Source organism: Schistocerca piceifrons, chromosome 4 (assembly GCF_021461385.2).
Source record: "Schistocerca piceifrons isolate TAMUIC-IGC-003096 chromosome 4, iqSchPice1.1, whole genome shotgun sequence".
Classification (NCBI taxonomy): Eukaryota; Metazoa; Arthropoda; class Insecta; order Orthoptera; family Acrididae; genus Schistocerca; species Schistocerca piceifrons.
This window is the reverse complement of record NC_060141.1, coordinates 610,418,745-610,490,833: the sequence shown is the minus strand read 5'-3', so window position 1 is coordinate 610,490,833 and position 72,089 is coordinate 610,418,745. Positions and strand designations below refer to the sequence as shown.

Here is a 72,089-nt window from a genome sequence, read left to right as displayed (position 1 = left end):
TGAAGACTGGGACTACCTGTGCTCTTTTCCAATCATTTGGAACCTTCCGCTCCTCTAGAGACTTGCGGTACACGGCTGTTAGAAGGGGGGCAAGTACTTTCGCGTACTCTGTGTAGAATCGAATTGGTATCCCGTCAGGTCCAGTGGACTTTCCTCTGTTGAGTGATTCCAGTTGCTTTTCTATTCCTTGGACACTTATTTCGATGTCAGCCATTTTTTCGTTTGTGCGAGGATTTAGAGAAGGAACTGCAGTGCGGTCTTCCTCTGTGAAACAGCTTTGGAAAAGCTGTTTAGTATTTCAGCTTTACGCGTGTCATCCTCTGTTTCAATGCCATCATCATCCCGGAGTGTCTGGATATGCTGTTTTGAGCCACTATCTGATTTGACGTAAGACCAGAACTTCCTAGGATTTTCTGTCAAGTCGGTACATAGAATTTTACTTTCGAATTCACTGAAGGCTTCACGCATAGCCCTCCTTACGCTAACTTTGACATCGTTTAGCTTCTGTTTGTCTGAGAGGTTTTGGCTGCGTTTAAACTTGCAGTGAAGCATTATGTGCTTTGTGCAGCACATTCTTTGAATTTAGTCGGCACTAGTGCTGCAAGCTGTTGTTGGGAAGCGTGTTCATTTTTCAGTGTAGCGCAAAACCTTTATAATTTTTTCTCTGCTTCTACACAGCGCTAGGATAAACTTCTTTCTTTCATGAAACCAGGAAGTAAAACGTCACCTGACAAGCGCAACCTTATGGCAGACTTGCATGAAATATTAATTTCTGAAGTGTCTAAGCAAACGCCAATTTTGGATCAAAGTGATAAGTGGCATCGCAATCGATACGTTCTTTACTAATGCTGGGAAATCGCCACAACAACCTGTGGAGATTTCAAGTAAGCAGACACGGAAAAACAATAAGTACATGCGAAAAATACATGTTGTACGAAGTTTGTATTTATTTCGTTACAGACGTTTCCACTTGTATTATCAACAAAGGTGTTTCGTGCTACGTACGTATTACAACAACTTTCCTGAAATTTATGAAAAATGAGTTTCTGATTTGTTTTATTGAACAAAGTGAAATTTATTGCAAGAGGCTCGTATTATAGTTTAGCCTCGTGCCAGATGTTAAGAAACGATACCGCTGAAAGTTTATACTTGCATCACAGATCGGCAACTAGTGTTTCCGTTAATTTTCAAGTGCAAAGTTATTATATATGGAAGAAACGTTGACTACATGTGATGCAAAATTACATACACATATCTTTTAATTGTATCCGAGAAATGTTCTATAACTTACCTGCCACATATTAAATTAATATAAAATAAAAGTAAAGGTTAAACGAGTATTTTATTTTATTTAATCAGCGCAAAATCTTGGAAGATTTTCGTTATAACAAATGAAAGATTTTATGCGTCCATTTTCGGGTGCGTGTTTATATGTATGTTATAATACAGTAAAAACGATTAATGTTGATGGATATACGTATATAAAACTGCAACAACACGTAATCAAACGTATTAAACAACAATGTTACATAAACATTCATTTTAGAAAGCCGCATGTCAAATAGTGGCATCAGAAAATGTCTATGCAAAACAGTTGCGTCTGGGATGCAATCTGATCTCCCTGATCGATATTACTGTCGGAGTGTCTAGGTTGTTAATTCTGCCTCTCAGCACACTGGAGCATCTGTGTTTCGTCAGCATCTCGAATGTTGCTAAATCTGGACAACCTTCCCTATCCATAACTGTAATGTGAAGCATACATACCGATTTCACTATCATATCGGGTGCATTTGCTTCAGTTTTAATCGTTGTTCCAAGTGTCCTCCACTTTGAAGAAGCATTGCCAGAGCTGTGTTCCACAGTTTTTCGTGCTCTTGATAATCTTCTATTGCATGTTTCCTTATTCTCATCAAGCCCTCTTCGTAAATAAATTAGGTAAGAGAGGATACGCCTCATCAGCAACAAAAACAAATGATGTGACAATTTCACAGTCTGAAATTTCACTGTTTTCTGGATCAGGAGCACCTATATCAACTAATGTAAATCTGTAATTTGCCTCTGTGAGGGCTTGAAGTACAACACAAAGGGAATTCTTGTAGTTTGGGAACATAGTGCCCGATTTACATGGACACTTCACCCTTACGTGCTTGCCGTGCAGGCTACCTACACAGTTTGGAATATCCCACTTTTCATAATATTTCTTTGAAATCTCAATAACGTCTTCAGCTGTAGGTATTGACATACGCCGAGACTGAAAAACCAGTCATAAACATGCCGCAACTTCTTTGACTATGCGTCCGACAGTTGAATGTCCCATCCGAAAAGAAAAACGACATACTTCTAAATGGATTTCCAGTTGCAAGATAAAAAATACGAAAATAAATTAATTTCAAGCTTCATGTCGTGTGTTGATAGTTCTGAAATATTATATTACTTGTTGTAAATAAATATGCTAGAAACAAATGGAAGAATCTTCTTACAGAATCCAACAAAAGGTACATAGAGCTGATGTCAAAAATAAGTGGTTCTGCAACAGCAGATGACGCGGAACATGACTGGCCTTACTCAACAACCTTATTTCTCTAGCGGTCAATGAACACCAAGAAATATGGAAACAATTTTAGCAGCTGATAAAACAAATTCGCAGAACTGTCATGCAGGTGAGCAAGATTATTCAGGTATTACAGGTGAGTCTGCTCGAACTTCAGATACTCAGTAGTCAAAAAATTCGTCGACACGAGATTCCAATGCTTCATTCTCTGCTTACAAAAGAATGCGAGATGGTAGGGCTTCTGATGCAATTGCTAACGAGTTAGTAGCGATCGAACACGAAAATCTAGACCTTCTGAGAACGAGACAAGAAACAAAGGTACAGAATTTCGAAAGAGATGAAGATGTGTCCCTTTTTAATTCATTAATTTCACACGTGAAAACACTAAACCCACAAAAAAGATGCAGTTCAAGACGCAAGCACATAAATTGTTATTGGAATATTGTTTCAACAAATGAAAACAGATTTACGTGCAACTGGTGGACTTGGCTTCAAATATCTCGAATATATCATCCAAGTATTTCGTTGGTAACAATGGAAGTATCGTTGCACTTTTAGATCTGAGTGATAATAATAATCAAAAATTTTAATATGATCATGAAGTATCCTAAAATTCTTAACCAGCTATTTTGTATGTTACTATCAACTTTGTTCAATAAATAAAATTGACAAATCAAAGGTTTGTGTCTTGTACCTAGTAATTTGTGTATTCAATCTTACCTCAAAGTGATCACTAGCCTTTCCTTTGGGAAGATTGATTGTGGAAACTGCATTAACATCTTTCTGGCAAACTAGGTGTTATCAACTCCAATATGTACTCAAATGCTGATTGTGACATTCTCGGATACAAATGAAACTTTTCAGGATAAGGCTCCAATTTCGGAAACAGTTTGTGGTATTTACCTTTTTGTTTCCTTCTTCGATTAGTAGTATGGACACATTCACGCCTTTAGTGTGGGTTTGGAACCCACCACTCGACTGTTTTACTGACCAGATATTATGCATCAGTGTATTATGTATCAGTGTATTAAATAGCGTAAAGAGCACAATGATTGTGTGTCCCCAACACTAACTTCACAGTGATGGTGTTTCCTCAGCACTGCTTTAATCGCACCACTGCCAAACGCTCTACGCCTCTGTTGTTGTCTGTGCTCTCATCACAGCTAACGTCGTAGCTTTCACTATACGTATATCCTTATCATGACCAACATGTCTGGTCTCAAACACAGTCTTACCAAGAGCATGATTATATCGATACTACAGAGGTTGAGTACACTTATCAAATTCGCAACATCATTCCTTTTACGGCCAAAGCCCTGAAAATCGTCATGGTAAATACGACAGCCCCATTTCAAGAAGAAGTACCATCATATCCACAAGTATCCGAACGAACGTAAAAGACGAGATTAATTTTTATTTACACGTCGAATGACTGTCCTAGACTTAAACCTCTGATTGGAGAACTTTATTTCAAACTTTATGTGAAAATCACTCAGCTTATTTAATCGAAATGATACGAATATACCAAGTGAATATTGTAGGCTCATTCTGTCATCCATGAAGTAACCTGTCGGTCACAGGGTAGCCTAATATATCCCGATTTGTTGTCAAGATTCAGTTACACCTCTAGCACGAATATTACTAACCTTCGGCGGTCGAGGGAATGACTACAGTTCGTTATTCAAAGATGTGGCAGTTGACAGTCGAAATACTCAAAGCACATGTCAGTGAGTCTTATCTGCGATTCTGTAACTGAGTTTCGGGTCTAGAACGTGGTCACTAATAATTCTCAGACAGTAATGTAAATAACATTAATCATCAACTGTCTCAAGTATTTATGTTGAGATTAAAAAGCTCATCACCAGACATGTTTCACAATTTTGGAACATATCCACTATCTACACTGTGCACGTCATGAGTAAGCAACACACCTCTTGTATAGTAATTGACTTGAAAAATATTTTTCTTGATATCGATGTTAATGGCCCTATCCACGAAAGACAGGCACACAAATGAAGAGACAACAACACAGTGCCGACAGCAAAATGTAACATCTTGAGGAGACCTCATAAGCTAAAAATAACACCAAGTTCCGAATCAAGAAAGGCTGCTATGCAGGAAACCATAAGAAACGAGAGACAATGAAGACTCAGTTGAAAATTAAATTAGCCAATGTATGCAGCACAAATTCGATTCTAGCTTCTGCTAACGCGAAAGGACCAACAACTGTTAAGAGAAAGTGGAACCACGAACAAAAAATGCTGACAGTATTGTTTAGAATAAGACATCCTTGAGTAAAACTGTCATTCAGTCCATAAATACAAAATCAATGATTTATTGTGATTAGAATGAAAGATTCGCTGTGATTAAAATCTATCGGTTGCTGATGTTTTGTCGGTAAAACAGTTTTTAAAGAGCAGTATGGTTAAGACAGAGAGAATCCGAAATAACAACAGATTCACCAAACTGGACGAGGTGCTGAGACTCTGTGCATCGCTTAAGCAAAGTTTGATTAATATATCCGCTAACGTTTTAGTATTAACGACGCCTCTAATCTATCACAACAGTCATACGAGAATTGTCGAGTTTTTAGCAGCAGCAGAGATGGGCAGACGGTTATACGTAGGATATGCCGCTAAATCGTAACGCCAAACCACCTGTACAGCAGATTATAGTTCATACTTAATTTCTACCTGAGACAGAGCTACTCAACAATGGGTGGATAGCATAAGCACTACTAAACCCCTGACCCTACACACAACACAGTCCCAGCTGCAAAATGCTCTACGCTGACATCTTACTGCCAATGACTTAACTTTTATCACAGGGCCGTCACCCCTTAACCGGGGTGATAAACATATTTTATGGCATGCCGCATCGTCCATGCGCATTCCCACCCCGCCCCTCCCACTGTGGATATCTCATAACCTATGACACCGAACACAGATTTATACCTAAATTACCCAGCTTCTTAGCTGCTTTTCTGACGGATATTTTGCCTTTGCTCTGAAGAGACAGACGTAGGGCACAATGCATTCTTGTTTTTAAACGTATATATCTCCAAATATATTACAGCTAAAATCGAAAAACTTGAGACTATTATGTGCACAATAATACTTGATATTATGTGCAATTTTTGTTTGAAAGTGCGCAGCTACCTACATTTTATAAGAATTTGAATTTTTAATTACCATTTCCGGCCGCGGTGGCCGTGCGGCTCTAGGCGCTTCAGTCCGGAGCCGCGAGACTGCTACGGTCGCAGGTTCGAATCCTGCCTCGGGCATGGATGTGTGTGATGTCCTTAGGTTAGCTAGGTTTAAGTAGTTCTAAGTTCTGGAGGACCGATGACCTCCCATAGTGCTCAGAGCCATTTGAACCATTTTTTTATTACCATTGTTTCTACAATGTACCTTTTGTCGTAAACTATTCAAGCAATAAAACAGGAATTTCGCATTTCACACCTCCACAAGAGGCTAATGAAACGTGTGGAATATACTTTTGTTTAAGGTCATAGTTGCGTTGAAATTAATTTATCAGCTTTGTGTTACCCAGGACTGCTCTATTTTTCTCAAATTTTAAAGGAGAACTTTTCTCAGAGAAATGATAACGAAAAAGTGCTGCACAGGATTATTCAGTAAGCAATTATTAAGAACTGAGCCAAATTTCAGGATGTTGGGTTTTATAGTTCCTGAGTGTAGGTACACTAGAGCTCAAGAAAGTCAGTTTACGCGAATTCGCACTTAAAGTTTTTATTTCAGTTTTTGACAATGTATTTTTGGCAGTATTGCTATACCTCTAGTGACTAATGCTGCGCATGTCAATAATCCTTATTCTTTTCCTCGCCTTCTTGGAATAATCTCTTCCCGTGCCTCCCTTGCCTGGCCAACTTTTGCATTTTTTCTTCTGCTTCGTGAGCTTTGTCCAGTCGCTCTTCATCGATGCTTGGCTGAGTACCTTCAGAGTGAATGCACTTAGATGGATGCCTCGTCTCTGCAGGCACTCAATCCTACCTATGTGTCCACTACTGAACACTAGACAGGCATCTCATGCAACTGCCTTCACAACAACTGAGGACATAAATACTGTTTTCGGACGACGCATCCATATAACGTGATTGTATTCTGTGTTTTCCTATGTACACAGTTTTTCAGCAGTTCAGGATTGGCTAGGTACCTGAAAGCTGGTTCTCAAACATCTAAAACAGCAAGTGGCAAACCACGTTTGTGGGTGTATAGTTTTCCTCTGACTTCTGCCTGAAGGTGTTCGCATCACGATGTGTTATGAAGGGAATGCTAACGATTATCATGTGTAGAAAGTTAAAACCCAAACTGCTTGGTGCATTGTTTCCACACTATGTAAGTTATCCCTGGTAGATTTTCGGTCATATATTTGTGAAGTGATGTCCTTGTCAGTCAGTCTGTTAACACTTCTCAGTGGCTTTCCATCTTGTAAAAACAACGTTATAAACAAAGAAATAAGCAAAGATCATCTTTCTCACAGCCTTCAGACTCATCTGCAGTTCGTTTCTATTGTGTGAACGAAAAATTAACGCACAAAAATTCCCAGCGTAGAGATGGTGTGGATCACAGCATAGAAAGAAGCAGTCATGTCAGGAGCAGACGCACAAATAAAATTTTTAGAACATATTTCTGGGAAGAATTCGATTATCAAGCTTTGCGATGTTGTTATTAAACAATCAGTCTAATAAATAGGCAATAAAAAATAAAAAATGTTCGAAGTTTTGCCCTACATCTGCCCTTTAGGCTAATACGAATATTCTGTACGGCGATCATCCATTGTTTCCATTCTTCCACGTCCTTTATTCGAAAAATTCTGAAAATAAGCTACAGAGAATCACATATGAATTAATAAATAATAATCAATGAAATTTGGCGTAATTCATCAGTCGTATGACGATTATGGAAACCTTGTTTTCGACCTACATAACGCTGTAGTACAAACTTAAGAGTTTTGTAGGAATTGGTAACCTAAATTCGTTGTGGTCATTACAAAGATAGAGGAGCAGGAAAAAGTTTTGCATCAAATGTAATATTCCAACCGGATTTGAGGCTATGGCTACAGTTTTAGTAGCACTCAGCTACTGAGGAATCAAGAATGTGAACATTCTCTGGCGTAGTACAGACTAAGGCAAAGAGATGCAATTTTATTACTTATTTTATGTTTAGTTTAACATACAGCAACACATTACAGGCTTGATTTTCTCGTAATCAGTCTCCTATAAAGATAAACTATCTTAATCTAATTTAACGTAGAACTGTGTAGTTCGCCGCTGGAAAACCTACTGAAGTAACTGGGTGAGGGTGCGTCAGTGGGTGGCCAGAAATCAGTGTGTAGTGGCTACCTTTTGCTGGCGTCGACCTACGTTTCCTTGTGATGGACACCACAGCGTGTGAGGGAAACGGGTAGTTTTGCAGCTGTTATTGTGGTGTAGTATCCTCCGATATGTTTATAATAACATAAACAGCTCAGCACTGATTTATAGCAGCTCTTCGGCATAAAAGTCCATTATCTTCCAGCCTCCTTCTCACAGTTAATGCGTTGTCAGGATATTGAGAACTCTCTACCAGCTGACGGCAGCAGAGGATTGGATTGCCTCATATGTTGTCGAACACACAGTAGTTTTTTACTGAGCTTGTTTCCTGTTAATTAAATTCTGGGAGGATATATTTCGTCTGTAACATATTTAGGATACACATTGCGCTCTTGAGGTCGTGACGCGCAACAAGTGCAGCGGTAAGCACTGCCCAACGTGTTTACGTTGTCTGACCGACGTACATTGCGGTAGACGCTAAGACATAAACAGAATCCAGTGTGCCGACTTCACTACCTGTACATAGCCAATAACAACACAATAACTCAGTACCCTGTCCAGCTTCCGTTGTCCTCTCAAACTGCCTTTAGCCGCCGAGGAATAGAGGTAACAAGTTTTCGAATGAATCTTTTATTCTGTCACACCTCTTCTCATGCGTCATGAACTGCTTCGGACAGCGCTGGCTTCGTTGTCGATGCTGCTCCTCTGCACCTAATAATTTTCTCCATCTCTGCCCATGTGTGTTGTAAGGAACTTAGGTGAGCACCTTCGGGAGGCTTGTCCAACAGTTCATCTTCTCCATTTATCTGAACCCGGTGTTTTACTCATTTCACCGTATGAACAGGAAAACGGTCATGTTGTAAGATTATTGTGCCGCCCGAAAGTCTCTGACGAACAGAACGAAGCATTACGTTCTCCAGTATTTCGCAGTAGTAATGACTAGAAAACGGACGGTCCATTTGCCACAGAACCCCTCAACCACTTGCTGATACGCATCGCCCAAACTGTGACAGCAGTTCGGTCTCACCCTTGCCTCTGATGGACATATTTGCTGCGAAATCTCGCTCCACTCGGTCGATATACATGAACTGTAGTATTTGGTTCGCTATAAACAATTTCTCGTTTGTAAATATGACCTGCTTTCAGTGCGAAAACAGTTACGTCCTCTACGCCAGTGCGAAGCTTGATCTGGTAGTCCTACGTTGTTACTTCAACATTTCCTTAACGTACTTTCGTCCATAACTTGCTTTCTCGTTGAGACAAAAACGTGTGGCCGACTTGCTCACACTTAGCTGGAGGATGTTCCTAATTTCTGTGCTGGTCCTGAAAACGTCTTCATGACTGCAGTGGAGTACGCTATCGTCTTGATCGTTCGCGGCAGTCCGTGGACGTCCAGGGCGACGACGACGGTTGACGTGGCCTTCCTCCGCCATCTTTTTCACCCAGAGATGTATCGCAGATTTGCTGTATTCTAGGGCACGAGAAATGGCGCCGGTACAGTAACCATCTTTATAAAGCGCAATAATGCGATCTTTATCAAATTCCTTGAACTGTAACAGTTTGCAAGTAAGAACCTACTGACATGGCAGCAGGAAACGAAGTGCAATACGAGATGAAGAGCACTTCCTCCGCCTCAGAAGTCAAATTCATTACTGATTACATGCACTGAAAAAAAAAAAATTATAAATTATTTCCTTGTGAATGTTATTTAGAGTATCGTGTAAGCGTTGTCTCCATCATCATATGTAGCATCACTGCGAGTACGTTACAACTGAAATTATCCTCCTAAACTTACAAATCTTTGTTTACGACGAAATAAGATTTGTAGAAACGACAAGATTCGAATCGATAACAACAGAGTTCAAACTCGCCGCTTTAATGACACTGTTTTCAGAGATTGAAGGTAAAATATAAAGGGTGACAGTTATTGATATATATGAAAAAAATAGTCATAACTCCTGAACGGATAACGGTAGGACGTTCAGATTTCACGGTTGGCCGCGAGACATAATGAGAATTAGTATGCACATGCGTGGTTTGATTTAGTGATGAAGCCCATTTTCATTTGGATGGGTTCGTCAATAAGCAAAAATTGCGCATTTGGAGGCATATAGGAGACTGAGAATCCGCATTTATCAAACGAGAATTCTCTTCATCCTCGATGAGTGACTATGTGATGAGCAATGTCCAGTAACGGAATAATCGGTGCGATATTCCTTGATGGTACTGTGACTACCGAAAAGTATGTGAAGACTTTGGAAGATGATTTCATCCCCAATATCCAAAGTGACCCTGATTTCGACAAGATGTGGTTCATGCAAGACGGATCACGGCCCCATCGAAGCAGGAGAGTGTTTAATGTCCTGGAGGAGCACTTCGGGGACAGTATTCTGGCTCTGGGGTACCCAGAGGCCTCTGGCATGGGTCTCGATTGGCCACCATATTCTCCGGATCTGAACATATGCGACTCCTTTCTGTGGGGCTATATTAAAGACAAGGTGTATAGAAATAACATGAAAACCATTGCTGAGCTGGAAACAGCCATTCAGGAGATCATCGACAGCATCGCTGTTCCGACACTTCAGCTGGTCATGCAGAATTTCGCTATTCGTCTGCGCCACATCACCGCCAATGATGGCAGGCATAACGAACATGTCGTAACCTAAATCCGAATATCTGTGGTGACGTTTAAACGCTGAATAAAGTATGTGCACGCCGTAGTTTGTAACCGATTTACGTTTTTTTTCCATATCGTTCACTTATTGTTCCCCTGTAGATTCACGTTGTGATGCAGTTCATGTTGTTTCGGCCATCGTACCGTTATCACCTTTGTTACCCCATATAACACACCACAGAAGTCTATAACAGCGCTTCATACAAGCGGTAGGATACTGGAGTAGGTAAAGCGGTGAGTTTGAACTCTATTGTTATCGATTCGAATCTTGTCGTTTCTACAAATCTTATTTCGTCGTAAACAAAGATTTGTAAGTTTAGGACGATAATTTCAGTTGTAACGTACTCGTAGTATTGTAAGCATTTGTGTATATGACTTCCAGTGCTCACTGGAGGAAGGCACAAATACACCTCGGTTTGAAGGTGAGGTCAGCCTTTGGTTGTTAATCATTTTGTATTTTTAGCAGTACCATACCTTTAAATATTAAACTCAGTTACTCCTCATGATTTCCACAGCTACAGGAACACAATGTGTGATACCTCTTGTGGTGTCACCGCCAGACACCACACTTGCTAGGTGGTAGCCTTTAAATCGTCCGCTGTCCGTTAGTATACGTCGGACCCGCGTGTCGCCACTGTCAGTGATTGCAGACCGAGCGCCGCCAAACGGCAGGTCTAGAGACACTTCCTAGCACTCGCCCCAGTTGTACAGCCGACTTTGCTAGCGATGGTTCACTGACAAAATACGCTCTCATTTGCCGAGACGACAGTTAGAATAGCCTTCAGCTACGTCATTTGCTACGACCTAGCAAGGCACCATTACCAGTTACTATTGATGCCGTAAAACATGTACCGTCAAGAGCGATGTTCACCATTTATGGATTAAAGTTAAGTATTCCACAGCTACGTCTTTTTTGCTACTCTAATTTCCTTGACCTGTTCCAGACCTCACGCCAGCATGCGTGAGCTAAAACGCGTGCCTTTCGGCTTCCTTTCAAAAACGGGTTGGCTCTCTTGCCAATCCACAACAGCTCTTAGGTAAACTATAATGCAGTGCTGTCAGACGAAAAGATCGATCCGGCCCAGATTGTGCAGACTTTGTTTTTAAAACGTTTCCTGTCTGGACAATAACCTTTTCTTATTCTGTAAATCTGAGAACGTTGCCGCTTAAGATGTTTTAAGATTAATTTAAATTCCTTCTCCTATGACAACGTTGAAAGAAATCTTCTTAGTAAAACTAAATAGCTCTTTTCTAAGCGATTACTGGCCGCGTTTTGTAAATTTCACTGCTTAGAACAGAAACAGCTAACAGACCAGGTAACTGATCTCCCAGAACGGAAAGAAAAAAGAAATGAAAACTTTCATGTTGGGAGGTCATATGACTTTTATGTCAGTGATTACAGAATCAAGTGCAGCGAACAATGGGTTGGCAGTATGAGCACACTGTAGCTGTCAGTATGACACTGCAGTACCCGTGGCCTGAAATGGCGCAGAGCCAGTTTACATCGGGACTGGAAGCCACGGCACTATTAAATTCTGCAGTTCGTATGCATTGCCTACTCACGAAATTACTGTAGCTGTATAATTATAGAGACCAATAAGTCAAATGCGTATTTACCGGAGAGAAAGAGCAATGTTAAACAGCCTTCTCTACATCAGTTGGCTGAAACTGGTGTTCTGCAGAGCCAGAATTACTCGTTAGCGTGTAAATGTAAGGTCTCTAAGTCGGATGTGAGTTTTGCAACGTTGCAATACTTTTCTACATTGTAGAAGTGTATACTACAGTCAGAGTAAATGCGCGAAAATGTGAGCTTTGATCCCGTAGAATGAGTTTATTGCAATCGAAAACAGTTGATCTTCTGCAATATTTTCTTCCTTGTTATACTTGAAATAGGTGACATCGACCAAGTCATGTCGAGCGACTGATCATGATATTGAACAGAAGACTGGCTTTGAAAGTGGCGTTTACCGCCAGTTTTAACAGTTTACAACCATCGTTTCTAAGCGCTATTAAATGAAGTAGTGCAACGAAATTTCTGTGATGAAGTAACGTCGTCAGTAATTTACTTTTAATGTAACCTACGAATAATAGTATTTCCGATATTAACTTAAAAAGTATTCAATAGACATGGAAAGAATTAAATAACTACTTGTTACGGCCTAGTTGCCAAAGAACGCCACAACCATTTGCTACGAACTAAATACTTAATTGGCCAACTGCTTCTAAAAATGATTAAAAAGCATTAAATGTTTCCGTCAAGCATGCGTGTAGCAACAGAGAATAGAGAAGTTAACAGCGATAATCGACGTATTTGGTACCTTCATAGTCTGGAATGGTATTTCTCGATCTAAGAAATTTGATGAAAGAGTGAAAATTTGAAAGTGCTTCGAATAGAACCTACAATGACTAAAAGCGTCTTTACATTCGTGGCAGAAGCCTACTGATAATTAATCAGTTAAGGAGAACTGAATTTCTCTCATCGTGTCTAACCTGTAAGCTAAGTGCATCGTACATTACGACACAATCATGAAAGCAACATAATGGCAAGTAAGAAACGTGAGGTTGGACCGTACTTCAGAATTCGCAATGTAAAAATCATGTCCCTTCGCTACCAACTGGGGTAGAGCTGTTTTGCTTTAGACCATAGCAGAGGCGGAAGTCTCGGCAAACAGAAGCTCTGTCGTCAGTTAGCTTCCTTACACTAGATATATCTTTTTATTTAATGAGCCAAAGGTCATTTAAGGTCGTCTCTTACTTTATTTGAAATTGAGACGTTCAAAAATTTGTTGCTGGACTAGGATTCGAATTCAGATCTCCTCTTTCGTGGTATCTGACCCACATAGAACGATATAGTTCGATCAAATCGTTGTTTTACCCAAGACTGCAATCTCCTCTGGATATTCACAAAAGACACACACCTGTATGTAATCTGAATCACGATCTGGCGTGAAAATACTGATGGTTTCATTTCTAGCCCTAGCATACGCACACCGAACTGATAGTGATAAATAACATTCGCCTTTAATGCCTCTTCATGAGTTGTCAACAATAACGACAGGTGCCGTTATTTCTAGTCAGATATATACACATCTCACTACTGGTAAGCAAACAATTCGTGCATAGACACCAAGGGCGATAAGTGCCGGTTTCGATTCCCGGTGAGGCAAAAAAGGTTGTATCCTCATTTCAGATACAGGCACCTAGCTGCTGGTGAAAAAAATTAGATATCTAACTTCTAATTTTACCTAGTTAACACTCTGATAACACACTGGGTTCGAGTCTGCAACACATAATTTTAGTCTCTGGATAGTTAAAATGGCAGGTGCTTATTTTCAATCCAGATTCAGAACAAAAGTGTTCGTCATATCGTTTAAAGTTCAAACTGTGCACAAATAATTGCTCAGTTATGAGTATAGAGAAATTACCGGTGATACGATGTTAATTTTGAAGTTTCGAGCTAACGGTCTTTCCTCAATGGTAACATCTGTTATTGTCCGCTCACCGAAGTTAAAGCTCGACCGCGCTGGGCCAGCACTTTGATGAGTGACCATCCGCTCTGCCGAGCGTTGTTGGCAACCGGCGTGCACTCAGCCCCTGTGAGGCAAATTGAGGAGCTAATTGACTGAGAAGTAGCCGCTCAGTTCTCGTAAACTGATATACGGCAGAGATAGCTGTGCGCTGACCACATGCCCCTCCATATCCGAAACCGGTTACGTCTGTGGTGTGAGGGTGACACGGTGGCCGGTCGGTACCGTTGGGTTTTCACGGCGTGTTCGGTCGGAGTTGAGCTTCCGTGAGGTTTCCATAGAGCGCTTCTCGTTGCTCATCACGTTTCCTTCAGCTGACTAATTGAACCACCAGTACATGAGCAACCATTTGTACCCGGAACGACTTTCCGGAGGCGTGGTAAATCTTTTTAAAGATCAAAATTTCTTAGAATTGTCACAGAGCTTTAGGAGACCAGTTCTTGTCTCAAAATCTCTTGTTCATAAAAATATTTAATTTGGCCTAGACATTGATGGAATTAATTAACTCAAATTCTAACGAGTGTGGCAGTGTTTTTGAAATGTCACTTACTGTAACAAAATTGAACTTGCAAGCGTTAAGGACAGTCTCACCTCTAATGACGCGTTTCCTAGTGTTTGCAATGTTGTGTTGTTGATTTATATCTGGACTGGTTACTTGTGCTCTCTGGTGATCTCTTGTGGTATGTATTTTGTCAAACGACTGCACTGAAAAGAGATTAGAGGACGTGCAAGACAGCTAAGTTATGTGGAGTGCAAGCACATCAAGTGAAACGCAATTCAGGTCGTTCGGATACTTTTGGGTATGATAGTACATGGAAAAGGATTTCCATCTTGCGCAGTGCTGACAACACAAGCACGGTTTTACTTCGTAGGCCCATTGATCTTCCGCTATGGATGAAATAGGACGTAGGTTTAGTTTTTTGTGTCTCATCGACAGATAAGATCACTGGACACGGAGCATTGCCCCCATTTTCAGATACTATCCCAGTAATCGCCTAGAGTGAACTACGAAGCCGCGGAAATTCTAAATCTGGATGGCGGCTCTGGCACTGAACTCTGGTCTTCCGAATGCGTGTCCAGTGCATTAGGCACTACGCCATCCAGCTTAGTGCCATGTTGTAAATGGTAGACGAAAACCATAAGGTTTTGTGGAAGGGCAGAATAGGAGCGTTTATGTTCATATGTGGTATATACAAAATGTGATCAAAAGTATCCAGGACACCCCCAACAACATACGTTTTCATATTATGGGCACTGTGCTGCAATCTACTGGCAGGTACACCATATCAACGACCTCAGTAGTCATCAGACATAGTGAGAGAGCAGAATGGGGCGCTCAGCGGAACTCTCGGACTTCGAATGTGGTCAGGTGATTGGGTGTCATTTGTGTCATACGTCTGTACGTGAGATTTCCACACTCCTAAAAATCCCTGGGTCCATTGTTTCCGATGTGATAGTGAAGTGGAAACGTGAAGGGACACGTACAGAGCAAAAGTATACATGCCGACCTCGTCTGTTGACTGACGGACAACCCCAACAGTTGAAGAGGATCGTAATGTGTGATAGGCAGACATATATCCAGACCATCACAAAGGAATTCCAAATCGCATCAGGATTCACTGCAAGTACTACGACAGTTAGGCGGAAGGTGGGAAAACTTGGTTCAAATGGCTCTGAGCACTATGGGACTTAACATCTGTGGTCATCAGTCCCCTAGAACTTAGAACTACTTAAACCTAACTAACCTAAGGACATCACACACATCTATGCCCGAGACAGGGGAAAACTTGGATTGCATGGTCGAGCGGCTGCTCATAAGCCACACATCACGCCGGTAAATGCTAAACGACGCCTCGCTTGGTGTAAGGAGCGTAAACATTGGACGATTGGACAGTGGAAGAACGTTATGTGTAGTGACGAATCACGGTACACAATGTGGCGATCCGATGGCAGGGTGTGGGCATGGCGAATGCCCGGTGAACGTCATCTGCCAGCCAACAATAAAATTCGGGGGCCGTGGTGCTATAGTGTGGTCGTGTTTTTCGTGCAGGAGGCTTGCACCTCTTGTTTTGCGTGGCACTACCACAGCACAGGCCTACACTGTTTTAAGCACCTTCATGCTTCCCGCTGTTGGAGAGCAATTCGTGGATGGCGATTGCATCTTTTTCGACACGATCGATCACCTGTTCATAATGCACGGCCTGTGGCGGAGTGGTTACGCGAAAATAACATCCCGGTAATGGACTGGCCTGCACAGAGTCCTGACCTGAATCTTATAGAACACCTTTGGGATGTTTTGGAACGCCGACTTCGTGCCAGGCCTCACCGACGGACATCGGTACCTCTCCTCAGTGCAGCATTCCGTGAAGAATAGACTGCCATTACGCAACAGATCTTCCAGCACCTGATTGAACGTATGACAGCGAGTGTGGAAGCTGTCATCAAGTCTAAGGATGGGGCAACAGCATACTGAATTATAGCATTACCGTTGGAAGGCGCCACAAACTTGGAAGTGATTTTCACCCAGGTGTCCGGATACTTTTGATCACATAGTGTGTTAATAGTAATGAATATGAAATTAAATTAAGCGTACTGTAAAAATGTTTGAAAAGTAAACTTTCCCGACCGGAATTGTCACAATTGATAAAATATGCCGGGCTATTTTTCAGTGTTCTAAGGAACTCCACTTCGTTTTTGCTTCGGGTTTTGAAGCTAATGCTCTTAGACCACGGCGTAATAGCCCGGAATATTTTATTAATTGTGAAAAATGTTTAGTTACGAAAGTCGACTGTGGCCGGCTACTGCATGTTTTCGAATTTTGTCGACACATAGGCCTACTGATATCAGCTATAACTTGTAAAAATTTTATTGGTGGTCTTGTCCACTTTTTCTCATCGGTAGTTGTCGGTGACGAGAGATATTGTCGTGCCATCAGTGTTCTGTTTGAGGTCCATGCCAACCTTAGCAGTCAGTGAATAATTGTGTTAGAACACGATTAATTTACTTTCATATTCATTACTTCAAATAAGCACCACATTTTAATGTTTACGTATTTATAATACGCCTTCAAGAAGCATTAGATGGTTGGTTCGTCGGTTGATTTCTGGGAGGGGTCAAACAGCGATGCCATCGGTCCCATCAGATTAGGAAAGGATGGGGAAGGAGGTCTGCCGTGTCCTTACAAAGGAACCATCCTGGCATTTACCTGACGCTATTTGGGAAACTCACGGGAAACCTAAATCAAGAAGACTGGGCACAAATTTGAACAGTCGTCGTGCCGAATGCGAAACCAGTGTGCTAACCACTGCGCCACCTCGATCGGTCATGAAACATTGTAACTTCCAGTCTTTGTTCGCTATAGAAATAGAAAAGGTCAGCTCTTCACCTTTCGGTAAACGTATGTTTCGTTGCCACAGAACGTGCAGTATCTGAGAATTAGCCAATTTGACGAAAATATTTCTAGAAGAAATGTTGTACTGCATTAAAATGTGTCTTCTAAAGTTAAAGGAAGTCTCGAAAAACCTAGTTTGTTAGTAAATATCGCCATTTAGCAGTTTTCTGAGAGTTGGGTGGTTAATGACCGTAGACTTTTTACTTGCCACGCTGTTCCAACTCTTGGTATTTCACTTATTTATCAGTACAATCATTCTCTGTACTTTTCTGCTCCGCTGTCGAAACCGTGTGCTTTCTCCTGGTTCTTTTATTGACAACCGATAATTTGGCTGTGGAGGAGGCATCAGTCGTCAACTGGCCATTGTTTGGTTAAGTTCGTCAGTCGAAGTCAGCGGAAAGTCTGAATGTTTTATCTGTATTGAAAGTGTTATGGAAGAAATATATCTGACAGAGAGAGAAGGAAAATTACATACAAACGGGTATTAAGGAAGTAAGACGAGAAAGAAAGGTAAACATTTATTTTGGTGAACTGTACGGTTGTTGTTCATGAAAAGTGCAGGAATTCGTATTAGATAAATCATGATGATAGAATGGGTACTGTGTAAAATAAATCCCACATTCATGAACCGTCACTTCCAAAAATTTTGTCTTAAAAGGAACTTTTTATTTTGTGGGAGAGACACATGACAGGATTACATGTAAAACAAAGAGAAGAAATCGATTTTGTTTTATGTTGGTTGTGACGTTACAAACATATTTTTAAAATCCTAATGTAAATGGTGACAAATTGGAATAATGACTCTGGACGTAAATAAAACTTCGAGTAGGGCACACCGAATACCATGTTGTTATTGAATGCAGATACCACAGCAAATGAGGAAAAAGATTTTTCAAATCTGACGTTACAACTCACAATAGCCCTGAACGACCAAATGGTGATATATTGACCTGGGTGAATTTCATTGGTGACCATCTGAAATAAAATGAAGATGAATGTCAGTTCGCACTCCAAGACACCTTGAAGAATTATAATGGCTAGTTGCGCAGGAACGCACCATGGACGTGAATGGACGCAGGTGATTAGACGGGATGCTTACGTACATGTTACCTGTCAGAACCGTATCCAGACGTATCAGGAGTCCCATATCACCCCAACTGCACACGTCCACACCATTACAGAGCCTCCACCAGCTTCAACAATCCCCTGCTGACATGCAGGATCCATGGATTCATGAAGTAGTCTCCATAACCGTAGACGTGTATCCGCTCGACACAGTCTGAAACGAGACTCGCCAAACCAAGGAACATGTTTCAAGTCATCAACAGTCCAATGCCGGTGTTGATGGGCCCAGGCGAGGCGTAGGGCTTTGTGTCGTGCAGTCATCAAGCGTACACAGGTAAGCCTGATGTTTCGTTGAATGGTTCGCACGCTGACACTTGCTGATGGCCCAGCATTGAAATCTGCAGCAGTTTGGGGAAGGGTTGCACTTGTCACGTAGAACGATTCTCGTTCTTGCAGGATCTTTTTCCGGCCGAAGCGACGTCGGAGATTTGATATTTTACGGGATTCCTGATATTCACGGTACACTCGGGAAATGGTCGTACTGAAAAATCCCCATTTCTTCTCTACCTCGCAAATGCTGTACCCCGTCGCTCGTGCGCCTGCTATAACACCACATTCAAACTCACTTAAATCTTGATAACCTACCATTGTAGCAGCACTAACCGACTGTTGATGGTGACATCTTCCTAAGTAATTCCGAGATTTGAATAGAGGACTATTTTACCCACGTGGTAAAGCTGCAAGCCCTCGGAAAAAAATATCTGTTGCAGTTTCTTCATCGCACTGTCCACACAGCAAGGCCACGTTGGCTAATGTCACAGGGCCAGCTCAGTCCATTATCCAGACCGTTGACTGTGCAACTGCTGAAAAGGTTGTTGGTCCTCTTAAGGAACCACACGTTTGTTTGACCTATCCGCAGATAGCACTCCACTGTGGTTTCATGTACGGTACAGCCCTTTGTACCGTTAAAGCACACAAGCTAACCCAGTCGGCGGTATCCATGGTTCATGGTGTTTAGTGGGTGTGGGGAGAGATGTACGAGGCACTTTCACAAAGTAAGTTTACTCTGGCCATAACGGGCTGTTCCTTTTTTTATGGATGGCAATAATGAGTAGTAGAGGGACATCCCTTGACCAGAGAGAGCATCTTAGGAACACGGTAGTACATAAACTGGCGTTGTGGTGTCAAGTCGCACCCCCTCCCAATCCTGGGGACGCTACTGAACTTTGGGCTGACGTACTCAACTAGTTTGAATCTATATTTTAACGTAGGCCCCCAGCCACGATACAGCATCACAACTTTTGACGCGCATAAATCAATGCTAGAGCTGAAAGAAGTGGTACGTGGGACAAGTACCAAAATCGTCAGAGGGCATAACTCCGGATTGATGTTCGGATATCCTCTGAGACATGAAGTGTATCAGAGGAGTTACGTACCTTATATGACAACATGAATAATGAGTTTAGTTATTTCTCGCTGTCGATTTCTACAAAGGAGTTATTTTTTCGCATGAGTAAACTGCATTCAGTTGTGTAATATTATTATTTTCGCCTGGCGGCATTATTGAAATGTTATATTCAGCTTTCAGTACGTACTGAACTTTCAGCGTAAATAAAGGTTTTCTTCAGTTGTAAGTTATCTTTATATTACGTATTTCGCACCTCTACTGATATTCTTGGAGCTTTCTTCCAGCCCCGTTCTTCCTCTCGAAAAATGTTGTGATCCGTGTACGAACTGAAAACAACTACACTGTGTACTTGTTCTTCAAAATCACGTAATTGTGTCCACCTGCGACGCTTAAGTCCGAAATTTTGGTCAAATGCGTGGCGTCGTAAGACTTCTGCTCTTGTGGTGTGATTACTGTGAGGTGCGACGTTGACACATGCGTCATAAGATAACAAATGGTCCCTCTAAGACCCCCAGTTGGGCAACACTCTCTGTGGCACCTGCCCACCTTTTCTGACATATTTAAAGAAATGTTCCTTTACAGAGACGCAAACTAGTCCTAGGGGCCTTCAGGCAGTCACCTAAATTCGGAGCAGTGTCAAGGGGTTGCTAGCCTGCAGCTGCCTTGTCCAACTTTGGAAGTTGTCCCTGTATAGGTACATTTTTAAACTTCTCAGTAAAATCTGCGGGTAAATAACCACTTAGAGTAAAATGTAATTTTGTGAGAGGTAAAAGCCAAAAGGGTTCGATTGTGTTTTGGTCATGAAACTTAATTACCTTTGAAACACCATTGCTATGATCATTATTTCTTAAGACAGAAATACTGATTCCATAAGTTAAAAACAATTAGTTTTTTTTAAACATTAGCATTAACACGTGACACAATGTCATCGTGGCTACAGCTTGTGAAACGAATATCTGAACAGCACCTTTCTCCCACAGACCACCAACAAAATACATACTTTGTACCATACATCAGTAACAGCAGAATTGAGATAGGCATCACATAGATTTAAATATCTCACTTTTCGCGTAGTTCCTGTAATACTACAGAAAGTGCTTAATTATCCACTTCACAAACGATCTACTTTTCTGTATCCATTAGTAAATAATGAGTGTGTTTTGCAATGTCTTGCTATCGATGTCGAACATGTGGAACAACGATAGAAGACAAACCAGCCTTCATGTAAGTAGTATCTGTGCCAATCATCGACGCTCCGACACTGTTTCGTATTTGTTCTCTTTCTGCAGGCCAAATAGAGCAGATGAAGTAGAATGCAGTCTGTCGTTATCTAAAATAATAAACAACTTTTATTTCAGTCTTGATCATTCCTGACAAAATGGCATATGAAATCATAATATTCTACAGTTCAAACTGAGTTGGAGAAGGCAGGTTTGATGACGCAACGATTAGGTGGCTTCAACGCTTATATTCTTTGAACTTAACCTGAATTTTCTCACCAAGTCTGATAGCCTTGTTTTTTTGTGAGTATATTAGTTATCTTACACAAATATCATCAAGCCGACTAACACTGCACTTTAGCCTGTACTGCATATGGAACTTCAACAAAGGAGAATAATTTAACAGAAAGCATCAAAAATAAAATCCTAGATTTAAATGGCTGCACCAGCCCGTTAGGCGAAGAATTTCAGTTTCATATAATTCTTGGCCTCCTTCCTTTCGAAAATTATTTTAAATTGTGTAAATACTACCATATCACGGAAGGAACCCTTCACCATGTTTATACTTACATTCTGAGTGACTGGAACCCAATTGTTTTTGCTCTTTACGTCTCAATACACATTCATTCCAAATTGTTGTTACTTATTTTAAACAACCTCTGCATAATCATCCGTAATCCTCTATCTTTCTTGTGCTGACAATATTGCCTTTTTGTACCCAATTGAGCTGTTTACATTACATAAACAGGTGCAAAAACGTGTTTTCTATTGATGTATGAGGTAAGTTTATCGCAGTATCAATCTGCGAGATGCAGAACTTGCAAACAAATTGTTATTGACTAATCGTGTTGATTAATTTCAGGTTTATGGTTTTTAAAAGTGAGTGCTTATGCACATTAGTTATGGGCTTAGCCTCTGGTGGGGGGTAGTGTCCCTTTTCAATAAGAACGACTGGTAATAGTCAGCAAGAAAACTAGCACACACACGAAGTTTTCAATTCATCAGCGAACAACAGATTTTATTCATAGTAAGTTATCTGCGTGTCAGGTCATTACCTGCAGTGAACTTACTGAGCATTATAAAAATCTAAACTCCGTCCGAGCAGGCCTTGGAAGATCCAACGTTACCGACCGGCTGCCGTGTCATCCTCAGCCTCCAGGCGTCACAGTATTCGGAGGTGGAGGGGCATGTGGTCAGCATGCCGCTCTCCCGGCCGTAGAGCATTATTAACTGTGTGACAAAATTCATTCAAATGGTTCAAATGGCTCTAGGCACTATGGGACTGAACATCTGAGGTCATCAGTCCCCTAGACTTAGAACTACTTAAACCTAACTAACCTAAGGACATCACACACATCCATGCCCGAGGCAGGATTCGAACCTGCGACCGCAGCAGCAGCGCGGTTCCGGATTGAAGCACCTAGAACCGCTCGGCCACAGCGGCTGGCCAAAATTCATTATTATAAGCGAAGGATAGTAGGCAAACTGTTACTATATTTCGTATACATAACTAAATTTTTAATAAAAATCCTCATTAGACTGACTAAATTCTCAGAAATAAAGTTGCCATTCTACTTAAATATGCAGCTTTATTTGTTTTAATAGTATACAATAGTCCACAATAACGAAATACTGTGAAATTGTTTGGTCAGGATCCTTGGACTCAGATGCTCAGTGGCTGGCAGTGTGTTCAGCGGCCAAAGCCCCCGCCACCGAATCCATTGTATCCACCGCCGTATCCATATCCAGGCCGGAAGCCGCCCCCGGGACCGAAGTCCGGCCTGTAGCCGCCGCCGTAGTAGTTGCCCGGGTAACGCCCGTAGTTGCCTGGGTAGCCGCCGTAGCCGGGCCGTCCGAAGCCACCGCCTCCAAAGCCAGGCCTGCCGTAGCCGCCGCTGAACTGCGCGGTTGCCCAGGCGGCCAGACACAGCAGCAGCGGCAAGATTACCTGCGGACAGAACAAGGGAGCTGTTCACTTCGGTTTTATAGTCTCCTCTCACAACGTGAGGTTCCCAGCGGTGGCAATGACTTTTTGAAAGCAAATATTCTTGTGATGTTGGTTAAGATCCCAGGTAGCACACCCTGCAGCCATTCACCCTTGGTGGGCCCTCGTCTATGAGTGATTGACGAAAAAAATTTCGGAAGGTTGCATGATCCTCAGTAACGTTAAGGAAAGTTGTATTACATACACGGGTTGTGTTTTGTAGTGAACAACATATAAAATATCCTCGGTTCGAATCTCGTTGAGTGCATAATTTTTTTATTTTTAAATGTTTATCGAAATTACTTTGATCATTATGTTTATAAATTATTTTGTTTAAATGTCATTTTTCATGTCTTTTCTCCTGTCACATCATTTTAATCAACAAATAAAACTTTTTCATTTGTTTCGTTTTTCTTTACATCATTCTTTTCCCATTGGGAATTTCATTATATTTACTTACTGTAATATTCAAGTACTTCAAAATTCTGATCTATCAGTTAAAAAAAATAGGCAAAATAATCTGTTTATATTGACTGTGGAACGATATGATAAATGTATTTTTCTTTATCAGATGTGAAAATTTTTGCACGGTAGTCGCGACATAAACATTTAAATCATAACTTAAATACCCACCGCACGACGGACAAAATAACGCAGACGAAGATTTATTTGTAAATAAAACGAAATTTAAGCAAAATGAGAAATATATACAATGAAAGCAAGAAGGTGGACGATAAAACAGGGTGGAAAAAAACCGCAAATTGGCATTCATAAGAAGAACAACATCAAAAATGCAACAGGAGCGTAATATGTAGGAAATCGTCCATGCAACCAGCCACTGATCATTCCTCGCAGAAAATAACGGCAAAACGCGTATGGCACTAAAATTGTGTTGTATTCAGTTGCTGTCAGACGGTCCATAAGTAAAAATTATCAATATACCATAATTGAGCAATTCTTACGAAAATCACATATTTTCCCCATATATTCGTCTAGTGACATGGGAAGATTCCAGTATGATTAAATCGTAGTCCTATAGATATTTCGATATCAGATGTTGTATTGTAAAGGCGCGTCCATATAAACGTACCACGCCACTCACAAATGCGCTGTACACAGCAGCGACGAACAACGAAGACCAAGGCGGAACTGCGCGGAATGGAGCACGGTGTTCGTAGGCGCGCACCAGTGTTCCAGAGTGTGCCCACGCTCATCAATAAAAACGAAATAAGGGAAACGCAATCCAGAAAATCGTGGGCGAACGAACCGTTTCCTTTGATGCACCGGCACAGCATGGAATTAGTTCGTTGTAGCGTTTGACGCCCACACCAACCTCGCCCCGGTGCACTGAACACCTTTCCTATCCTTGCGCGGCGCGGCGGAATCAGTGTGCGTATGGTTTTAGACGTATTCAGCAGTAGATACAGACTCGGACCACAATTCAGTAATGATGAACAGTAGACGTTTGAGAGAGAAGAAGGGAAAAAGTGCGATTCTGATGTAGGTACTGAGGAGTGACGAAATATGTTTGAAGTTTTGTAAGGCTGTAGATAATGCGGTAATGAATATCACACTACGCAGTTCGGTGGAAGAGGATTGGACATTCCTAAAACGGAAAAATATAGAAGTTCGGCAGACAGATATAGATATGATTAAGCGAAGAAAACAGACAGCAGAAGAAAGACGTAAAATGGTCTACGAAAGGTAAAAGTAGAAAAATCTTCAGTCTAAGACAGGAATACAGCAATATAAGTCCCTTGCGAATGAAATAAATAGGAAGAACAGGGGAGGCCAAAGTGAAATGGCTGTAGGAAAACGTGAAAACAACCTTCGATGAAATTAAAAGCAAATGCGTGCATGAGTACTCTTCGGAAAATTCCACTGGTAAACGCAGTGGCGAGAGCGTTAGGCCTCTTCGAGCTAGGCGAGGGAAGTGGGGGAGGGGGGATTGGGGGGAGAAGAAATGGACTCAATGTGGAAGATGTAGGACATCCGGCATCATTTCAGTGGAGCATTGGTAGACTTACGATCAAGTAAGGCAGTAAGTACAGGTTACAGTCCTTCCGAATTTCTAGAATCCTTGGAGCAAGTGGCAACAAAATGGCTATGCAAATTGGATTGTAGAATCTGTGAAACTGGGGTTGGGTTGATTGGGGGAAGGAACTGCGAGGTCATCGGTCTCATCGGCTTAGGGAAGGACGGGGAAGGAAGTCGGCCGTGCCCTTTCAAAGGAACTATTCCGGCAACTACCAGGAGCGATTTAGGGAAATCAAGGAAACCCTAAATCAGGATGACCGGACACGGGGCTGAACCGTCGTCCTCCAGAATGCAAGTCCAGTGTGCTAACCACTGCGCCATCTCGCTTGGTGTGGAACTGGAGACAGATCATGAAGCTTTCACAAAAGAATCATTCACACAGTCCAAAAGATAACAATGTGATAACTGTCGTACAACCAGCTTAACAACTCATGCGTCCAAGATGCTGACAGAAATTACATACAGAAAAATGGAAAAGAAAACTGAAGATGTGTTGGACGATGATCAATCTGGCTTTAGAAACGGTAACGACACCAGAGAGATAGTTCTGACGTTGCACTTGGTAATGGAGGTAATACTTAATGAATACGAAAAATGTTCGAAGTGAGCAGGTAAACAGGTGTAAGCTATAGGGAAAATCGCGAACTACACAATATGCCTAAGAAACTAGAGTAAAAGACAAGAACTGAAGTTCACATGTTTAGAGAAACCATAAGACAGGCTTGTAGGCTTGTTGGGTTGTTTATCTATACACCGAAGAATCAAATAAATGTTCAAGAGTGGAATAAAATTTTGTGTGAAGTGGTATGAATAACAACATTTATTAAAAATGGCTCCAAGCACTGTGGGGCATAAAATTTGAGGTCATCAGTCCCATAGACTTAGAGCTACTTAAACCTAACTAACCCAAGGACATCAGACACATCCATGCCCGAGGCAGGATTCGAATCTGCGACCGTAGCAGCAGCGCGGTTCCGGACTGAAGCACCTAGAACCGCTAGGCCACAGCGGCAGCATTTGTTGATCACACTGTTATCCTCAGTGAAACTGAGCAATATTTACAGGTCCTGTTGAATGGAATGAACAATTGGTCAGCTCACAATCTAAATTGAGAGTAAACCGGAGAAAGAGAAATGTAATGGGGTATAGCAGAAATGAGATTAGCAATAATTTTAACATCAAAATTAGGTAGTAACAAGGAGACAAAATAAAGAAATTATGCTGCAGAAATTGACGCCTGAAGGAAGGGGGCATAAAAGCAGCCCGGCAAGGCAAAGGAGGTATGCTTGGTCAAAAGAAGTCTACTGGTAGCCGACATATGCCTTAATTTCACCAAGAGACTTCTGAGAATATACGTTTGCCACAACGAATTGTATGAAAGTGAATCAACAACTGTGTGAAAAGCAGAAAAAGAGTAAATAGTATGAAAGGATGTTGAAAATTAGGTGGACTGGTAAGAAACGAGGTTCTGCACAGAATCCGCGAAAAGAGGAACACATGGAAAACACTGGGAAGAGAAAGGATTATAGTACATGTGTTAAATCGCCAAGGAATAACTTCCATGTTACGTAAGGGAGCTGTAGAGGATAAAGAAGTAGTGAAAGACAGAGATATGAATGTGTCTAATAAATAATTGAGGACGTTAGTTATAAATGCATCTATCAAATGAAGAGCTTGTTACAGGAGACGAAGTCGTGGTGAGAGGAGACTGAGGACAAATATAAAAACAAAATGAACGTGGCAGTATGAATTGACTAGAGCCACTCAGTTATACGTAGACTCTGTAGTATAGTGAAAACCCGTACATGCTGCAATCAGGATATTTAACTATCACTGTACAGAATCAGTAGACTCTGGATAAGTACCCGAGTGAATTTGTTCGACGCAGTTTGCTTGCTGCCAGCAATCCATACACGGTTTAAACCGCACATCCCGATCTGTCTAATCACAATTACCGTTTGATCAGAAGCCTAACAATTCGGACGTAAGGTACTCGATTCCGAATTACAGTCCATACGAGACTGTAAAATGTACCTTAACCGTTAAAGATGACTTTAAGAACATAATACGTGCTGATTTTGATGAAATATAGTGCAAATCACCATGAGGTTGAAGCAATAGACGTGTTCGTTATTTGCCAAAAAAAAAAAGCAAAAATCAGAATATTTAGTACAGAACATTAGGATCGCTATCCAGTAACGACAATCTGAGTGTAGCTAATTAGTAATCCTGATAGTGGATCACGCAATTCACAGATATGCCTCTCACGAATAAGAAAATCCGTCAAGTACACGAGGTCAAAATTTCCAATCCCATTCAAACATACGTCAGTTTGATCAAAAGAAACAGACAGTGCAAACGCTTCGCTAACATTAATGTTTACCTGTAAATGTTTGTACTGCCTATGCTGGCCAAAATTGGATGTTAGAATTACCTTTTCCGAATAACACCTGAAATAATATTACACCCAGATTCAACATCAGAATACTGTAAGTCAAGCCACAACAAGATCGTTCCTATAACACCTCACGTTTACATACATCGTTAAACAATATTGTTAAAAAAATTGTGCCAGAATAATTATTAGCAGCGGAAAATACTTCATATTACTTTGAGGATGTGTTTTCCAATATCAGTAGCTCTACATCAAGTCCGTTTAAAGTTATACTCAGCATATTCGTAATCAACCTTTTGAACTAAATGTGTGTCTTTAACTGAATAAATTAGTTACACCTAATGGAGAAGTCCATGACTGTATACGAGATTTATCCTATACGTAAGTCACTCCTAGAATATAGAATCACAATTCTCTTGCGGTTTTTTGCATAAAATGCTACACAGCTGTTACACACTATACGAAAAATATGTTCGTGACTTACACAGCTGTTACTAATTGTATTCTTTTTCTTGCGCCACTAATTGCGATCTTTCATTTTCATCAGGTGGAACGCGAACATCAGCTCTGTCGACATTATTAAAAATGTGTCGAAACAGGACCAACGTACTGTTACTGTCTTCTTGGCTGCCGACAAACAAACACCGGTAGATATTCACCGGAGAATGAAGAATGTGTACAGGGCTGCGTGTCTGTCTAAAACCAAGTCCGCGTCCCTGCAACAAGAGGCGCTGCTGCCTCACGATAACAGACGCCCCCATATCACAAATGTCGTAACGCAGAAGTTTTCCCAGCTCAAGTGGGAGATTCTCGAACACCCACCCTATAGTCTGATGTGTCCCCATGCAATTATCACGCCTTCGGTCTCTCATGGTAGACTGTGAAGGGTCGACGATTCCTGTCGGACGAGGATGTACAAGTACAGCTGGCAGCTACAGGCTTCTTCAACCAGCAAGCCACGGTGTTTTACCAAACAGGGATCTTCAAATTGATGCGTCAGTGGGATTATTGCCTCAGTGCTCACGGCGCATTTGCTTGCTTGACATACCGATTCTGGAATGTGCGGCCTTCGAAAGGAAACTTTTTGATCGTCCTTTACGTTTTTTTCGATATTTTCTTTATACTAATTTAATTGGTGTAAATTTCATAAATGACCGTTGCTGACACAACAAAACGTATGTGCGTGTGATAGCCAATTGCATTAGGCATTTCTTTCAGTTTCATCCTTGATAAAAATGGCTTATATTGTGCTGCATCCATTAACTTAGTCCCTGCTTCTTATTAATAACAGTCGGTGGAAGTATGAAGTCGTCGTTATTGCAACAACTGCCAAACTATGCGATCTAATATTGTAATCACATTGGTTTACGCTCCCTACCTGCGTGCCTGTATGTTGACTATACATTCAAAATATATTCTCTTCTATCCACTGTGTTATTTAGTTACAACAGCCTCAGTATAACTCACTTAATAATCATTACCACAAATAAGCACCATCTTTCAACAAAGTGATGCACGTTCATGACACCCAACTGATCTGTATGGCGCAATTGTATTGTCGGCACAGGATGAATACTGGGGAAAGTCATTTCACGGCACCTCCAATCCGCTCTACAATTCATTGCGATCGCTTTGGTTTCCTTTCCTCTGTAGCTAGCAGTGTACACAGAAAGAAGCTAATTAGCGCGGTACGTGCCAGCACAATGATGTTGACGGTATTGCTGAAATATTCTTCATAAATTTGATTAAAATTCATCAGTAAAATTCTTGTTCAGTGTTCAGCATGCATGCGTTTAAATTCTGGAGGAAACTAATCTGCGGAAGTAACAGGGCCTACCTCATACGCAGGTATGTGTTGTTTCATCGATTAAAATGAATCACATCCCTGTACTCGTATTGCTAAGTTGAGCTTCGAGGGAGCTTTGATGGAAGGCAGATGTAATTCAATTGTTACATCTACTACTGAAGAAGAAAAGGTACATAAACCGGAATTTCTTCAAAACAAAATATTAAAGAACACGTGTCATAAATAAATAGACGTAAATGGCAGTACGACGACAACTATTTAAAATTATGATTTATGTGGACTGGTGCAGTGCGTCTTACGTCAAACAAAGCTCGCAAGCACTTTTTTCACCCCAGTCACTTAGGAACAATGCTTACTGATCACGAAGGAAAAGATACTTTTTTAAAACATAGCATGACTCAATGTAAAAATCTGAAGATCAAATAATTACTTTTACAAAAATTCATAATGAACATGTACCCGAAATATCTCGAAGTGTAAGTTACTTAAGTTACCGTATTTGCACTTACTGGTGAAGCTCATTCAAATGGATAAAAACTTATTAAGCCATGTGTAAAAGGTGTAGGGTCATGTCTTATTAATAAGCAGATTGTAAAAAATTGATGTGGTAAAATTATCTGACAATGCCGTTTCATGGCCCATCAGAGATATTTCTGCTGTCATAGGGAGAGGGCTAATTCATCGACTTGGGCTTTTGCAGTGAATATGTATGCACTATAAATGTATTTATCCACAGATGTTGCAGTACAGGCTGTACTACTAATATTAGTTCATTACACTTTTGATAACAGTATTGAAGATCTACTAATGAGCTCATATTTACGTGAAAAAAAATAGCGGGAACATTATAAAATATCAGTTGGGAGAACTGTATTGATATTTGCACAAATCATTCTACAACCGTTCTACGAAAAACCAAAGCAGCTGTATCGTCTACACTGTAGGTACTTACATGAACCACCAGTGGTCATTGTATTTTGCAGAAGCAAGCTCTAGTAACAAAAAAGTGCCTACTGGTTTAAAATATCTTATGAATGAAGCCCTCAAAATGATAAAGTACGTGAAATCTTGACCACTGCAGTCCAGATTGTTTAAAATGTTTTGTGACAAACTGGGTGGTGAAACATAACGCTCTTTTATTACTTGTATTAATTGCAAAAGTTAGACGGCTGTCCAGAGCAAAAACGCTATTGGGGCTTCATGAACTTCGTAACGAGTTAATGGCCTTATTTAATCCGCAAAATAATTCAGCACAAAATTTTATTGAATTTTTAAAAATTCCTCTAAGCTTGGATTGGTAAGACAGAGATTTAGGAATCAGGTTTTAAATTGTAAGACATTTTCAGGGGCAGATGTGGACTCTGACCACAATCTATTGGTTATGAACTGTAGATTAAGACTGAAGAAACTGCAAAAAGGTAGGAATTTAAGGAGATGGGACCTGGATAAACTGACTAAACCAGAGGTTGGGGAGAGTTTCAGGGAGAGCATAAGGGAACAATTAACAGGAATGGGGGAAAGAAATACAGTAGAAGAAGAATGGGTAGCTTTGAGGGATGAAATAGTGAAGGCAGCAGACGATCAAGTAGGTAAAAAGACGAGGGCTAGTAGAAATCCTTTGGTAACAGAAGAAATATTGAATTTAATTGATGAAAGGAGAAAATACAAAAATGCAGTAAATGAAGGAGGCAAAAAGGAATACAAACGTCTCAAAAATGAGATCGACAGGAAGTGCAAAACTGCTAAGCAGGGATGGCTAGAAGACAAATGTAAGAATGTAGAGGCTTATCTCACTAGGGGTAAGATAGATACTGCCTACAGGAAAATTAAAGAGACCTTTGGAGAAAAGAGAACCACTTGTATGAATATCAAGAGCTCAGATGGAAACCCAGTTCTAAGCAAAGAAGGGAAAGCAGAAAGGTGGAAGGAGTATATAGAGGGTCTATACATGGGCAATGTACTTGAGGACAATATTACGGAAATGGAAGAGGATGTAGATGGAGATGAAATGGGAGATACGATACTGCGTGAAGAGTTTGACAAAGCACTGAAAGACCTGAGTCGAAACAAGGCCCCGGGAGCAGACAACATTCCATTAGAACTACTGACGGCCTTGGGAGAGCCAGTCATGACAAAACTCTACCATCTGGTGAGCAAGATGTATGAGACAGGCGAAATACCCTCAGACTTCAAGAAGAATATAATAATTCCAATCCCAAAGAAAGCAGGTGTTGAGAGATGTGAAAAATACCGAACTATCAGTTTAATAAGTCACAGCTGCAGAATACTAACGCGAATTGTTTACAGACGAATGGAAAAACTGGTAGAAGTCGACCTCGGGGAAGATCAGTTTGGATTCCGTAGAAATGTTGGAACACGGGAGGCAATACTGACCCTACGCCTTATTTTAGAAGAAAGATTAAGGAAAGGCAAACCTACGTTTCTAGCATTTGTAGACTTAGAGGAAGCTTTTGAGAATGTTGATTGGAATATTCTCTTTCAAATTCTAAAGGTGGCAGGGGTAAAACACAGGAAGCGAAAGGCTATTTACAATTTGAAACAGAAACTAGATGGCAGTTATAAGAGTCGAGGGTCACGAAAGGGGAGCAGTTGTTGGGAAGGGAGTGAGACACTGTTGTAGCCTCTCTACGATGTTATTCAATCTTTATACTGAGCAAGCATTAAAGGAAAGGAAAGAAAAATTCGGAGTTGGTATTAAAATCCATGGAGAAGAAATAAGAACTGTGAGGTTAGCTGATGACATTGTAATTCTGTCAGAGACAGCAAAGGACTTGGAAGTGTCTTGAAAGGAGGTTATAAGATGAACATCAACAAAAGCAAATCAAGGATCATGGAATGTAGTGGAATTAAGTCGGGTGATGCTGAGGGAATTAGATTAGGAAATGAGACACTTAAAGTAGTAAAGGAGTTTTGCTATTTGGGGAGCAAAATAACTGATGATGGTCGAAGTAGAGAGGATATAAAATGTAGACTGGCAATGGGAAGGAAAGCGTTTCTGAAGAAGACAAATTTGTTAACATCGAGTATAGATTTAAGTGTCAGAAAGTCGTTTCTGAAAGTCTTTGTATGGAATGGAGTCATGCATGGAAGTGAAACATGGACGATAAATAGTTTGGACAAGAAAAGAATACAAGCTTTCGAAATGTGGTGCTGTAGAAGAATGCTGAAGATTAGATGGGTAGATCACGTAAGTAATGAGGAGGTATTGAACAGAATAATGGAGAAGAGGAGTTTGAGGAACAACTTGACAAGAAGAAGGCACCGGTTGGTAGGGCATGTTCTGAGGCAGCAAGGGATCTCAAATTTAGCACTGGAGGGCAGCGTGGAGGGTAGCAATCGTAGAGGGAGACCAAAAGATGAATACACAAAGCAGATTCAGAAGGATGTGGGTTCCAGTAAGTACTGGGAGATGAAAAAGCTTGCACATGATAGAGTAGCATGGAGAGCTGCAGCAAACGAGTATCAGGACTGAAGACCACAACAATAACAACAAGCTTGGATGTGAAGAGCATACGTTGGACGTCGCGATCACAGTGCAGAAACTTTTATTGTTCCAAGATGACAGGTTTCAACAATCTTACGGTGCCATTATTTCATCTCTTGGAACTTGTTGTAAAATTGTGATATCACATTACATTTATCGTTGATAAACTCGTCTATCTGGAAGACTTTTTACAAAATGCCACGGAATGAACTTGTCAATGTAAGGCAAGAACATTACAGTTTTTAATAAACGAGATAAAATTGCGGTTTTTTAGAGAAAACTAAAATTTCTTATTTCTTCAGTTCACGAAAACAGTTTCTACTGCTTTCCCCCATTCCACGAATGCTCCACTGAAAACAATTTTAAAATAGATGAAGAAGTTTCCAAAGTATTTACGACTTAAAGAAAACTCTTCTACCATATTATCCAAAGATTGGTGAGCATAATTTCTGTGTTGGCAATCAATTTTCTATAACAACTAAGCTAACAGCCTTAAATGCAAGATAGTATGAACAACTATTTGACATAGTAAATGACTCTCATTTAAAGCAAAAGCACAAAGATCAGCCATTATGTAATTTCTGGACGAATTTGTCAGAGGAATATTGAAATTTATTAATACATGTTGCAACTTTTTACTTCCGTTTTCCACTACATATTTGCGTGAAGCAAGATTTTTTATTGTGCTGAACCAAGTCTGAATTCACTGACAGGCTTGACACCACACCAAATATTGGAATTCATCTTCCTATATTTGGGCGTCGAGAAGATGTCTAGTTTAAGGACCCAAAATCATTGAAGGCACTGCAACCTTTAATTTGTAATTTAAGCACCCAGAATCACATTAGCCACTGGAAACCTTACTCAAATTTGTTGTTTAGTGTCAGGAAAAAATATAAAACAATTACTAAATACATTTGAAATAAATAATTAATTTATTAAAGTTTTATTGTAATTTGTATGTTGTTAGTAATGATTTAACTTGAAGAAATTCCTAAATAAAACAAGTTTTCTCAGTTTTTCAAAATTTTGTGATTTTTATTAACCTCCAAAATAAACAAGATTTTCCATCACAGTACCAGGATTCTCATAGTGTTCCGTCAGATGAAAAGTTTGGGAACCATTTTTCTAGAGGTAGAAAAGTTGTAGCTCGGCTTTTGAAGAACGGATGCCTAACGTAGCCGTAAAGCCAGTTTCGCTTATCTAATGTAAATAAAGACATACATACCTGATATCTATGTGATAAGCTAATGGGTGCTAGGACCACCTTTCTAATTTCGATTTAAGACACATCGCACTTAGTCAAAAATTATCAATAAATATTCACACGCTTGTTGTGGAGCACTCTAAATGTTTTTATGTTTCTCATGATAAACTTGTCTCCAGCTCCATTTGTTGTTATTTCTAAACACACGTGAACAGCAAAAGGAAGGAATATTTTCATACACTGCACTACGTGTCTAAAGGGTAAGCAATTTTCTTCAGTTTAGAAATATGTGAGGCAGTAAAATTTAAGCCTTTGTAGTGCAAGAAATTATATTTAGAAGAATTTTATCATTCCTTCGCTGCGATTTTTTGGATGTAAGTGAAATATCTAATTTTTATTTATAATTATTTTAATTAAAAGGTTTACTTTAGTTTATCACACTCCAGGGTGAAAAGTTTTACTTGTAAGACAATGGGCGAGTAGTTGATAGGAAACCTTCTAAAGCAATTCTCTACTTTGTTATTACAATATAATCAACTTCTAACTCGACACACAACATTAGTTCTAGTTGCACCCCACACTGGCCAATGACAAAGTAGTCTGTAGCGTACAAGGATCGGTGGAACAGGCTGTACGGCATCTTATAGGTTTTTTCTCTTCAGTGTTACGTTTATTTTCTGTTTCTATATGCTGCGTCAGCTGTACTACCAAACGGTTCGAAAATGATGTATTTATTATGATTCTAGATTAAAATATTAGGATTTCGGAATGCACGTCCTTCGGAAAACTCCCAAAAAAGTGCTAGAACCTAGCCTACCAATATTGTGCGTTGCTGTGAATATTACTAGTAAATTTACCACTGACTTTTCAGCAAGTTATAATAGACGAACAGTTAGCCACACGGTAATGATTTCGCTGTGTTCACTAAATAAGTGTGATAGTAGTACTGTTGTTCATTACTTGTTTAACGAACTACGTCTGAGACTTCCCGCAGAAGCATTATCATTTATGAGAAAATGATACCTATTAAATATTAATTAACAAGCAGCCAAATTTTACCTTTGTATCACTTGGTGTAATGGCTGCCAACTTGTACGGTAAGAAAAGAAGGAACCATGATTAACGATAGTCCAAAATCGAGTTGATACATAGATAAATGTAACACTAGTGCGGTAAGAAACGAAGGAAACATGATTAACGTTACACCAAAAACGAGCTGAGACACAGATAAATGTAATAAGTTCGTTAGATACACAGTTTTCGACTTTGAGCAGGAGTCTTTCACGCCGTGTAAAACATATGGAAACAGGAGTAAGAAGGCATAAGTACATGGATATTCATTCATGTCTGAGATTGGGAAACGGCAGATTATCTAAGAATGTGTTAACTAAGCACCACTTTCGCTGAAAAATTTGCTAAAATGTATGATTCGTTAATCCCAAAATTAGAATCATCAACCGGAAGGGAAGTTCGTTTGGCTGGCTTGAGTCTGAGTGTCACAGAAACAGTGAAACAATTTTAACAACAAAAACGGCATCTAAAATCAACCGATAAGCACGTATACTCGTAGAGTTCCAGGAACTAGTTTGTAGCGTGTAACGAACAACATTTTATACCTCGTATGTATCGCTTTCACAACGATTGTGAAAGTAATTTACAATTTCGCAACCTCTTCTGTAATTCAGAGGGAAAAGATCGTTTATAAATGTCAACATAAAGTTTATCCCTTTCACACACATTACAGTGATTTTCACAGTACAGGCTTAGATTTAGAATACGTGCTACGCATTAAGATTCAGGAAAACTCTTGTGAACAATTATTTTCACTGTTACCTCAGTCGCAAGCCAATTCTGTTTCACCTGCATGATCACAATTAACTACTCAACACTGAAATCGTTTTCGAACTCGTCTTCACTAATGTCGGCTGAATCTACATCTCTCCCGTCATTGACGACCGAATGTATGAATCAAATACTAGTAAGATTTCCTTTTATTCAGTTATGAGTCTTTGTAAATACGGTACCCGTCCGGAAAATAGAGATTTAAAACAGATTCTATTGCGCGAAACTGTGCAACAGACACTGGGAAGTAGAAAACAGGTGTGGTAAATCTACTACAATAACTACACACAACATAGCTTTTGTAAGAGCGTTTCGGCAAGGTCTTTTGCATAAAATGCTAAGATACAGAGACACTCACCAGCAGTCTGGTCATGACTATGTCCCGGGAAGCAACGCATCTGCGTGGTAGTCTTACCTCGTTTATATACTGTTTCGTAACCTTGGAAATTATTTCTAAATACTTCTTATTCAGATAGTGAGGCTTAATGATTGTTTCCGTAACATCGACGGGAATTTCCGACAAGTATCATTTTCGGAAGAGAACTAAGAGGTTTCGTAGTCATGTGGAAATTTTGTGGTGAAGTTGCCTTGCTGGGGAACGCGAGGAAGCGGAATTGGGAATTAATTTTTTATCTGTGCAACAGTAAAACAGGATGCAGGAAATTGCCGGCTGAAAGACGAAGGCCAAGATGGAGAAATCCCCAGGCGTGAATTGTTTTTGTCGAAAAAAATGTTGATTACGTGTAGCTACAAAAGTGTATTATTCAAGCATTAGAGTAATATTTATTATATTGTAATACAGAAGGAGAGTGGTGGGTGAATTGGCCGCGGTGGAAAACTGAATTTCCACCAAACCAAGGCTACTGATAGACGGTTTCCGCTTACACATTTCAAATTCACCTATTATAAAGGGTTATACTGAAGATTTACTGGTACAAAATGTGTAACGAATGGGAGCTCTCTGAGTTTTTCTGAAGACTTAGGTAGTGGCTTACTCTCATTCAGTTGCAGTAACTGCCAAGACTTGGCATCTTCTTTTAATTTCAAACACTTTGTTTTGCTTCTCCTTCAGGTTTTCGTTCTTTATTAAACACACATCATTAGCTTCCCATAATAGTTTTACCACCTACTACATCTTTATTTTTTCTTAGTGATCTTCTCTTCAGCGTATTACGTGCTTTGCTGCTATAGAAGAAGACGTCGTACCATTGTTTACTGCCTCAGTTGGAATTTCCACGGCAAGAGGGCCCATGTTTGTTACTCTGATTTCTGGACGTATTTTCCAGGCATATTGATGCCTGGGGCAGACCACGTTCAGTCGAAACTTCACGTTAGGTGAAATACAACAGAACAGGTTGGTCCCATATAATATTGATTAATTAATTAAAAATCGTCCCAAAGTGATAAAATTACGAATTTTAGCTTTGTATGTAAAAGAATTTAATAGCCAATCTGTAGTATTCGGAGTGATATGCAGAAGTAACTAATTTTTAATGGGGTAAATCATCTGTTGGAAAAGAGTGGCCGCGTTGCTCACTTTTCCCAACATGTAGTGTCGCCATTTTTCGGATCAGATGCCTGTTCGCCATTAATGGTTCACAGAGGAAACTGCCAAAGTGCAAGAAACAACAAGTAATTACATTTGTAAGACATAAAAGCTATTAGTATACTTTTAAGTGAGGTAAAAAGAATAATAAAGTAGTTTTCACTCACATCAGATGACTAACAATTAGAAAGTTCCAAATAAAAGACTCTATGTTGCAGTGTCTATTGATTAATAATGCGTTCGTACTCTTAGTTTTCCATCAGGCAGTGGAGGCTGTTTCAGAATTAAAGCCGAGGTTACAATCACGTTAGTCAGTATTAAAACCGTGGAAAAAACCATATTGATTAAGGTGATTGTGATATCGGCTTTTAATTCTAACGCCGCCTCCGCTGCCTTTTTGAGTTAATCTGATGATGCCCTAAGAGTGTGAAACGCGTCATTAATTAAAAAACGTTTCAACAGAGTCTCTATTTTATTCGGAACATGGAACCGCTGTTGCAGCACCGCGCCAGAGCAGAACGTAGCAATTATTATGAAAATCAGAAAAATGGTTACTAAAAATAATGGAGTTCGCTTCCTCTGTCAAACTCACTGACAACACTGATGTGAATATTGGAACTAGTTTGACACTTCTAAACAAGCGAGAGCACTGTTAACGTACAAAGATAATGCAATGGCCACTTTTCGTGTCCTGCCCACTTTACCATACCTTCTCCTACATTGCTAACCCAGGAAGGATCCTTTCGAAGAACAGTTCCTAATGCTGATTAGGGCCTACAGCTCCAGTTATTTTAGAATTCATCTACATTACAAATGACTAACTCGGTTCATAGCACAGGCTCCAGTTGCAAACTACGTACCTAATGGCTTCTAGGGGCAACAAAAATTTGATTTTCAATATTTCATAGTTGACCTAATTTAAAAATATAAATTCTATCACAAACTACCCATTAAGAGGTATGATCTTAAGTTAAACGTTTAACGCAGTAAGGTAAGCATTACTGTTGCAAACTGTGATTATATCTATTATATCTAACGGCAGCGTAACTCACAGTCCGCTAAATATCCAGAATACATCCAGCCAGTATTTGAGAGCGAGGGCACTTGCAACAAACTTGACACACAAAACTTCACCCTGCTGACCCCTCACCCCCAATATCCCCCCCCCCCCCTCAAAGTGATGTAAGGAAAAATCGCTCACTACATTTTCTCCGTTCACGCAGTCAAATTGCCGCTTCAGGCAAGACCTTCCTACTAACTCTATTTCCAACACATTTTGCTGACAGTAGCCACATCTACTACTGAATGAACTTACAAAATTATTTCACTGTACGACATATAGTTAAGGAGATATATCGTCATAAACATTGTGACCCGTGAAAAAAAATTGTTTGCGTAGAAGAGACCTCAAACTATCCAAACTATACTTATCCTGTGTTCGATAAAGTGAGCACCTTGTGACTTCCAACAACCTTCAAGCATACTTTCAAACTTTTATCTACACTTTTTTCTCTCTAACATGCTTAAATCAAGTATTTAGCAACGTATCTCATTTATAAAGTAATCACGCTTTTTCAGGTATTTAATAGACACGAGCCCGATTCTTTAAAGTATAAATTGTTTACTGGTATACTCGAAAAAAAAATTGAGAACTATATATATCAGGGATAGTCAACGATCGTCTGTAAAGAAGTACTACTTAGTCTGAAACACGCTTCGTATAAAATCGCTGATTCGGAAATAGATCAAATCTGCGATACAAACTAACAAAATTATCGAATGTATCATATGTTAACTGCAGTTAACATTCTAGAATATTTGAATAAAAATGAATTACCTTAACTCACGGCAGCTAAATCGAACTTTGAAAAATATATACCTATTAATTTGTCAGAAATACTTAATGTTATAAAGCTACAATTAATTTTCCTAATACAAAATTGTGGTAAGCCATTTTAGATTAAGCACTTTGTTTGAAGCACTTCTCGTAAGGTGAGAAATGGAACTAAATTCCAAGCAGCGGTGGTCTATTTACGTCTTCTAAGAACTGGCATTTACAAATTTACTTCTAAACGAGAAACGATAATTATCGATTGTGTTATTCACATGCTTAAACACTGATGCAGAAAGTATCTGAGATATATCTTGGGATAGTACTTCTCTGACAATATCTCCTCACAATAACGTCACTCTAACAGCGGCTCTGAACACCTCCAGCTATTGAGATACCTGTCTGATGGTATGTTTAAACTTATGAACTTCCACTATTAAACGCTTTTAGAATTCACTTAGTTCCCTACGTTCGTTCGTTAAGACGAAAACACGTTGATGCACAGTGTCTGTGCTCATATACCGTAGCACGCACAGTGTGATGTAATACGGAGCCTGTTTGTCAGGTATAGGCTCACTTCTGATCACCTAGTATCTATCCAACGAAACTGCACTCATGTTTATATGGGTTTCCGAATTCCAGCATATCGTTTGACTGGCTGTCATGCGAGATGAAATAACTGGGGAATAAACGAGGTACGCTTTAGTAATCTAAAAAATAGACAGAAACCACAAGCTTCTAGAGTAAATGAGGACTGAAATAACTGTTACTTTGCTCCATGGATACGTACAGGGCGTACGTTTTCGTACCCAAACTCTTCACGATGTCTCCCTTGGTGTAGCGGAGCAACTAATCAGTGTGGAAACATGCCCAGGTACGTAACGTATGGCCGGGATACGTTTCTGCCAAATCATTTGTGCATGATGATGATGATTCGTAGCTCGCGTAAGTGTTATCCGTACAACTACATTGATAGTTGCATCGTTTGTCCGCTATTTATCACATGGCATTCTAATGTTATCTACGTCTGCAGAGAGATGAAATTACTACAGAAAACGTTTAAGTAGTTTTATTTCTTAACCTGAATATATTATCAGGACGTCTCTAACGTTAATTGTCACTCTCGATTCCGTCTCACGGAAGGGAGACGGCAAAGCAGTATACAAATGGCTGAAAAGAACCTCTTCTGAACAGCGAATTTCCTTATAGACAAAAATAGATACTTAAATGTACTTTTATTTGTTAACTTGATACGTTGTATGTGTTGAAGAAGAGAATGTATAGCTTGGGAAGGTTTGCAGCCCATTACCATTTTCAGATACGGGTGGACATTCGCTGTCTTGCCTTAATTCAAATCTCCCTTTACTTGTGAAACACGGAACTAAATCGCGTATTTTTAGCATCAGTTATATTTGTGAATACCACATTTTCTCTCATTTACACACACAATGTATGCAAGCTTTTTATGCGCTGATTCTGTCTGCTATTTCCACCGCACTTTCCGACAGCATATACGAGAAGACATTTCCGACTTTTCCTTAAAATAGTTTAAGATCTTCTTGTACGCAACAACCTCAAAAATTTCTTTTCTACTTCATCCTCTTCATATTTTTCTTTTAGCCTTTTTCCTATTCCTTGCTATTTAATGTGGTTTCTATGTTCCATATTTTCCTCGGCTGGTATCACATCCTACATATTCATGTATCTCTTTCAAATATAAACACTAGATCTAAGCTGACCATTACACTTGGATGTCTGCCTTTCTCCTACCTGCAATTCAGTCTAAATTATCTGATTCTTTCTTACCTTCCCCTCATCTGCTGCTGAATACAATTAATTTTGCCGGCCGCTGTGGCCGAGTGGTTCTAGGCGGTTCAATCCCGAACTGCGCTGCTGCTACGGTCGCAGGTTCAAATCCTGCCTTGGGCATGGATGTGTGTGATGTCCTTAGGTTAATTAGGCTTAAAGAGTTCCAAGCCTAGAGGACTGATAACCTCAGATGTTAAGTCCCATAGTGCTTAGAGCCATTTGAACCATTTGAACAATGAATTTTTTACCTATGTATTTACTGTTGCAACTTATGATTTCTTATGAAGTTTTGTGGGGTGATGCCTCCTCTTAGTTCTTTGAATTTCATATTATACTTGTTTACTATTATGACTATAGTCAATACATGAGTTTATATGCGCTTCATTACCTCGTATCAAACATGTAATTATGCTATGCGGCAACGTATCCTCCTGAGTTTCATACTTGTTTAAGCGTAATTTCCGCTCCGATTTTTATTTTTGTTTTGTTTTTAGCTGAAAGTAATTACGACTTTGAACCTAGAGTATATGCTACAAATTGTTCAGTCTGCTACAAAAACCTAGAAACATTTCTACCCATCTAGCAATTTTCTGCAGTATTGCTTCAACTCTTTGAGAAGTACATTGCACTTTGTCATAATTTTCCTCTTCCCACTTTCATTTCACGCTACATATATTTTAATTTCCTCAATAGCTACCTGTATTTTTCCTATTTTCTGTTGAATATATCTCGTTATGATCCAGACCAATACTTTGTGCCCTGCTTTTTTCCTTGTTTTATTTCGTAATTTTCAAATCGTTTCTCAATGCTTTGGAGATAGAAGCTAAGTGAAAACTATGTTAAACTCATAGAATATTTCTTATTAAATTTTAATTAATTGAAAACTTCAGTTTCATTTAAGTAATCATTATGACATAATCGTTATTTTTTTCTGTTTGCCCCTACTGCTGTGCAGCGTCCATCTCGAATTGTGGCGTGGAACTAATGCACTAATAGGTATCCTGTTTCAAGGAAAACAGATGTTAAGATGATTGCGTGTCCCAGAAGTCAATTTTCTCTTTTACCTGCGTGATAATTTTATGCCAGTCACCGTACAATTTCACAGAGACACGCAGATAATGAATGAGTACTGCTCTCTAGCTTACCACTTGATCGTAACCAACTCGAACAGCTGAGTATGCGGATAAATTTTTCTGCGTCAACAAAGGGTACTGGGACACCGTCATAATTATCTGATCCTAAAATTACAGTCGCGAGTTTAAAAGTTTATAGCGTTGAGTAAATAGGTGGATCAGCTTGAATATGTTAGGTAGCATTTGGGTCGACGCAGATTTTAAACAGAGTTTATTGCACTACACATGAATTCACATTAGCGTGATTCATCGAAACCAGGGAGCATCGACTAGCTATAATCAGAAGCACAATAAAACACCAACGATCAGTTCCACTGAACACTAAGGCTCCTACTTAAGTGCACCTAGCAAAGTTGCACTGTTCGTTTAAAGAAATACTGACAAAGTTTCAGCAAACTAATTTTATCCTTTATAGATTCCGTTTACTGCTCAAAATAACCTTCGATTTTTACTGTCGCACGCCAAAGAGTGTTAAGTCTCGGACACGACACTAGCTTTTCCGCCCGAATCACCATACGGCGATGACTCGGTGGTACTGTATCCGCCAAACCAACTGAGCTGAGCCCTCGTTGCTTCTCGCTTATGTGCTGTCCCATCTGCCTGGATTCTGACGTAACAAACCTGCGTCAGAACGCGCATTACAAGTTGAGTACAGACCACTTGAATAAAGCACCCTTCACAAGAGACAGACGTGACGTTCCATACTTCCTAGGAGTACGAGAAAAAGGAGACGAATTGATTGATTTTCCGTTATTGGTACTTGGCGAGAATACGTCCGACTCTTCAAAGAGGTAAAATTACACATGATCTATTAATTCATTGTCAACGTCAGTGTGACCTCCACAAAAATAGTCATCCATTAAGACTTTCTAAATTGTTCACAAGCTTTGTGTATACGAGGGCGTGCTGAAAAGCAATGCCTCCTGATTGGTAACGTGAAAACTAATAAAGCTTTTTAAATAAGACAAACGTTATTACATTCTGCCTCTTTGTTTTTCATGTCTTCATAGTTACTTCTCTACATAGTCACCCTGAAGTCAAACACGTTTCTCGCGACGAGAGACCAATTTGTTGACACTGTCGCTGTTTAATGTTTCACATTGTTGACGGAGGCACAACCTTTCATCTGCTTACACCTCTTCATCACTGTCAAACTGAAGTTCTCGAAGGCGTTCTTTAACTTTTGGTAACAGATCAAAAGCGTATGGACCCAACTCGGGACTGTATGAGGAATAATTGATGACAGTGGATCCAAGACTTCGGATTATTGCAAATGTCGCAGTGCTCGTGTATGACATTATCACATTATCGTATATGACATTATCACATTATCATATTGAAGATGAGGATGCTCTGTGTGCGGACAATTTCCTCAAAGAAACTCGATTACAGCACTCTGTACTTACGCAGCGACATTGTTAGGTTACACGCCATCATGTTACACGTTCCAATTCCGATTGCTCTAGCGACAGAGGCCTGAAAATATGCAGGCATGAATAGTAAAGATGCAGAAATTAATAATGTCTGTTTTATTCAAAAAAGTCAGAGTATAATTCTCTTAGAATTGTGAATAAAAGATGGGGTACCCTGCTGATAGAATTTGCTTCCATATTTCTTTTCATAGGAATACAGTGAATGTCAGACTGATTCCTCTGCACCGACAGATGTGGTGGTCTGCTAGAATTTAAATGATTTTTATTTTATAGACAAGGGGTACATGGAGCTTGAACAACAGCTCTCTCATTGTCAAACTGTATACGTTGCTTCATTAGATCAGTTTGCCATAGGGCTTTGGGACCTGAAACATCTACTTGCGCTTAGATTGTCCAGAAACGTCCAGAGCGGATGAGGGTAACTTCGAAAGCTTATCTGCCGAAAGATGAGAAACTTTATAGTAATTTAAGAACTACTGAACGAAGCAAGGAGAAAATGTTATTACAAAAGTGTTAATTTCTTTATTGAGACAAGGAATTAATTACAAGGTAACATCCTTTTAACGGAAGGAATTGTACTCGTAGCTTACGTAGGTGTCATTATGTATACCAATGACATTTTGAAATTTTCCACCTCTGCCGTTTCCCAGTTTATTATACCTCCCATGATCGGTCAATTTTGGCCTTAAATGCCATTTTCAAATGCGCCCTACGAAGAAACAGATCACACATGCAACAGTTTTAAGTATAACTAACTCATATACAAAAATAATATTTTACAATGAATAGCCGAAAATTACACTTTCAGATATCAATATGTCGTACAATCATCCTGTTAATAAACCTCGTATTACCAATTTGAAAGCGAGCACATAACGTGCGAGCGTCATAATTTAAACCAGAATACTTAGTGCATGCAGTAATAGTCATGTTTTCTAACACCACGTTATAGGACACCCTATGTGCTCGCCTTTGTCGTCGAACACCAACTGTCACCTCCGTCTACACGGTAAACAGTTACAGCGAAGACAGAGCAATTTAAATCAGTGTTACCACACGTCGATACATGAGTCAGAGACGTAACGTATTGTGCGCTACTACAGGGTTATTACAAATGATTGAAGCGATTTCACAGCTCTACAATAACTTTATTATTTGAGATATTTTCACAATGCTTTGCACACACATACAAAAACTCAAAAAGTTTTTTTTAGGCATTCACAAATGTTGGATATGTGCCCCTTTAGTGATTCGGCAGACATCAAGCCGATAATCAAGTTCTTCCCATACTCGGCGCAGCATGTCCCCATCAATGAGTTCGAAAGCATCTTTGATTCGAGCTCGCAGTTCTGGCACGTTTCTTGGTAGAGGAGGTTTAAACACTGAATCATTCACATAACCCCACAGAAAGAAATCGCATGGGGTTAAGTCGGGAGAGCGTGGAGGCCATGACATGAATTGTTGATCATGATCTCCACCACGACCGATCCATCGGTTTTCCAATCTCCTGTTTAAGAAATGCTTCTGCTTTAGCCTTTTCCGTAAGATTTTCCAAACCGTCGGCTGTGGTACGTTTAGCTCCCTGCTTGCTTTATTTGTCGACTTCCGCAGGCTACGCGTGAAACTTGCCCGCACGCATTCAACCGTTTCTTCGCTCACTGCAGGCCGACCCGTTGATTTCCCCTTACATAGGCATCCAGAAGCTTTAAACTGAGCATACCATCGCCGAATGGAGTTAGCAGTTGGTGGATCTTTGTTGAACTTCGTCCTGAAGTGTCGTTGCACTGTTATGATTGACTGATGTGAGTGCATTTCAAGCACGACATACGCTTTCTCGGCTCCTGTCGCCATTTTGTCTCACTGCGCTCTCGAGCGCTCTGGCGGCAGAAACCTGAAGTGCGGCTTCAGCCGAACAAAACTTTATGAGTTTTTCTACGTATCTGTAGTGTGTCGTGACCATATGTCAATGAATGGAGCTACAGTGAATTTATGAAATCGCTTCAATCATTTGTAATAGCCCTGTATAAGCATATATTAAAAGGCTGAAGTTGTAAGAAACCAAACCTAGGATCAACAGTGTGCCAAAGCATCAACTGAGCCTGGGGAGTGTGGTGACATCCAGTAAAAAGGGGAGGGAAGAAAGTCTTCATTAAATTTTGGAATTAAAAAAACTCTTCCTGGCGGTATATCATTAGAAATATAACCTGTGATAACGTAACCATTTGTATGTAACAAATAATGTTTATGATTTCCTCAACCACACTGATTGTACAATTTCACCTGTATTACTGCCTCTGACCTCAACATACCCTGCAGAACGCTGGTGGTGGCGTCGGTTTACAGACTCCTTCCAGGGTGACTTTGTCCGTATCCCAAAGCACACTTTTCCTAAAAATAACACTACCCCAGATGTCATCATAGCATCTCCAAACCTCTTTGGATGTCACACTGCAGAAGTCTTCGATACTATTCCAAGTGAACACCTATCTGTCCTCCTCACCAACTCCTACACACAACCTCATCCTCCCAATCTCCACCCCAAAGACATGTACAACTACCTCTGTGCTAACTGGAGTATCTACTGGGACTCCATAGACACGCAGATTGGAAGCCGACCTCTAACCTTTGCCCACTCTCCACCACAAGCCCTACTCCTCTGAGTAGCCTCTCACCTGTACTGCTCCTCCCTAAGAACTCGTGACTAGGATGCACTCATTCACCACTGACAAATACAGACAAATATCAGGACTTCACTAAATGCTAATAAACGCCAGGACTGGCGCCAAACATGCTTCAGGCTCAACTCTACGCTCTCCATTAATTCTTCTAAGTACTGGAAAGCATTCCACCATCTCGTTGTCCGTCTTCTACCTCGCAGTACCTGCTGTTCCATGACAATCTGCCCTTTCCTGACAACCTGAGCAAAGCTGACTACTTTTCATCCTATCTCTCTGACTTCTTCTCCATCCCTGATGACGTCATTTTGATTACTCCCTGTTCCCTTCCATCCATTAATGGAGAAACATCTCTGTCCCACCCTTGGCTTCCAGCTTCCAGTACTTGGACAGTATATTAGAAACAGAACTAAACAACCTAATCACAGCACATGAGATGAAACAAGTACTTCACAGAAAATGCGACACATTCCCAAGTCGCAACTGCATTACATATTGACATCCTTAAGTACGTACTGTCTCCTTTCTAGTCACTCTTGCAATCATTTATACCAACGTCCTTCACAAACTTTCACAATGGTTACTACCCTGAACTGTTAAAAGCGACCAAAATCCTGCTTCTCATACTACACAAATCATCTACCAATACCTCATCCTACCATCCCAATGCCTCTCCTCAGCGTTTAACAAGCTCTTTAAATCCATCCTCTTCTGATTCCTCCATCAAAAACTAAACCCACAGCACTTACTTCCCATTAACCAGTGTGGCTTCCACCCGTTTTTTCTCTTCTGATGACCAGCTCCTTCACATCACTCATCTCCTATCTCGCCACCTCAATAAGAGTATATACGCTATTTTTGTCTCCCTCGAACTATAGAAAGCTTATGATCGTTTGTGACATTCCGATCTCCTTTTCAAACTCCAGACATACACACTTCCAATTAATTATGTCCACCTTATTGCGACCTTCCTCTCTAATCACCCATCCTTTGTCACCACTAACAACACCAATTCCCCATATTCCCTTACTTCCTTTTTCCCCAACTGCCTTTCTTACCCTCCTGACCTTTCCCTATCAACTTTCAACCTCACCAATATCCCCTCTGCTCCACCCCATCTTCTGTCCCAATGGCCACTCCTACCCCATTGATACTATCCACCAGTCCTCCATCCTTATACCACCACATTCCGACTGTCCTCACCGACCAACGTTTTCTCTTCAACAACAGACCCCCGCTTCCCTTACCCAGGGCAGGCACTTCCAGTTTTGAGAGCCAGGAAAATACTTCTTTTAATTCTCAGTGTTTTTGAATGTGCTCTTATTGTGTTTTGTTTTACCTTTTATTATTACTGTTCTTAACTACGAGTGTAAGAAATCACATTTATTGTATATATGAAAACTTCCATTTTATTTTCAGCTTTATACAGTTTTAAATTACTTATAAATACCTCGCCTTCCGGGTTTCTTCATCTAATTTTTTTGCCATTTGGTTCGAGAGTGGGTTGGTTGTACCACGAACAATCTCCCTCCATCCCCCCTCATATGAAATGTGGGGGTATGAAATGACACACAAAAAAAAGACACGTTGCCACATGTAAGTACAATTTTACGCTGCCTCTTCTAAAGTATTATTTCTGTTTGTCAGTAATCCCAACTTACAGTTGTTTCTTTCCAGAGAGCAATCGAAAACGGTCTATAAATCCGAAATTTGCCAATAGTGCCAGGTATCATACACTGAATGGCGTGTCTAGGAGCTCAGCCGAAATCGATTCGTTACCTTATATCCCTATTTTGTATTCGTCAGGCCTTTCGATTGCCTGAGATTTCGTTGCTCATAAAAGGACGTGGCAAACTCCTCAGTCTGGTTCACAGATGCGTACATGTTACATTTTTCTCTTTGTATGATTATGTATATTAGTGAAACTGGTTGCTTCACAGCTCTGTGCGCAAAAGTGAAAAGGCAAAAGTCTCCTTCGCAGAGGTATACATTAGTTAAAATTCTCTGATTGCTTTGATTACGCATATTAGTGAAACCGACGTTTCCCTTATGTTGTTTCGTTGCTGTGAATGTAATGTTATATGCTTTGTGTGTGTGTGTCTGTGTGTGTGTGTGTGTGTGTGTGTGTGTGTGTGATCTTTTTTGAAATTCTATTTGGTGGTGTTAAAGTATGCTTCACAGACAAGTACCTTATTTTATATGCATATCAACGAAATAGTAATTCCTTTTGCTGATTCCCATCCGAGTAAGTAAAGTTTTAAAATTTTAATGCTAATTTTCCTATCTGAAGACTGATTTTACTTGGTGTAAGAGATTGCTTCATTAACGTATCACTTAATTTTGGTTCCTCTTATTCAAAGATTTTTTTCAAACTTAGCTTCTCTGACGAAGTGATATCATTTGTTTTGTAATTAAAAAATCGCCCTCTGGGATAAACAATAAAGAATTTCACTTTTAATATTGTTCTGTTTTTGCTCAGCGCCTTACTACTCCCAGATGCCAGTTCCCTACCAGTTCACTTTGTTTGAGGACTTTGGGCTGACATCTTATTGTTTTTAAAACCTAATTTCAGTTAATCTAAAGTAGTGCACTTAAGTGTAACACAGTGCAGTCACCGATACCAATCAGAGTTATACATTAATGTGTTTAATTTGTAATTGGTAATATTAAAAGGTTACGGCTACCAGCTGCTGGAGTGTTATTAATATCTACCGCCATTGCTTTTGCTATTACAACATGAATTATTCAGTTATAACATCGACTATAATGACTGCAGTTAGCCTTTTCAAATTACCTGATCCCTCACTCTGAAGCGCTTAAAACCACAACAAACAAAAACTTTCCAATTAAAGCCAGAATTTAAAAACAGTAAGATGGCCATTCTGTTAATGATAATGTCAAGGCCACTTTCTTGAACGTTACTTGACTGTGAGGTGGATTTTTACAGGCGTTCCATAGTGTGTGCCACTACCACCTAATGATGAGTGCGTTATACCATTTAGGGATGTCTGACATTCAGCAGTCGAGACAGTAGTATCTGCTGTTGCTTGCGTGTGGGTTACTGTCGTGGCAGCCTGGATTCATTACCTGCAGTAACATTGTACAGAAATCTCCTTTCTCGTCTGACATACAGCAAAAATTTATGCTGTGTGTCTGTGTGTACGTTCTTACTTTTCATTGGATAGCCCAGGTTTTTAGTTCTGCCAATCAAATTATTTATTAACAACTTCCATTACTATTAACGTCCTTCTCTGCATACTTCAAAACACAGTCGTCCCAAAAGCTTTCTTGTAACAAAATTTGTGAGTTATAGTTGCCCCATGTCTCCCCCAGGACTTGAAAAATCCATGTCGAGCATTGCTGCAATATTGTGTGGCTCCTGGACACACCTGTTACAAGTCTGTAGTGCAGTATCGTTCGTGACTGTCATTTAACACTCATTCTCAAATTTCCGCTATAAGACTGGATGTTGCATGAAATGTTTGCTAGTTCCATCCGCAGTTCTTTCTTTCTACTAGCTATGATGGAAAGGATTTCGAATATCTTAGTAATTTATCATTCACTGTTTGGCGACAGCATTTTTCTTAGGGTGGTGCAAAGCTGGCAAGGACTCAACTGGCATCGGCAGAGACACAGATTCGAAGGCAGAGAAAAAAATGCCTATGGGACAGGGATTTGAGGTTGAAATCCTGGTTCTAACCTCAGTAAAAAAAAAAAAAAAATAGAGTACAGTTATCATCATATAACCCGATGGACTCTAAAGGACAACGACTTGCTCCTTGAAGAGGTACTAACTGTAACAATTACCTGCAGTAAATGCAACAGCAGCAGCAGTGAATAAATTATGATAAGTTATAATGGCCATTTCCTACCTGTAACAGGTACAGACATATATTAAAACTGCCTCCTTTTCTCTGTGACTTGCTCTTGAACATTGTCAGGAATGCATAAGCCCAGAACGCATGTGGAATCATAGAACATTGATTAATTGAAGGACTATATGACGTCTCACTTCGTCTGGTGTTAGGATTCATTACACATACCATATAACTGCTAGAGTACACATTGTTCAGCGGAACGCATGCCAGGTACTTCGTTTTGGATCCGAGGTGCTGCAGCTCACATATTCGCATTTCGTGCATTGCGAACGTACCAATCATATCTCTTGTCTTAGGTGGGAGAAGAAAGCCTATTAGCTCTCCTCTCCCGCATTTCATAGAAGTGTGGTGCTGAAGAGCTCACTCCTTTGGGCGTTGACTAGGCTGATACATATAATCTCTTTTCAAATCAATAAATTTTACCAACAGCTGCACACTTTAAGATATTTTATTTTATTCTCAAAGGAACCAGTTTCGTCAATTCATAATAAAACTAAATATCTTTAAGTCCATGCATGCTGATGTCCCCTGGCCATAATGGACCAACAGAGACATATAATTTCTGGTCGTGGACTGACTACAATACGTTGCCACAAATGGCTTACCGTTCCCACCTCGCAAACTCGTCAATTAGCTACGATCAGTCCTCACTTATAGATTGATTTTAATGAAATTTGGAAAAAGTAATTAACACAATGATGATTATTATGCTTTATTCACAATTAAATTGCGCACAAGTCAACTGAAATGAAGAAGTGAAGTAGTTTGTGGAGAGCTGTAGCTGGTGCAGGTGCATCGTTCAGCCGCCAAAACCGCGACCGCGTCCGGGTCCGAAGCCGCCACCGCCGAAACCAGGACGGCCTCCTCCAGGGCCGAAGCCGCCACCTCCTCCAGGGCCAAAGCCGCCATTTCCTCCAGGGCCGAAGCCGCCACCTCCTCCAGGGCCAAAGCCGCCACCTCCTCCAGGGCCAAAGCCGCCACCACCACCGGGCCTCCCGAAACCTCCGCCAGGACGGCCGAAACCGCCCTGGCCAAACTGCGCATGAGCCAAGGTGGCAACACACAGGAGAAGCGTGAACAGTGTCTGCCAACAGAGGAATAGTGACTACGTCAATGTATGAAGTACATGAGATCCACTTGCGTGTCACAATGAATAAGAAACATCGTCTTCATTACTGTTTTATTAATGATTACTGATTTTGATCTGACTAGCTGATCATCTTTACTAGGGTCCACTTTTGTGTGATTTGACACTTTAAGACAAAAGAAAAATACACACCATGAAGGAGTCATCCGAATGGGACGTTAATTGGCAGATGTTATTGACTTGTACAGACGAACAATGATTAACTTTCAGAAAAACTGGATGATCTATTCAAGAGGAAGTGCTTCACAAACTGAAGAAGTCAATAACACGGTGCTCCAACACTGGGCCTTATGCAGGCATTTATTCTGCTTGGTATTGATTGATATATTTGTTCCATGTGGTCCTGGGGGATTTCTTTTTCTTCTTTCTTCTGATTGGTTTGATGTGGCTCACCACGAATTCCTCTCCTGTGGTAACCTCTTCGTCTCAGAGAAGCACTTGCAACCTATGTCCTCAATTAGTTGCTAGATGTATTCCAATCTCCTCTACGTTTTTTGCCCGTTACAGCTCCCTCTAGTCCATGGAAGTCGTTCCCTCATGTCTTAAGAGATGTCCTATCATCCTGTCCCTTCTCTTCATCAGTCTTTTCCACATATTCCTTCCTCTCCGATTCTGCGCAGAACCTCCTCATTCCTTACCTTATCAGTCCACCTAATTTTCAACATTCGTCTGTAGCACCACATCTCAAGTGCTTCGATTCTCTTCCGTTCCAGTTTTCCCACAGTCCATGTTTCACTATCATAGAATGCTGTACTCTAGATGTACAGTCACATGGGGTGGCCGCGCGGTCTAGAGCGTCTTGTCACGCTCCGCGCGGCTTCCCCTGTCGGAGTTTCGAGTCCTCCGTCGGGCATGGGCGTGTGTGTGTGTCGTCCTTAGCATAAGTTTGTGTAAGTTAGATTAAGTAGTGTGTAAGTTTAAGGACCGATGACATCAGCAGTTTGGTCGCTTAAGACATTATTACAAATTTCCAAGTTGCAGACGTACATTGTCAGATATAGCTATCTCAAATTAAGGCCGATATTTGATATTAGTTGATTTCTCTTGACCAGGATTGCTCTTTTTGCCATTGCTAGTCTCCTTTTGGTGTCCTCCATGCTCTGTCCGTCATTGGTTATTTTGCAGCCTATGTATCAGAATTCCTTAACTCCATCTGTTTTGTGACCATCAATCCTGATGTTAAGTTTCTCGCTGTTCTCATTTCTACTATTCTCACTACCTTCGTCTTTCTTGGGTTTCCTCTCAATCCATACTATGTACTCATTAGACAGTTCAATCCGTTCAGCAGATCATGTAATTCTTCTTCACTTTTACTCACGATACCAATGCCATCATCGGATCGTCTCATTGATATCCTTTCACCTTTATTCCACTTCTGAACCTTTCTTTTATTTTCGTAATTGCTTCCTCAGTGTGCAGATTGAACAGTAGGGGTGAAAGACTACATCGCTGTCTAATGCCCTTTCCGATCTGTTCTTGGATTTCCACTCTTTAATGTTCCCGCTTGGTAGTTGGGCATATTACGCATTAACCGTTTTTCCCCATAACTTAACCCTATTTTTCTTAGAATTTCAATCATATCGCACCATTTTACATTCTGAGAGGCTTTTAGCTGGTCAATAAATCCTACGAAAATGTCTTGATTTTTCGTTAGTCGTCCTTCCATCATCAATGGCAATGTCAGATTTGCTGGGGGATATCATGCCAAATTCCTTGGCCATCGATCCTGGTTGCTGGTCCATATGGCAGGCGACAGTCAGGTTGGTATCTCACTGCCGTCCAGAGTGTCTCCAGACACGTCCTCGGCCTGGAGTCTCATTGATTGGAGTACACTTGTCTTCAGTGGTAAATATCCTCTGAACTGAGCCCGATGACCAGCCAAGACGCGGGTTAGGGGTGTGTGGAGGGGGCTCCTTTGATAGACATCCGCTGCAGCCTAACAGTACGATATTATATGTCCCGTACAGGGTACTGCAGGAGCGGGTTATTACTGAATAAGAAAATAGGAATGTGAGTAAACAGCATATTTAATGGATTACCGCAGCCAAAATAAGGAAAAAGGCAACACCCTTCGTTACAAAAAAATGGCTCGGAGCACTATGGGACTTAACAGCTGAGGTCATCAGTCCCCTAGAACTTAGACCTACTTAAAACTAACGAACCTAAGGACATCACACACATCCATGCCCAAGGCATGATGCGAACCTGCGACCGTAGCGGTTGCGCGGTTCCAGACTGAAGCGCCTAGAACCGCTCGGCCACACCGGCCGGCCCTTCCTTATAGTACAAGTTTATTTCTCTACCAGGTCCGCAGATCATGAAGAAGCTGAAATAATAGATGAGGTAGAATAAATTATTTGGATTGTTAAGGGAGATGAAATTATAATAGTGATGGAGGAGTGTAAATTAATTGTAGGAAAAGGAAGACAAGTTGAAATAGTAGGAATACATGGGCTGGGAATGAAAGGGGAAGGAGCCTAGTAGAACTCTGCACGGAGAACAGTTAAATCACTACTGATCATTTTAGGATCACCAAATGAGCCATATACAAGTTTAACACCTGGGGACACCGGAATCTTTTAATAAATCGCACAGAATGATTCCGTGATGACGTTACATTATTTCGGCGATGATGCAGTAGGGTAAAATTATGAACCTGGGATAAGGGACCAGGTCCAAATACGACCGAATCGAAAGTTACAAGCAACAGTCGTCCTAATGCATTTGATAGTACATCTTCTCTACTGCAAGATCTTTACTTTTCCAATTTTGGGAGGAGGAATTATGGATCAAAACAAAAAAGTCCAGTAAACATGGCCTCTAAAGTGCATAAGTTAAGATCTAAGAGCACTAGTTCATCTTCACTAATGTGAAACTTATCTCTACTACTGAACAAGTGTTCACAGCTCTTAGGGTCCGCAGCTCGTGGTCTAGTGGCTAGCATTGCTGCCCCTGGGCCACGGGACCCCTGGGTTCGATTCCTGGCCGGGTTAGGGATTCTCTCTGCCCGCAGACTGGGTGTTTGTGTTGTCCCCATCATTTTATCCTCATGATCATCGTTTGTGACAGTGGCTAGATTGGGCTGTGGGAAAAAACTGGACAGTGTAAAAATTTGGATTTTGTACGGCCGCTGATGACCGCACAGTTCAGCGCCCCATAAACCAAACATCATCATCATCAACAGCTCTTAGGGAATTCATTTAGATCCCATGTTCAATAGATAATTCTTCCTTGTTTTGTTCCATAACACCTCTTCCCAAAACATGAAAAGCAAAGCAGTTGCTCCGAGCAAGGTGGCACAGTGATTACCATATTGGATTCGCATTCGGTAGGACGAAAATTCTAACCCCCGTCTGGTCATCCTGATTTAGGTTTTCCGTGACTTCCCTAAATCGCTTCAGGCAAATGCCGGGATAGTTCCTTCGAAAGGGCACGGCAGACTCCCTTCCCCATACTTCCCTAGTCCAAAGGGGTCGATAGCCACCCTGTTTGGTCCTCCTCCACCCCGCACCCCCCCCCCCCCCCCCCCCAGATCAACCAATTAACCAAAGAATTTGCAGTAGAAGAGGTCCACTATCAGAGTTATCATTACGATTATCGATTGTAACTTTCGACAAGGTCTTTTCCGGACCAGGGCTCCTTACCACAAACTGGCACATTTACCTTTTACTATCATCCCTGAAAGTTTGTAACATCTTCACGGAATCACCCGGCATAACGGTAAGGCAGAGATTTCGAAACAATATTTGAAACTGAGAAACATATGACAATCCTTTATTGGTTGTGAAATTCACTTTAAATCGGAAGAAATTTCTGAACTTGACGTGTAAGTCACAATAGCCGGGTGTAGCTGAGATTTCCAAAGAAAGCATTAGAATGAACGGACGCACCTTTGAAAAGGCTTATAGCAAACGACGAATGAGTAACTTTGAGCGACGGATTGTGAAGAGAGCATAGAAGCACCTTTATAGAGAGGCAGGAGAGGCAAGAACGAAGTACAAATCCTGCCGCGGTGGCCGAGCGGTTCTAGGCGCTTCAGTCCGGAACCGCGCGACTGCTACGGTCGCAGGTTCGAATCCTGCCTCGGGCATGAATAAGTGTGATGTCCTTAGGTCAGTTAGAGTTAAGTTGTTCTAAGTTCTAGGGGACTCATGACCTCAGATGTTAAGTCCCATAGTGCTCAGAGCCAGATTTTGAAATCCTGTGATAACACCAAAGACGTATATTTAAATCGGCGAAAGGTGAAAATGTAAAAACCTATCCAGTAAATCATGCAAAACGAAATACAGACGTTTAAATATGAGACTGGCAATGCAAAGGTGCACAGCGGGAATAGACATAAGAAAATGCATGTCTTCGGGAACGATAGATGAAGCCTATAGGGAAATACAAGAAATCTTTAGAGAAAGGAGAAGCAGCTGTACCAACACCGGTACTAAAGAGTTCAGATGGCAGCGCAGTATCAATCAGATAATGTAAGTCTGAAAGGTGGAAAGAATATATAGAAGGGTTATACAAATGTTGTTGTTGTTGTTGTTGTGGTCTTCAGTCCTGAGACTGGTTTGATGCAGCTCTCCATGCTACTCTATCCTGTGCAAGCTTTTTCATCTCCCAGTACCTACTGCAACCTACATCCTTCTGAATCTGCTTAGTGTATTCATCTCTTGGTCTCCCTCTACGATTTTTACCCTCCACGCTGCACTCCAATACTAAATTGGTGATCCCCTGATGCCTCAGAACATGTCCTACCAACCGATCCCTTCTTCTGGTCAAATTGTGCCACAAACTTCTCTTCTCCCCAATCCTATTCAATACTTCCTCATTAGTTATGTGTTCTACCCATCTAATCTTCAGCATTCTTCTGTAGCACCACATTTAGAAAGCTTCTATTCTCTTCTTGTCCAAACTATTTATCGTCCATGTTTCACTTCCATACATGGCTACACTCCATACAAACACTTTCAGAAAGGACTTCCTGACACTTAAATCTATACTCGATGTTAACAAATTTCCCTTCTTCAGAAACGCTTTCCTTGCCATTGCCAGTCTACATTTTATATCCTCTCTACTTCGACCATCATCAGTTATTTTGCTCCCCAAATAGCAAAACTCCTTTACTACTTTAAGTGTCTCATTTCCTAATCTAATTCCCTCAGCATCACCCGACTTAATTAGACTACATTCCATTATCCTTGTTTTGCTTTTGTTGATGTTCATCTTATATCCTCCTTTCAAGACACTGTCCATTCCATTCAACTGCTCTTCCAAGTCCTTTGCTGTCTCTGACAGAATTACAATGTCATCGGCGAACCTCAAAGTTTTTATTTCTTCTCCATGAATTTTAATACCTATTCCGAATTTTTCTTTTGTTTCCTTTACTGCTTGCTCAATATACAGATTGAACAACATCGGGGAGAGGCTACAACCCTGTCTTACTCCCTTCCCAACCACTGCTTCCCTTTCATGTCCCTCGACTCTTATAACTGCCATCTGGTTTCTGTACAAATTGTAAATAGCCTTTCGCTCCCTGTATTTTACCCCTGCCACCTTTAGAGTTTGAAAGAGAGTATTCCAATCAACATTGTCAAAAGCTTTCTCTAAGTCTACAAATGCTAGAAACGTAGGTTTGCCTTTCCTTAATCTTTCTTCTAAGATAAGTCGTAAGGTCAGTATTGCCTCACGTGTTCCAGTGTTTCTACGGAATCCAAACTGATCTTCCCCGAGGTTGGCTTCTACTAGTTTTTCCATTCGTCTGTAAAGAATTCGTGTTAGTATTTTGCAGCTGTGACTTATTAAACTGATAGTTCGGTAATTTTCACATCTGTCAACACCTGCTTTCTTTGGGATTGGAATTATTATATTCTTCTTGAAGCAAACATAAAGACAATATTATGGAAAAGGGAGAGGAAATATCAATTTGAGGCTGAAGATCTCGTATTTGAAAGGGTACCGAAAGGCCAAAGTCACAACACGGCTCGTGGAGTGGACGACATTCTCATAGAATTATCGAGAAAGATTTCAGTGAAGAAAAACAGTAAGTGTCTTACATCATGTAATAACCCCGTGAATGCTCGATAAGAGCGTCACCAGTTTCCGACAGTAATTCTTGTTGTGTGCGGTACGTATCTCCAAGATGTTTCAGATAAGATGTTTACCTCTGCAACTTACTAAATAATAAGCTCGATGAGCTGTTTGAAGTCGGTTAGATTGTAGAACATATCCTTACACTACTGTACATAAGGCACGTCGCCCAATGGCATGCATGAAAAAACAAGGATCCGTCTGCGACGTGGAATAATTAATCCTAGATTACTTTGAAAAATGCATCGAGGAAGATTTTCGTTCTTGATATCATCAATTTTGCTTCTCGTCTGTAGGTCATTTAGAAAGAGTAGCGACTTATGACGCAAGGAAAATGGGCACTCGTTTTGACATCTCACTTAAATGAACATTTCGATATCAAAGCATCCTTCTGAAAGCAGCCAATAAAGTGCAACATGTTGCATCCCCTCTTAAAACTATGAACGTTTCTACCTCGATAACGTAGATTGATGGAAATTTGAATTAAGTTAATCTGTATGCGTTTTCAATACAGCAACTGCATTTTGCGAAACAATAATGTTTTATGTAACAAAAATTAAAGTTTCTTGCAGCAACTCCCTGGAAAATAACGAAATAAACTATTTCGTCACTCTGCAGATAGAGCAACATTTCTTATGTTACCTGTCTAAATAAATATTCCTTTCACTTATCAACTAGTAAGTTACAGAGACAAACTCTGTATCCGAAACACTTTTTAAGGGGCTTCGGAACGCCCTATACTTGCAATGTTAAAATAACGCTTATAAATTACATCTTTCCTCACAAAGTATTTGAGGTAGGAAGTTGAACTTATTACAGATTATTTATTGGAATATGGGCTACAACTTAACACAGGGATTTTACAAAATTTTTGTTCAATTATTAAAGATGATTTTTTTTCAATTGTAATGAAAATTCACAACATTTTTTTGCAATTTTTTATTTATATATTCAAAAATATACAGTTTTTTGGAAAAAGGCTGTGTTAAATTATGCAGAAGGTACTGTGTAACATTTACTGAAAGTTTGAAACAAATATGTTTGGAAGATCCTTAGAAAACATGTAATTAGTATGAGAAAATAAAAGTTTTGGGAATCGAGCGACAAAGATTGGATTAACTTTTTAGTGCATTCCAGGTCCATAGGATGGATTGTCTTCATCCTGTGCGAACTCCTCCTCCAACTTCCTCTTGTTCCTCCTCCTGTTTACTCTTGCTTGTATTTCTAGACTCTTTACAGCTCTGTCTGCAGCCCGAAGGCGTCCCTTGTCTAAAGCAAGCATCGCTCGTACCATGTTAGGACCTATCTTCATTCCCATATTTCTAAATACCTTGCACCTTACAATGTTGCCATCATTGAAAGTCGCAACAGCATCATACACACCAAAGTGAAGTGTTTCTATTCCAACAAATACAGTCTTGGGGATTCTCGACCATATAACACTATTTACACTTTCATTGGGGTTTTGAGTTTTTCCGTGAATACACTTTTTCAACAGTTCAGGTGCTGCTAAGTCTCTGAAAATAGGTTTTATCACCTCCATTATTGCATGAGGCAGACTATGCTTATGAGTGTACGCTTCACCAGTTAGCAATCCTTTGTTATATTTACACCAACTGTCTTCTTCTTTGGGACACAAGCTATGTTGGGGATTTTCATCGGTTGAAGAAGTATGAAAAAAAAGAGCCCAAACAGCCTTCTTCATTTCGTCGACACTTTGTGTATTTTGCCTAATAGCCATTCCATAATAGTTCTGTATTTTGTCAATTACACTGTCAGTTAACCTTCCCTTCCCATCCAACCCTTTACCATCACTGAGTTTTTGTTTTTTGTACGAAGCTTTCAGTCGCCGAAGTCTTGTTCCCATTCGCTTCTGTACGTGTCCAATACACTCAAATTTCTGCACTACATCATCATCACCATAGGGCTTCAGTCCTTGAACATGTTTGAAACTTTTAGAATCACCGTCACCAAGGTAATTAACATATCGCACTTTATCACACGCCTCAGAACGCTGGAATATACTGGCAACACCAGCCACTTCCATTCCTCCACTACTGCCACTATAGTTAGCTTTGCAATTATTTTCATGTGTACCTTTATATTTTTGTGGACATCTACAATACTTTGATATTACTGCTACATCTAAAACTTTCCCTGTATACATACTGGTGGCCGATACTACACCATGAAGAGATGTGTGTCCCCGTTTATGCCAGGTACCATCGAACGCTGCAGTCAAATCTCTGTTACCATTATTTTCCATTACTGCCTCTTCCACAGCGTTCTTCATAGATTCTATACAGACATCTTCTACTTTAGACCCTATTAATTTATTATAGGTCGTAAACTTGGTTGGGGGATTTGGAAGATTCATGATGCCACATAAAATTGCACCTGCAGTAGCACCCTTACCAACTGAACGCAAGGAATAAACAAATCTAATGTTGTGTTCGTAGATTTTACTACCATTTTCTTCAGTTGCAGTTACTGCAACACTGTTCCAAAAGGTGGTCATGTATGAACACTTATCACATTTCAGTTGTATTTCACTAGCAAGTCCTACGTGCTTTATTATGGAGAGTTCCAGACCAACTTCACTACAATGAATACATCTTACACAGTTTGAAAAAATTCCTTTGAGAACCGACATATCAAATATTTCATTCACATCCGATTCGCCCATAAAACATTCATAGTTTTCACTCATTGAACCAAGCTTCTTCTGTGAAGTATTTTCTTTCCCACTGTGACTGCTATGGGCAGGTGTACTTGAGAGGTTAGGTTCACTCACTTGGTTATCGTCTTTATTGTTTACAGTAATAACACATACCTTTGGCTTTCCAACATTTCTCCTTTTCTTAAAAGCCTTCAGAGGATTTCTAATAACTTTACTTTTACTCATTATTATACTTCAACAAAACAGAGACTCTAGAAACAGAATTAATTACGAATATTTTCGAGATAACGACAGAGTAAATAAACATGAAACAATCGAAAATCACACCAGCGATATATATTGAACCATCACAGGTTAGCCACAACACATACTTTATCTCACATCACTAAAATGTACCTGATGAACACGGACGTTAATAATAACACCGTTTGACAGCAGTTTAACAGCGCCACAGTGGGTCACGCCCATGTAGAACACATTTCAAAAAAAATTTAAAAATTGTTGTAGTCTTCGGAATTGAATAAATTATATATCTATTAAAAGGTAATAGTCTGCAGATTCAGAAAACGCAAAAAAGTAACAATTGAACTTTTCATGATTTTGAGCCTTTCCGGAGCCCCTTAATGAGTATGAAAACCTTGTCAGCTGTACTTTTGGACAGGTATTGTGGTATGACTGAAGGAAAGAAAAAAGATAGGGCTTAACGCCCCGTCGACATTGAGGTCATTAGAGACGGAGCACAATCTCGGATTGGGTTAATCCTGAATGTGGATGACTGGACTCAGATTTGAACAGTCGTCCTCCAGAATGCGAGTCCAGCGTGCTAACCACAGCGCCGCCTCGCTCGGTACGTGGTACGACCGGTTTCGTTTCTTTGAACATCTTCAGGTTTGCCGAGTTATGTTGAAGTTTAGATACAGATGGTGTGTAATATTATAGACAACATCCAAGAGCAGTGATCGTAAAACTAGTGCTACAAAATATATAGATTCAATGTGAATTTTTTTCACTCGCAATATGCAACTTCCACTTTCTCTCTTTATCCCTGCCCCGCCCCCCCCCCCCCCCTCTCTCTCTCTCTCTCACTCTCTCTCTCTCTCTCTCTCTCTCACACACACACACTGTGTATTACAAACAGACACACACACACACATTTGTACTTTTCATCAAAACTTTAGTAGTACACTGACACCCTACTGAGACAGCAATTCGAGAAGTGCTTCTCATTGATAGGTCAATGTATGGGAACGTGGTCTTAAAATGTATTCCCTACCTGTCCCAAACAGACACACGGAATAAATTCTAGGCTGTTAACTGTCGGCCTTATTCACCTCTGCAACAGCATTCTTTTTCCCATACTACTCCAAATGCTTTCCTTCCTAAGCACTGAAAAAATGTCCCTCTTATACTTCGCAAATGATGGTTTGTGTCATTACTAAAACTTGTACTGACGCGGAGGTATGTTTCAGTACACTTACATTTTTCAGTATCAGCTGATACTTAATCCCTTAATGACGTTCGTTGAGAATCCGCATCATACCGAAGCGACTTTAACGGATGGAAGGTTAAATGGTTTTGAGTTCCAGTGAGTGTGGGTGCAGTTTCTACGCGATGTTACCATCGCTTATGATACATTTTACTGTCTCCTCAGTGTTTTGGGTACTCCTAAAGTGACTTGCCGTTCGCGCAGTTGCTCGCTACGAACACACACACACACACACACACACACACACACACAAACACAAACACAAACACACACATGCAAACGAGGAGTTATCGTAATTATTTGGACAATTATGGCTAGATACAAAGCTAAGTTCAGTTCTAAAATATATTTATTTACTTATAATACCTATGACAAGAAGTAAATCACATATTGATCTAATAAACTAATTGTACGTGCAAGTTAATTCCAAAAAAATTATTTGTTTAAAGTAATCACAAGTGGGCATTTATGTGTCTTCATAGGCACATGAAAGAGATGAAATTATGTGAAATGAAAAAAAATATTTCAGTTTGTTCAAAGCACCATATACTTCAATTTATTACAAGTTCCCAATAATTCAAATGAACAGTCGAACTCAGCATTTTTGGCTGATTACTTTTCACTGCTAATACTTTGAAGGTTTTATTTTATTAGCGATGCATCATCCAAAATATATGCTCCACGAAATGAAAATGACAATTTGAAAGTTAAGTACATCTTGCGGAGAAGGACAGTGACAGTTCCAAAATTAACCATAATAAAAATAGTTGTCTACCATAATTGAAGTTTAGAACAGCAGTGCCACTTTGTAAGTAGGAAAAAGGCATGAGAAATAAGGAGAAGTAGGCATTCGGTCAGTGCAGAGACATAACAACTACGCAAGAAGCATTAGGGCCCAACTAGACCGGTTCCGCTTGAACTGATGCAGTACGTCATTATCCTGACATTACAGCCGCAAGACCAAATTTTAGGGAAGAGACAATATTCTTGTGCAGTAACTGTAACTAACGATGTTCTGTGTGTATAAAAGAGAATAAATTCATCCCAAGAATTTCGCGAATACGGCTATATTTTGTAATATACAGTTATTTGAATTGTATCCCATCACTTTTTTTATTTTTAACAATGTAAATCCTATCAATGCATCACCGATATGTTAAATAATTTTTTTTTTCAAGTTGAATGTTGTCAGCTTTTTATTTCTCAAATGCCTCTGGTTGAAAACGTGAGGCATACTCAGTTACACCTGAGAGGTATAACACATGTTAGAATTGACCTTACGTACCCTTAAACACTTCGTTACTAGTTACCCAATATGATTTTTCCAATTTTCTTCCAAACAGAAATTTATTCAGATATTAAGAGGATAAAGCTTTCTTTTTGTAAGTTAAGGTGTGGTTTAGACCAATAATTATTGTAAGCTGATGATCAGTAGCTATGCATCAGCAGCAGAAGACGCTCATAAGTAGCGTCAGACAGTTACAAAGTAAATCTAAAAATAAGTTCATCGGAATGAAACGATAATTTTAACGCTCTTGAAACGATAAGATGATGACGATATCATCTCCCGACGCCACAAGCCACTCGAGATTCGTCTCCATTACAGCCTGTACTCAGTGCCCAGTAAGTAAATCCACGCGAAGTGTTGACAATGATGGCAACGAAATCTTATTCTTATATACGTGGCGAAGACGCGGAGGCACTCACCAGCAGTTTAGCCATGGCGTGGTCTGCAGCTAGCAACACCGTGTGGCGTTTGGCGGCCGAACGTGGCTTATATATACAATCGTAACCTTGTAGGCTGTTTAGTATATATTAACTGTCCAAACAGTGTACCGGGCGGATTGTTTTCGCGACTCCAGCGGGAATTTCATGGCCGTGGTGGTTTCGGCAGCAGGTATCAAACAAGAGTTTCATTGCCCTGTCGAAAAGCAGCCTTTACTACTGACTCATTCAGTATGCGCTATTATGAGCTAATTCCTTGATGGTAGCGGACGCTGAAATTTATCATCTATGAGATAAGACATTGTCTCTAACACATTACGTATGGAGAAATTATAATGAAACATTTCATTTGGCTCTAACAACAAGAGCAGATAATAATAAAATTGTAGTTGTACAAGCGATGTATGACGTTTGTGACAGGATTCACCCCGTTTGGGAAAGTGAATGGTGTTCCACATTCAAGACATCACCTCCAATACGGAGAACATAAAAAATAACGTCTGGATATTTTGACTGAGAGATCGCAAGAGATTAATCCACCGCGAATGCAGACAGAATTTCATTCCACTTTTACAGTCTGTTGAGTCTAGCCGTGGGCGGCATTACACTCAGATGGTACAAGACATGGCCATAGTTCTTTCACAGCCCAATAGAGTGAACTTTTGTCCTTCATGCAGTGACTATGACAGCATTAATTTACTTTCAATTGTTGGCTGAGATACACAAGAAGAGACATGAGTATAGCTTACGCGTCGCGTTTTGGGGCTACATTGCTCTGCAGCCACCTCAAAGATGGGAAAATGAGTCATGTCGCGGCGTCTATATGTATCGGGAAATCAAAGTCATTTGTATTAAAAAGGGTAACGAGCTATAAATTGCTTAAAAACGTGGAGAATTTTGAAGAACGTGGCTCAGTCTGTTAAGTGAATCGAAAAACGGGAATAAGAATTTTAACCTTTTTTCGGGAAACCCGTTCGTAACACTACGTCAAGTGCAACCAAAATTCGATTTGAAAAAGCTGTCAACGCTAATTAGACGGTTTGGAAGTCTCTTGCAGGAAAACTTGGTTTCAAGCATGCCTCGGAGATGCCAAGCAATTATCGACGCTAAGGGTGGCTGGACGTATTATTAATTGTAACTGCATTTTCCTATCGTTCATATATCTAGTGTACGTATATGCTTTAGTTTTTTGTCAAATACATTTTTCTACTGATTAACCCGACCACGATCTTACTTAACAGACTGTATATTAGCATCCTTCTCTATCTTTGCTTGAGTGTTGTGTTTTTATGTGTAACCGTTTATTGTGTCTCTGTAAGTACAAGGCGGTGTCGTTTTGATGTACAGGGAGGAATCTGGTGCTGAAAAAACTCACGATTAGTGACAAGAAGGCTACCGAGTCTCTGATCATTGTCAACTGCGACACATGGTTGCAATCGACACGGCCCTGCAGCGAAATTTAGATATTAATCCAGAAAACTGGTACACGGAAAAGGCACATTGATACCTGCTGCATTTCGGACAATGACGACAGTCTATTCCACCATCACTACTTCCCAAACTCTTTGATGTTTTATTGTCATCTACACCTTTCTTAGGAAATGCGCTCCTATTCATATGACTCAGCATTTTTGTGTATGCCGTATATCATAAGAGTTTAGTGGGGTACCAGATAGTGTTCCGTACTTGGTCTCCACTTTTGATACAGCATTAACTACGGGCAGCCGGTTATAAGGGTATCACTCTGTCCTAGTACTGCTGCTGGTACGTTGATTTGGACAATATTTAACACATTTTACTTATAATGATTTTTATTAAATTTGGATTAGATACAAAAGTATGGTTTTGGACATTTATTTTTATTTTAGTTTTCTTACCATTCACGATTTTCGTTTACTGTGTATTGATAAGATGGAGCACGTGATACCTGAGATTTCAGCATTCACAATTATTTTGGGTCTTTTACATTAATCAGGGCCTTCAAATCAGCTCGCTACTTTTGTTCCTTGGGGGCAGTTTGTCTAAAATATCGTATTTATGTACGTTGTTAAGGATTTCTACTTTGCTTGCAGGTGACCTGCACCACGTGGGTTCGTTGTTACCTTTTTACGTCTCTTACACCGTTTCTACAATTTTTTTACCTATCACGTTTGTTGTACATGCCAGTTATTTTAAGTTGGGCACTGTTTCATATTTTCCTCTTTTTCAGAATTTACATTTGTTTGAGATTGTGTTGTTTTATGCTGTCATAGGTTTAAAGTATATCAGTGGTTACCGTAGAAGATTCCAGCTTTCTCACATATACTAATAATCACACATATGATTGCTATGAAACATTTTCCTACTGTTTGTTTTTATGTTCATGTACTTTTATCCATTTTATGATTTAAGGCTGTGTAATATATATATATATATATATATATATATATATATATATATATATATATATATATATATATATATTGACGTGTACATCAATAAATAATGTTGAAGTACTGTAGTATCGTATATTTTACATCAATTAAGTTATTAGACAGAGGCATTTCGATAAACAGGACCTGAAGATACCGCAAATTCAGCGTTGAAACTAGTCATCTGAATAATAAATACTCTGAAAATACGGCTCTGGTGTTCAACTTCCATTACTTATATTGTCAGCCGCTGTCCCACATCCACAACATGGGTGGACAAACGCAAGTACTTGAGTATATCACCACAATGCTAGAGTCTCTCAGAAACATTAGGTTTTGGAAACAGATACCGAAACAGCAAATTTAACATTGTCGGTAATGTTCAAAGAAAGATTGTTCCCCGATTTTTGAATTAAATTAAAGTTTCCAAAACAAATGCTTCCCTTTACAGGGTGGTGTACGTATTCTGAAGCTTCCAGATAGATTACAAATTGAGATGATCTTGGTGTCTATGAGAACTCCCACGCCAACTTACGTATCCAACAAGGTTTCGTCTACAGCGTTTAGAACTTACATCTACGAAACTGTACCTAACACTTCACTTTTCAGTAGCGCGCACACACTGACACACACGCACACACTGACACACACACACACACACACACACACACACGCACACACACACACACACACACACACACACACACACACACACACACACACATCTTGGCTGTCGAATGATTTTTTACAATTAAGCAGATCACGCTTCAGCTCTCTCAAAATGAGAAAATTCGCGTACTAATTACCATTCCATATGAAAAAACTAGGATTTCGGATGTATGTCTTTCGGCAAACTCCAACATGAGTGTCAGACCGAATCTTACCAGTACTATTTGCTCCTATGGATATTGTTAGCAAATTTACCACTGATATGCTGGAATTCAAAAAGACGTAGTGCAGCAAGTTATCATGGATGATTGCGGCTTGTTCCATAAATAAGTATGATAGGACTACTAATTTTCATTACCTATTTAAAGAACCATGCCTGAGACTTCCCGTAGAAACACCATTATTCATGGGAAAGTGATACTTAATATTTAACATGCAGCAAGAACCTCCCTTTGTATCACCTGGTGTAACGGCTGGCAACTTTTTCGATGAAAAAAGAAGAATATATGATTTGGGATTAACGTTACACCAAAGACGTGCTCAAACACAGAGAAATATAACAACTCTGTTACTTAACGACTCTGTAGCGTAAGTTTGTTAAATACAGGGTTTCCAACTTTTAACTGGAGTCCTCTACGCCGAGCAAACATATGGAAACAGGAGTAAGAAGACCTCAGTACATGTACTCAACAGGGATCTTAATTCATAGCTGAGATCTTGTGAAATCGCAAATTATCTCAGAAAGTGGTAATTAAGCACCATTTTTACGGAAAAATTTGCTAAAATGTGTGACATGTTAATCCTAAAATACAATCGGAATGGCTATTGGTTGGACTGGCTTCGCCTCTCACAGAAAATACATGAAAAACGGCATCTAATGTCAGTAGAAAAGTACCTAGGCAATTGCAGGAACTTGTTTGTTGCGTGTAACGAATAATATTCAATAGCTCGTATTAATCGCTTTCATAATGACTAATGACTATCAAAGTAGTTTACAGTTTCGCAAGCTCTTCTGTGACTCGGAGGGAAAAGACCATAAATAAATTTCGCCATAAAATTTACCCTTTCCTATATATTACAGTGATTTTCACAGTACAGTTTGCGTGCTACACATAGAGCTTAAGCAAAACTCTTGCGAACAACTATTTTCACTGTTACTTCAATTGAAAGTCAATTCTGTTTCACATGCATGATCACAAAGGTCTATTCAACATTAAACACTAAAAATCACTTTAGAAACATCCTTCACTACTGTCATTGTACTCTACACCGCTCCCGTCACTGACGACCGAATGTATGAATCAAATACTAGTAAGGTTTCCTTTTTTCAGTTTTGAGTCCTTTGTAAATACGGTACCAATTCGGACTATAGAGATTTTACACAGACTCTATTGCGCCAAATTGTGCAACAGAAAAATGGTTCAAATGGCTCTGAGCACTATGGGACTTAACTGCTGAGGTCATCAGTCCCCTAGAACTTAGAACTACTTAAACCTAACTAACCTAACGACATCACACACATCCATGCCCGAGGCAGGATTCGAACCTGCGACCGCAGCGGTCGCGCGGTTCCAGACTGTAGCGCCTAGAACCGCTCGGCCACTTAGGCCGGCGCAACAGAAACAGGGAAGTAAAAATAGGTGTACTAAATCTACTAGAATCACTGCACACAGCATAGCTTTTCTGAGAGCGTACCGGCAAGGACTTAAACATAAAATGTTAAGATACAGAGACACTCACCAGCAGTCTAGTCATGACTTTGTCCCGGGAAGCAACGCTCTTGCGTGGTAGTCTTACCTCGTTTATATACTGTTTCGTAACCTTGGAAATTATTTCTAAATACTCCTTACTCAGGTAGTGAGGCGTAATGATTATTTCCGTAACATCGACGGCAATTTTCGACAAGTAGCATTTTCAGAAGAGGAACGAAGAGGCATGTGGAAATTTGTTGGTTAAGTAGCCTTGCTGGGGAACGCGAGGAAGCGGAATTTGGAATTAATTTTTTTCTTTACAACAGTAAAATAGGATGCAGGAAATTAGTGGCTGAAAGGCGAAGGCCAAGATGAAGCAATCACCAGATGCGAATTGCTTTTCTCCGAAAAAAAATCTTGAAAACGCATAGCTATAAACGTGTATTGTTCACGCATTAGAGTAATATTCATTATCCTGTAATATAGGGGGTAAGTAAATTTGCCAATATGGGAAACTAAATTTTCATCAAACCGTTGCTGCTAATAGAAGCTCTCCGTCTACACATATAAGTGCTGTGCTAAAGATTTACCAGAACAAAATGTCTCATGAATGGGAGCTGTATGATTTTTTCTGAAGACTTACATAGTGGCTTACTCTCATTCAGTTGAAGTAACTTCAGCGACTTGACGTCTTCCTTCAATTGCAACAATTTGCTGTGCTTGGCCTTCTACACTGAAGCGCCAAAGAAACTCGTAAAGGCATCCGTATTCAAATACAGATATACGTAAACAGGCAGAAAACGGCTATGCAGTCGGTAACGCCCATATAAGACAACCAGTGTCTGGTGCAGTTGTTATATCGGTTACTGCTGCTACAATAGCAGGTTATCAAGATTTAAGTGAGCTTGAACGTTGTGTTACAGTCGGTGCACGAGCGGTGGGACACAGCATTGCCGAGTTAGCGAGGAAGTGGAGATTTTCCCGTATGGCCATTTCAAGAGTGTACCATCAATGTCACGAGTCCGGTAAAACATGAAATGCCCAACATCACTGACGCAGGAAAAAGATACTGCAAGAACCGGACGAACGATGACTGAAGAGAATCGTTCAACGTGATAGATGTGAACCATTCCGCAAATTGCTGCAGATTTCAACGCTGGGTCACCAACAAATGTCAGCGTGATAACCATTCAGTGAAACATCACCAATATGGGCATTCGGAGCCGAAGGCCCATCTTGTGTACCCTTGATGACTGCACGACACAAATCTTTACGCCTCGCCTGGGCCTGTCAACAACGACATAGTGTTGTTGACGGCTGGAAAAATGGTGCCTATTGTGTGCATCGGATGGATGTGTACAGGTATGGAGACAACGTCATGAATTCATGGGCCGTGCATGTCAACAGAGGACTGTTCAAGGCGGTGAAGTCTCTGTAATGGTGTGGGGCGTGTGCAGTTGCGGTGATTTGGGACCCTTGATACGTCTAGATTCTGACAGGTGACATGTACGTAAGTATCCTGTCTGATCACCTGCATCCATTCATGTCCATTGTGCATTCCGACGTGCTTGGACAATTACAGCTGGACAGTGCGACCCCGTATGTCCAGAATTGCTACAGAGAGGCTCTAGGAGCACTCTCCGGAGTTTGAAGACTTCCGCTGGCCACCACACTCCTCAGACATAAACATTATTGAGAATATCTGAGATGCCTTGCACGTGCTGTTAAGAAGGCATCTCCGCCCTCTCGAATTCTTATGGATTTGTGGAAAGCCCTGCGGGATTCATGGTGTCAGTTCCCTCCAGCACTACCTCAGAAATTAGTCAAGTCCATGCTACCTCGTGTTGTGGCACTTCTGCGAGTCGCGGAGAACCTAACGATATTAGGCCGGTCAGTCGGCGTCTTTGGCTATTTATATGCGTTTTTCTGAAGACTTACATAGTGCCTTACCCTAATTTAGTTGAAGCAACTCCAACGATTTGACGTCTTCTTTTAATTGGAAATCGACTGAAAAAGTGGAATTGCACTGTTTAGCATGTGCCCAGCATATGTAAACAGATATGCTATTGGGCACCGTATTTGTATCATGTAAAAAGCGTCTGTGTGCAACATTTATGCGGACATGACATTTTGGGCTAGGTGCTGCACGTTTTTAAATTTTTAAATTAGTTTAGTGCTAACAAACGATTATAGTGTGCTGAGTTTTATCCCCTTGACATCATGTGAACGAGGTTCAGCGTAAGATGAACACGTTTTACCACAGCAAGAGTTTACGACAGGAAGATGACAGCTCAGACCGTTGAAACCGCTTGTCTTGAGTAAAAAAAAATTGTGCGATATTGGGTTTTGAGTCCATTTTATAACTTTTTTATCTAAAATTGTGGTAAGTCATTTTATATTTAGCAGTAGTTCATTTCGGAAGATAACAACATGTTATTTACAGTTCTTCAAGAGAGTAAAATATCATCTGGCAATAGAAAAGCAGGTAAAGAAACACGTGTTTCAAGTGCAGCACATTCAGTGGCACATCACACACTGTCCACTGACAACCACAGCGAAGTGTTAATATATTCATTTGAGGACGCACAAGTTTGAGATGTAAGAAAACTCAGGGACTAGCAACATACATTTTGTTTACTGACAACTGCACCAAAATATTAGTATATTCATTTGAGAACAAATAGTTTAAGGTGTAAGCAGACTCAGGGATTCGTTATAAAGTGTCTCCCTCCTTTTCATGTTGAGATAAAGAGACTCTGCAGAATCCATACTGACTCTATAATGCACAAGTATACCGTGTTCCGTATCAAAAATTCATGATAAAATCATAAAAGCATTGAAGTTAAATTCCTTTGAGAAAACAAGTTCTTGTAATTGACCTAGCGGATCAAAAGTCTTATATATGACTCTTAAACAGAAACGAATTTTAGTGAATAAATGAATAACAGTAAGTTATATACACCTGAATATAAAATCTACATCATGTGAATAGGCACATCAGCTCAGCGCTTGTTGAAAACTCAAAATATGTGCAGCCACAGATAATTGCATAAGTATGACAAGTTTCTTGAAGTACAGTGGTAAATATTAAGTCCAGGCCCACCACCACAAGGTTGTACACTTGTGCTATACAAATTCACTTTCTGATGGTACAGTACACAGTGTACCATGAAGTACATGTTTTGATCCAGAACATGCAAAATGTGTGATGTTCCACTGAATGCCATACAGATTTGCCTAAAGACATTAATGGTGCCATATTTTAAAAAATGTTACAATTAAACATAGATTCCACAGTTGATATGAATGTAGTAATTACAAGTGATTTAAATTGTCATACAACAGAAAATTTGCATTGATCGAAGATGCATTCAAGTATACGATAAGATTACAGGTAAATAATGAAAATATGAAGCTCGTACAATCCCGTTTCTGTGGTGGATATTTAACAAAAAATATATGTGAGTATACAAGCAGTTCGTTCTTACAGATTAGAAGGGACATGAGCTCAAGTTCACGTAGTTAGTTCAGTTTTATAAAGATATCAACATTCAGTCATTGAGTATTAGCCGGCAGGGGTGACCGAGCGGTTCTAGGCGCTACAGTCCGGAACCGCGCGACGGCTATGGTCACAGGTTCGAATCCTGCCTCGAGTATTGGTGTTTGTGATGTCCTTAGGTTAGTTAGGTTTAAGTAGTTCTAAGTTTTAGGGGACTGATGACCTCAGAATTTAAGTCCCATAGTGCTCAGAACCATTTGAACCATTTTGATCCATGGGGTATTGTGTCATTGACTATCACAAGTACTCCATTTTTATTACAATACAAATAACAAATATCAGGTAGCATCACAAGGCCAGTATCGTCACATGCCAAATGTCAACTTATCTGTGTGTGGAATCAGAACTGTAGAACTATATGTAATCGATCACAACAGTAAAAAAGATACA

The 72,089-nt window shown here is 40.1% G+C and overlaps 2 protein-coding genes across 3 annotated transcripts; both read right to left on the bottom strand.

The window, feature by feature from the left end:
- Positions 1–22,780: 22,780 nt before the first annotated feature.
- Positions 22,781–36,323, bottom strand: LOC124794646 (glycine-rich cell wall structural protein-like). The gene is made up of 2 exons (XM_047258163.1): positions 36,304–36,323; positions 22,781–23,116 (listed from the first exon to the last, which is right to left on the bottom strand). The coding sequence occupies exons 1-2, from the start codon at positions 36,316–36,318 to the stop codon at positions 22,859–22,861; spliced, it is 273 nt and encodes a 90-aa protein (XP_047114119.1). The 5' UTR covers positions 36,319–36,323; the 3' UTR covers positions 22,781–22,858.
- A 14,623-nt stretch (positions 36,324–50,946) lies between these two features.
- LOC124796404 (glycine-rich cell wall structural protein-like) lies at positions 50,947–68,240 on the bottom strand. 2 transcript variants are annotated; one of them, XM_047260580.1, is made up of 2 exons: positions 68,190–68,240; positions 50,947–51,334 (listed from the first exon to the last, which is right to left on the bottom strand). In XM_047260580.1, exons 1-2 carry the CDS (start codon positions 68,202–68,204, stop codon positions 51,050–51,052), a joined length of 300 nt encoding a protein of 99 aa, XP_047116536.1. In that variant the 5' UTR covers positions 68,205–68,240; the 3' UTR covers positions 50,947–51,049. The 2 variants fall into 2 exon arrangements, with proteins under 2 accessions (XP_047116536.1, XP_047116538.1); XM_047260582.1 differs by lacking the exon at positions 68,190–68,240 and adding an exon at positions 63,352–63,378.
- Between the last annotated feature and the right edge of the window lie 3,849 nt (positions 68,241–72,089).